The following is a 69,919-nucleotide window of genomic DNA, read 5'->3' as shown; positions in this document are numbered from 1 at the left end:
TTTCTTTCTTTCTTTCTTTCTTTCTTTCTTTCTTTCTTTCTTTCTTTCTTTCTTTCTTTCTTTCTTTTTCTTTCTTTTCTTTCTTTTCTTTCTTTTCTTTCTTTTCTTTCTTTTTCTTTCTTTTTCTTTCTTTCTTTCTCTTTCTCTCTCTCTCTCTCTTTCTTTCTCTTTCTCTTTCTTTCCTTCCTTCTTTTTATGAGTCAGAGTCTCACTGTGTCACCCAGACTGGAGTGCAGTGGCATGACCTTGGCCCACTGCAGACTCTGCCTTCTGGGTTCAAGCAATTCTCCTGCCTCAGCCTCCTGAGTAAGTGGGATTACAGGCAGCCACCATCATGCCTGTTCAATTTTTTTGTATTTTTAGTAGAGATAGGGTTGTGTCCTGTTGGCCAGGCTGGTCTCGAACTCCTGACCTCAGCCTCCCAAAGTGCTGGGATTACAGGAGTGAGCCACCATGTCTGGCCTCAGAACGCTAATTTCTAATATACTGTAAGTGGACACTGCACTCTCAGGACTTGTATCTCCAGACTGGAGGAGCCTTTAAACCAGACAGTCATGGGGTAGGGGAGGGATGAGTGTTTCAGCTGATGACCAAGGAAGAATCAAGAGGTACTTACAGCACTGGTTGCTGGGGACAGGCAGAGGCTTGTCTTGCTCATCTTGGAACGAATACTGAAGGGGTGGGGGAAGGAGAAAGGGCTTATCTCAGAGGGGCCAAAGGCCAGGGGACCAGGATAGTCCTCTGTTCCATCCCATCCCAACTTCCCTCTGCCTCCCAAATTCTCTCCCCCACTATAAGAAGGATACAGGGAGTAAGAGAGAAAAGGAGAGAAAGATACACACACACACACACACACACACACACACACACACACACACAGAGAGAGAGAGATGTGAGAGAGAGAGAGAGAAAGACGGAGACAGAGACAGAGAAAAAGTGAGAAACGGAGATAGAAAAAGACTAGGGGCCAGGTGCAGTGACTCACACCTGTAATCCCAGCACTTTGGGAGGCCGAGGCAGGCAGATCACTTGAGGTCAGGAGTCTGAGACCAGCCTGGCCAACATAGTGAAACCCTGTCTCTATTAAAAACACAAAAAATTAGCTGGGTGTGGTGGCGCATGCCTGTAATCCCAGCTACTTGGGAGGCTGAGGTACAAGATTCACTTAAACCCGGGAGGCGGAGGTTGCAGTGAGCTGAGATTGTGCCATTGCACTCCAGCCTGGACGACAGAGGGAAGCTCTGTCTCAAACAAACAAACAAACAAACAAACTAGGTATATACCCAAAGGAAAAGAAATTGTCCTACCAAAAAGACACATGCACATGTATGTTCACGGCAGTGCTATTCACAACAGCAAAGACATGGCATCAACTTAGGTGCCCATCAATGGTGGATTGGATTTTTTTTTTTTTTTTTTTTTTTTGAGACAGAGTCTCACTCTGTCACCCCGGCTGGAGTGCAGTGGCGTAATCTCGGCTCACTGCAACCTCCTCCCGAGTAGCTGGGATTATAGGCGCATGCCGCCATGCCCAGCTAATTTTTCTATTTTTAGTAGAGACGATTTCACCATGTTGGCCAGGCTGGTCTTGAACTCCTGACCTCAGGCGATCCTTCCACCTCTGCCTCCCAAAGTGCTGGGATTACACGCGTGAGCCACCGTGCCCGGCTTGGATTTTCTTTTTGTTTTTTTAATGTGGTACCTATACTCCATGGAGAACTACACAACCATAAAAATGAATTAATTCATGTCCTTTGCACGAACATGGATGTGGCTGGAGGCCAGTATAAAGCGAATCCATCCAAAAACAGAAAACCAAATCCCACATGTTCTTGCTTATAAGTGCAACCTAAACATTGGATGCTCATGGACATAAAGATGGAAACAGTAGGCTGGGCACCATGGATCCCATCTGTAATCCCAGCACTTTGGGAGGCCGAGGCGGGCAGATCATGAGGTCAAGATATCGAGACCATCCTGGCTAAACGGTGAAACCCCGTCTCTGCTAAAAATACAAGAATTAGCCAGGTGTGGTGGCGCTCGCCTATAGTCCCAGCTACTCGGGAGGCCGAGGCAGGAGAATCACTTGAACCTGGGAGGTGGAGGTTGCAGTGAGCCGAGATCGCATCACTGCACTCCAGCCTGGTGACAGAGCGAGACTTTGTCTCAAAAAAGAAAAAAAAAAAAAAGAGATGGAAGCTGTAGACATTGGGAACTCCAGAACAGAGGAAGGAGGGAGTAGGACAAGGGTGAATAAACTACCTGTTGGGTACTGTGTTTACTATTTGAGTAATGCCATGAAATTCCAAACCTTAGCCATAATGCAATATATTCGTGTAACAAACCTGCACATGTACCCCTGAATGGAAAATAAATTATTTTATTTTATTATTATTATCTATATTATTATTTTGAGACAGAGCCTTGCTCTGTCGCCCAGGCTGGAGTGCAGTGGCATGATCTTGGCTTATTGCAACCTCCGCCTCCCAGATTCAAGTGATTCTCCCACCTCAGCCTCCCAAGGACCTGGAACAATAGGCGCCCACCACCACGCCTAGCCAATTTTTCGTGTTTTTAGTAGAAATGGGGTTTCACCACCTTGGCCAGGCTGGTCTCGAACTCCTGACCTCAAACGATCTGCCCGCCACGGCCTCCCAAATTGCTGGGATTACAGGTGTGAGCCACTGAGCCTGGCTAATTTTTTTTTTGTATTTTTAGTAGAGACGGGGTTTCACTGTGTTGGCCAGGCTGGTCTTGAATTCCTGACTTCAGGTGATTTGCCCACCTTGGCCCCCCAAAGTGCTGGAATTCCAGGCATGAGCCACTGCGCCTGGCCTCTGCATGTTTCTTGACCCCATCATTGTCTTGAGACTGTACCACATGGGTCATGGACGCAGTCAGGTTAACAAAGTTAGAAACAGAGACGCAGGGAAAGACAAGCTCAGAGAGAAACAGCATCAGTAAGTGAAAATCGTGGGGAGACAGAGACAGAAACAAGAAGAAAACAGCCCCCTCCCACCGCAACACTCACTTCATCCTGGTCCCGCATAGCGTTGAGCTGCTCCAGCTTCTTGGCCCAGTAGCGAGCCTCCTCTTCGGGAATGTCTGCAAGCAGAGCCGTGTCCGTGAGCCTGGAAGCTCCTCCCTGCCCCTCAGCCTCCATCCTCCAGGCCTACTGAGCTCCAGCCAGACCCTGGTTTCTGGGGTCTTTGGCAAAGCCTCAGAAGTAGGGGTGGGCTGGTCTGGGGTCTCAAGAGGGTGGATGGAGATGAAGGGGAGGTACCGTGGTGTCTCTGATGCCCCTCTTCCCAGAGCTGGATGGAGAATAGTTGGAGGATGAGAGGAGATGGTTCCTAGCCTTTATGAGGGTGGGGAAGCCATTGTTTTTATTTAATTTTTTAAAATTTAAAAAATTTTTTTTTGAGACGGAGTCTCACTCTGTTGTCCAGGCTGGAGTACAGTGGAGTAATCTTGGCTCACTGCAACCTTCATCTCCCGGGTTCAAGCAATTCTTCTGCCTCCGCCTCCCAAGTAGCTAGGATTCCAGGTATGCGCCACCACGCCTGGCTAATTTTTTGTATTTTGAGTAGAGACAGGGTTTCTCCATGTTGGCTAGGCTGGTCTGAAACTCCTGACGTCAGGTGATCCATCCACCTCAGCCTCTCAAAGTGCTGGGATTACAGGCATGAGCCACCATGCCCAGCCCATTGTTTTTATTTTTTATTTTTTAGAGACAGGGTCTCACTCTGTCACCCAGGCTGGAGTGCAGTGGCACAATCACAGCTCACTGCAGCCTCAAACTCCTGGGCTCGAGCTATCCTCCCACCTCAGCCTCCTGAATAGTTGGGAATACAGGCGCCTGGTGAATTTCTTTTTCCTTTCTTTTCTTTTTTTTTTTTTTGAGATGGAGTCTCGCTTTGTCATTCAAGCTGGAGTGCAGTGGCGCTATCTCAGCTCACTGCAAACTGCGCCTCCTGAGTTCACACCATTCTCCTGCCTCAGCCTCCCCAGTAGCTGGGACTACAGGTGCCCGCCACCAGACTGGCTAATTGTTTTGTATTTTTAGTAGAGACTTTAGGGGTTTCACCGTGTTAGCCGGGATGGTCTCGATCTCCTGACCTCATGATCCACCCGCCTCAGCCTCCCACAGTGCTAGGATTACAGGCATGAGCCACCTGCTCCCAGCAGCCACCTCGCCTGGTGAATTTTTAACTTTTTCATAGAGATGGGATCTCACTAGATCGCCCAGGCTGCCCTCAAACTCTTGGCCTCAAATGATCCTCCCACCTCAGCCTCCCAAAGTGCTGGGATTACAGGCATGAGACACTGTGCCTGGTCAGCCATGGGTTCTTAGAAGAATGAGGTGGAGAGACTCGAGGTGCTTCCGGAAAGGAAGAAGGGACTATCTGTTCTCAGCCTCTGTCTATATGTCTCTGTCTGTCTCTCTTTGTCTCTCTCTCTCTGTCTGTCTCTCCTCCTATCCCCAGCTCACTGTTGCAGCCTCAGGCATCACCAAGGAACCGCCAGGATAGCTCAGCCCTGAGTGCCGTGGGTTTGTGAAACATTTGCAGCTCATTGGGAAGGTACGGGGTCTGGGTCATGGCCTGTACGCAGCAGGTTCAGCCTGTTCACTCTCCTGGAATAGCTGAGTGAGTCCAGAAGTGGGGCCGGGCTGGGCGAAGGTCCCGTGCCTGGGTACTCACCCAAGGGCAGCTCAAAGCGCGTGTCCAGGAGGATGCGATGGAAAGTGGGGTCCTTGGTGCCGCAGATCTCACTGTCTGCCATGATGACCTGGGAGTCCAGTGTCAGCCACTCTCCAGGGCCCTCCTGGAGGTCGGTGGAGGAGGTGTGTGGGTCAGGCATCTGCTACGCTGGTCCCTGGGGCCCCTACTCTCACATGAGACATCCCCCTCACCCCTACCCCAAAACAAAAGTCGTGTCTCCTCTCCCTCTTCCCTTCCCTTCCTTCCTTCCTTCCTTCTCTCCTTCCCTCCTTCTCTCCTTCCTTCCTTCCTTCCTTCCTTCCTTCCTTCCTTCCCTCCCTCCCTCCCTCCCTCCCTTCCTTCCTTCCTTCTCTTCCTTTCTCTTTCTTTCTTTTTAGAGATGGGGTGTCACTATGTTGCCCAGGCTCATCTCGAACTCCTGGCCTCAACTGATCCTCTTGCCTCAGCTTCCAGTAGCTGGGACTACAGGCACATGCCATTGTGCCTGGCTGTGTCCCATGTTACACATGAGGAAAGTGAGACTCATAGAGGGGAAGGTCTCAGTCCAGGGCCACATGGTGAGTCAGGGGAACCCGAAGCAAAGGACCCAGAGGGGGAGCCCCTTGGGGTTATGTAGGGGCAGTCCCAGCCCGGCATGGTCATTCCCCACCCCTGATAAGGGGTTATGAGACTCTGACTTCAGATAAAAACCCTGGAGCCTCCCAGCATCCAGGGAGAAAGTCCCCCAGGACAACGAGCCCATTTCCCCTGGCTCAGGAATGTGAGCCTTTGAGCAACTGGGGTCCACCCTGAACCTCAGTTTGTTCATTTTTCAAATAGGAATGACCTTCGGTGGAATCCACTTTCTGCCACCCCAGGTGACCAGGCCCCCCTCACACTTGAAGGGCCACTGAGGAAATTTTGGGTCTCCCTCAAGGCTTCCTTTTATATATTTAAATTTAAATTTAATTTAATTAATTTTTTTTCTGAGACAGGGTCTCACTCTATCACCCAGGCTGGAGTGCAGTGGCGTGATCTCGGCTCACTGCAACCTCCGCTTCCCAGGCTCAAGTGATTCTCCTAACTCAGCCTCCCGAGCTGCTGGGATTACAGGTGTGCGCCAGCACGCCCGGCTAATTTTTGTATTTTTTAGTAGAGACAGGGTTTCACCATGTTTCCCAGGCTGGTCTACTGAGCTCAGGCAATCCATATGCCTCAGCCTCCCAAAGTGCTGGGATTACAGGTGTGAGCCACCGCGCCCGGCCAAGGCTTCCTTTTAGACTCACTTGCCTAGACTGTTGCAACCATTTCGTCCCTCTGCACTCATTCATTCAAACACAGATACTCACTAGCCAGGTGTGGTGCCTCATGTCTACAATCCCAGCACTTCGGGAGGCCAAGGTGGGCGGATCACTTGAGGTCAGGAGTTCAAGATCAGCCTGGCCAACATGGTGAAACCCCATCTCTACTAAAAATGCAAAAATTAGCTGGGTGTGGTGGCGGGCACCCGCAATCCCAGCACTTTGGGAGGCCGAGGTGGGCAGATCACTTGAGGTCAGGAGTTCAAGACCAGACTGGCCAACATAGTGAAACCCCATCTCTACTAAAAAACACAAAAATTAGCTGGATGTGGTGGAGGGTGCCTGTAATCCCAGCTACTCAGGAGGCTGAGGCAGGAGAATCACTTGAGCCAGGGAGGCGGAGGTTGCAGTGAGCCAAGACTGTGCCATTGCACTCCAGCCTGGTGACAGAGTGAGACTCTGTCTCAAAGTAAAATAAAATAGAATAAAATAAAATAAAATAAAATAAAATAACAAAAACGAACAAACAAAAAACAGTCCCCAGTCCCTCCTCTATGCCTAGTTCATAGTAGATGATGCAAGGGTCCCCAAGAGGCCCCAGCCATCATCATCCTGGCCCCTGAGGAGCCCATAACCCTGGGAAACAAGGCTGGACACAGGCACCCCCAGCCCCATAAGGTCATAGCTAGCCCAGAGGGAGGAAGGAGGACTAAAGGATCCAGAGGGAAGTCAGAGAGGGGTCCCTGGAGGAGGGCACATGGGAATTTAGAGGGTGATGGAAAGGAGGACACTTGAAGCTCAGGGAACACACTATACAAAGGTTCAGAGGCTGCAATCTGGGAGGGGTGGAGGTTGGAGTGTGGGGGAAGATGAGGCTAGTGGGCGGGTGCCATCTGAGGGGCCTCCCAAGGCAGATGGACAGGGGAGCACAGATCAGAGTTCCAGCTAATAAGACCTTCCTAGGGTCAGCATGGAGGGGTTGAGACTTAAGGTCAGGAGGCCAAGGTTGGGCTGTAGGGACGGATGAATAGACATGACCACGGCCTGGCATGGTGGCTCGCACCTGTAATACCAGCACTTCGGGAGGCTGAGGTAGGCGGATTGCTTGAGCCCAGGAGTTCGAGACCAGCTTGGGCAACATGGCAAAACCTTGTCTCTATTAAAAATACAAAAAAAAAAAAAAAAAAAAAAAAATGAGGGGGGTGTGGTGGCGTGCACCTGCAGTCCCAGCTGAGGTGGGAGGATCACTTGAGCCTGGAAAGTCGAGGCTGCAATGGGCCATGATTGTGCCACTGCACTCCAGCCTGGGCAACAGAGTGAGACCCTGTCTCAAAAATAAATAATTAAATAAAAAAGAGACATCACTGCTACCTGCTGACCATGATGCACAGGCTGAGGGGCCACGGTTGTTACCTAACACTTTCTTATGAGCTGGTATAACCTTCCTGCTGCTGCCCATCTGGGACACAAAATGCTAATTGCCTACATTACCCCTTTTCTCCTTCCAAGGTAATACATTTTTAGCTGTGCCTAGGGTTGCACTACCTAGGACTACATTGTCCAGTCTAGGACTACATTTCCCAGAACCTCTTGCAGCTAGGTGTTGGCCACATGTCTAAGTTCTGGCCAATGAGATGTGCATGAACCGCCCCCCTTCTCCCCACCATCACCTTTCTGTGGTTGGAATGAAGATGCAATGGTGAGCCTAAAGCAGCCATTTGGGGCCACAAGGTGGAAGCCACAAGGAGAGAGAGGCAGAGCAAAATGGAAGGGGTATGGGTCCTGGTGACTTTGGAAGGTTCGTGGCAATCCCAAGTGTCTACATTGATGTTGTCGGGGGATTGGAGATAAATGTCCATCTTGTTTAGCCCACTGGTCTCTGGGCTTCTGCAAGGCACTCCTCCTTCCTCACCCTCAGGCCACCCGCCACTCACCTCATTGGACTGGCGGATGGTCCGCAGTGGGATCCACACAGTGCCCACCATTGTGTCCCAGATGAGACCCTTGTTCCACACCTCCACTGTCAGTCCCAAATCCAGACGGTTAATCTCACTGCGGAAAAAGGAGAAGGGGCATCGAGGGAGCAGGAGGGAGGAAACGGGGGCCCAGAGAGGTTAGTTCATTCACCTGAGAACACACAGCATACTGCAATTCAAACCTAAGCTTGGGAGTGTCCTAGGTGGTAGGGTAACATGGTGGTTCTCATTTTATAGAGGGGAAACTGAGACCAGGGTGGGCAGTTAAGAGCTCGGGGTATCACAAAAGAACCAGGATTCAAAGCTGGGAAGGACGGCTTGGGAACAGATGTTAGACCTCGCCTGCACCTTCATCTTTCTGAGCCCTTCCTTGGCCCTCCAACCCTGATCATGCTGGGCAAGTGAGAAAGAGGCTCAAATACCCTCTGTAGCTCCCTTTACCCCCACGATAAGGACATTGGGGGCACCTCTGTCCTTTGCAGTGTCATCTCCATCTAATGAGGTGAGGACACAATCCCACCTCCAAGCACTTTCCCTGCAGGCCTCGCCCTAGACATATGTGGATTCGGGGGAGCAGGAAACTTAGTGAAATGTGAGATTCACTGAATTTACAGTTCACCAAAGATATATCTTAAGGAATGTATTTTTAAAATATGGCCAGCCGCGGTGGCTCATGCCTATAATCCCAGCACTTTGGGAGGCCGCGACAGGTGGATCACCTGAGGTTGGGAGTTCGAGACCTGCCTGACCAACGTGGAGAAACCCCATTTCCACTAAAAATTCACATCAGGCCGGGCGTGGTGGCTCACGCCTGTAATCCCAGCACTTTGGGAGGCTGAGGCGGGCAGATCACGAGGTCAGAAGATCGAGACCATCCTGGCTAACATGGTGAAACGCCGTCTCTACTAAAAATACAAAAAATTAGCCGGGCGTGGTGGCGGGCACCTGTGGTCCCGGCTGCTCGGGATGCTGAGGCAGGAGAATGGCGTGAACCCGGGAGGTGGAGCTTGCAGTGAGCCGAGATCACACCACTGCACTCCAGCCTGGGCGACAGTGCGAGACTCTGTCTCAGACAAAAAAAAAAAAAAAAGGAAAAAAAAATCTGTTGGCCAGGCGCGGTGGCTCACGTCTGTAATCCCAGCACCTTGGGAGGCTGAGGTGGGCGGATCACATGAGTCCAGGAGTTTGAGACTAGCCTGGCCACCATAGGGAAACACAGTCCCTACTTAAAACACGAAAATTAGCCGGGTGTGGTGGCACACGCTTGTAATCTCAGCTACTTGGGAGACTGAGGCAGGAGGATCACTTGAATCTGGGAGGTGGAGGTTGAAGTGAGCTGAGATCACGCCACTGTACTCCAGCCTGGGCAACAGAGTGAGGCTCTGCCTCAAAACAAACAAACAAACAAAACTGGTGGCAAGGCCTGGGAAGGCATGATGCCCTGAAGTTGTAGCTCGGGGGTGGTGGTCAGGGAGGGCTTCACTGAGGAGGTGACACAAGCTGAGACCTGAAGGAGAAGAGCCAGCTGGGGACAGGAAAGCAAGTGCAAGGGCCCTGGGGCAAGAACGAGCTGGGAGGTGTTGGAGACAAGGGGCAGAGGTGGGTGTGGCTGGGGCAGGTGAGGGAGATAGAGCGAGAAGCTGGTGGGAACCGCTGGGAAGGCGGTGGGTTTTATTGTGAGGTCGATGAGCCATGGACAAGTTTGGAACATGGGAGCGGCAGGATGTGATTTGCAGTTTTAAAAATATCCCCCTGGCTGCCTGGAGAACAGATTGTAGGAGGTGGATGGCACAGGAGGCCAGGGCGGAGGCTGGCGGGCAGCAGGGACTCGGCTGGTGGCCACGGAGACCAAAGGAAGGGATTGGATTGGGGATGTGCTTTGGAGGCGAGGGTGATAAGGTGGACATGGGAAGAGGGAGGACAGACGGGAGTCGCCTGGGATTCCCTGGTGTCCAACTAGCCCTGAGGGGCCAGCGAGGTGCTGGGCTATGCCAGGGGCCCAGGCCATGCCAGACACTGAAGACTCACAACATGAAATCTTGCTCCCAGCTGGGCTGGCTGCCCCGCACCGCGATGGTCGTGCTCTTGACATTCTGAACTTTCAGGGTCACGTACGTGTTGAATTTCTCTGTGGCAGTGAGAGCAGGGGTCAGCGCTGGGGCTCAGGGACTCTCCAATGCCCTTCCCAAGCTCTAGACGATCTGCTATGATCCCTTCGGGAATTTCTGGGTCACTCATCCCCTAACCCAAAACCCTACCCTCAGGGCACAAGGGAGGGGCCTCAGTGCTGGGAGACATGGAATTTTGGGATACTTCATCCAGCTGCTTCGAAATGGCCATGTCATTGGTTTTTGGCTAAAAAGACTGAGGTCCCAGAAAAGGGGAACAACATTGACTGTAAGAAACCCCCTTTGCAGGCTGGGCACGGTGGCTCGCGCCTGTAATCCCAGCACTTTGGGAGGTCAAGGCGGGAGGATTGCTTGAGCCCAGGAGTTCGAGACCAGCTTGGGCAACTTGGCAAAACCCTATCCCTACTAAAAATACAAAAAATAATTAGCTGGGTAGAGTGGCACCCACCTGTGGTCCCAGCTACTTAGGAGGCTGAGGTGGGAGGATTGCTTGAGCCTGGGAGGTTGAGGCTGTAGTAAGGCTCATTGATTGCACCACTGCACTCCAGCCTCAAAAAATAAAAATTTAAAATAAAAAAAATAATAATACCAAAAAGGCAGGGCAAGGCAGCTCACGCCTGCATTCCCAGCACTTTGGGAGGCCGAGGCGGGCGGATCATTTAAGATCAGAAGTTTGAGACCAGCCTGGCCAACATGGCGAAACCCCATCTCTACTAAAAATAACAGCACTTTGGGAGGCCGAGACGGGCGGATCACGAGGTCAAGAGATCGAGACCATCCTGGTTAACACGGTGAAACCCCGTCTCCACTAAAAAATACAAAAAACTAGCCGGGCGTGATGGCGGGCGCCTGTAGTCCCAGCTACTCGGGAGGCTGAGGCAGGAGAATGGCGTGAACCCGGAAGGCGGAGCTTGCAGTGAGCTGAGATCTGGCCACTCCACTCCAGCCTGGGCGACAGAGCGAGACTCTGCCTCAAAAAAAAAAAAAAAAAAAAAAAAAAAAAAAAAAATTAGCTGGGCGTGGTAGAAAGCGCCTGTAATCCCAGCTACTTGGGAGGCTGAGGCAGGAGAATCGCTGCTTTAACCTGGAGACAGAGTTTGCAGTGAGCCGAGATCACACCACTGCACTCCAACAGAAGGAGACTCTGTCTCAAAAAAAGAAGAAGAAGAAGAAGAAGGAGGAGGAGGAGGAGGAGGAGGAGGAGGAGGAGGAGGAGGAGGAGGAAAGAAAAGAAAGAAACTCCTTTCGCCTCTCAGCTTCATTTTTCCCACCTGTAGCCCCATCTAAGAGTCCCCATTCTGCCTCTTAGGACCCTGGGAAGAGCCATTGGCTCAGGGCAAGCCCCACCTGTTACAGAGTCTCCAAGGGTGGCTGGGGAGACCCGCGGACCCCCACACAAACTGCAGGGATCCCAGGCCAAGAGCTGCCCCTCTCCCTATTTAATCCTCTGACCCCTCTCCTGATACTCCGAAGACATAAAGCCCAAGTCTAAGTCTGGGCTGGGACCCCCTCCCCAGTTTCTCCAAGAGACAGACAGACAGACAAATAGACAAACAACATGGGACAGGACAGCAAAAGAAGCCACTTACCTTGGGCACCATCAAACTTGGCTTTTTTGACTGTGGAGAGAGACAGAGATAGGGAAGGGAGACGGGAGAGATGTGGGGAGAAGAAAGGCAAAGATACAGAGAGATTCAGAGACACATCAAGACAGAGACATAAGGAGAGAGACACAGAGGAGAGACAGGCAAAGATAAAAAGCAAAAGAGACAGATGTTAAAAAAGATAAAGATAGAAACAATGTCAGAGACAGAGACAAGGGGAGGAGGAGAGGTAGGAAAGAGGAGGCAGGGATGAGAGGGAGAGAGAGAAGCCATCAGACAGATAAGTACAGGCAACCCTAGAATGGAAGGAAATTTGGACCCTGAGAGCATTCCCTACCTGCCCCCTCCCTGCGTCCCCTGTCCCCATCAAATTCCCCAAGCTCCCAACTAGCTGTGCCTTTACCCACAATTGAACAAGATTAGAAAGAAAGAGCTGGGCAGATGGTGGGAGAGGCCTCCTACAGGAAGCCCTCCAGGATTGCCCCAGAAGAAGAGGGGAAGTTGAGGAGGTGGAGAAGAAGAAGGCGAGGATAAAGACAATCTCTGATGACTCCACCAGCCCTGTCAGGTCAGCAAGACCTCTCCCTCAATTGTCCAGCTCAGTCTGCGATATCAAATGCTCCCAGGGTTTGGGAAGGCCTCAAAGAAGGCTGGGTGAGGTGGAACATAGCAACCCAGAGAGCTGGCTGTCAAAATGCTTGTGGAGGGCAAGGCGCGGTGGCTTACACCTATAACCCTAGCACTCTGGGAGGCTGAAGCAGGTAGATCACCTGAGGTCAGGAGTTCGAGACCAACCTGGCCAACATGGTGAAACCCTGTCTCTACTAAAAATACAAAAATGAGCCAGGTGTGGTGGTGGGCGCCTATAGTCTCAGCTACTCGGGAGGCTGAGGCAGGAGAATCACTTGAACCCAGGAGGTGGAGGTTGCGGTGAGCCAAGATCATGCCACTGCGCTCCAGCCTGGGCGACAGGGTGAGACTCTTGTCCCAACAACAACCAAACGTAATGCACGTGGAGACACCTGGGTCCTGGCTGGAGGGTTGACAGAGATTGTCCAGCCCCACTTGCTTGTGGGAGGTGCAACTTGAATATATGTCAGGCACCGCCCCCCGCCCCCGCCGAGGTCCAGTCTTCTCACATTTCACATAATCCCACAGCCCCAAGAGATTCATAAGCCATTTCACCCCATCCTGGCTCTTCTCAACGGGTATTCAGTTTCCACTGCCAACACCTCTCACACCTTGCTTTTGTCCTCCACATCTTTTTCCTCCACTAATTCTCTACTCCCACCCCCAATCTTCTCCCACACTGAGCTCTTCCCTCCTTTTCCTTTCTTTTTTTCTTTTTCTTTTTCTTTTTTTTGATGGACCGAGTCTTGCTCTGTTGCCCAGGCTGGAGTACAGTGGTGCCATCTCAGCTCATTGCAACTTCTACTTCCCAGGTTCAAGCAATTTAGCTGGGACTATGGGCCAGCTAATTTTTGTATTTTTTAGTGGAGACTGGGTCTCACTATATGTTGGCCAGGCTGGTCTCAAACTCCTGACCTCAGGTGATCCATCTGCCTTGGCCTCCCAAAGTGCTGGGATGACAGGCGTGAGCCACCGCACCTGCCCCTTTTGTTTCTTCCCTCTTTTCTTCTCCCTTTTTCCTTTTCAGACTAGTGTCTTTGTTTGTGTAGGCAGTGCATGCACATGTTGTAAAATCCAAAACAACCAAAAGATTAGACACCGAGAATAAAGCTCTTTCCATCCCAGCTCTTCGTCTCCCTCCCAGATGCAATCAACGTTGGCAGTTCCTTGTACCACTGGAGATGGTCCATGCGTCGGCAATCATACCCACGTTCGTCTTGCTTGATTTCCAAGACAAATGGTAGCATTTGACACCCACTGTTCTAATCCTTCATGTTTTTTCAGTATGTCTTGAAGAGTGTGTACTAGCGAGCTGAAGGATAAATTCCTAGAAACAGAATTGTGTTTCTATGGGCAGATGTCATAGCCTCCCATCCCGGGTTTGTATCTCTGTCCTCATCGCTTGAATTTCTGTCTCACAAAAGGCACCTGAGTGGAGCCAGTGAAGAGATAATTCTCATGAAGAGCGGGGGAAGTGTGATGGCCCTAAACACATGTCAGTGAAGACTGTCTGTTCCTGGCCAGGCGCGGTGGCTCATGCCTGTAATCCCAGCACTTTGGGAGGCCAAGGCAGGTGGATCACTTGACGTCAGGAGTTCGAGTCCAGCCTGAACAACATGGGGAAATCTCGTCTATCCTAAAACTACAAAAATTAGCAGGGCGTGGTGGCACGCACCTGTAATACCAGCTACTCGGGAGGCTGAGGCGGGAGAATTGCTTGAATCTGGAAGGCAGAGGTTGCAGTGAGCCGAGATTGTGCAACTGCACTGCAGTCCTTGGCTGGGCCTTGAGAGAGGTGAGTGGTGGTTTGAGCTGGGTTCAGATTCCAGAGCTGTGTGACCGTGGGCAAGTGAATCCCTCTCTCTGGTTCATCTCTGTTTGGTTCCATCTCTGTCTTTTTTTTTTTTTTTCCCCCCTAGGTCTGGTTTTCTCTCTCACATCCTCAGCTCCACCCAACCCCCAGGGAGGGCATCCACCCAGCACCTCACCCCTGGGACTGAAAGAGGCTCAGGAACACTCAGGAATGTGCCCAGCAGGAGCTTTGGGCCTGGCTCCTGGAGGAGGTCCAGTCTGGAGGGGTGGGGACTCTCTGTGAAAGGGGTGGGCGGGGGAAGGGGCAGGAGGGAGAATGGTGACAGGGTCGGGGATGGAGGGGACGCTGACAGAGGCTGAGAAAGGCACCCATAGCTGGAGGGACTCTTATAGGGAGAGGAGAGAGGAAGAAATGATGGGTGTGAAAGTAAGAGAGGAGAGTCTGGACAGATGGAGAGAAATAGAGACACAAGGAGACAGCGAGAGCACCAGGCATAGAGGCACATGCCTGTAATCCCAGCTACTAGGGAGGCTAAGGCAGAAGGATCCCTTGAGCCCAGGAGTTCAAGACCAGCCTAGCCAATGTCGTAAGATCCCATGTCTAAAAATAATAATTTAAAAGAGAGAAAGAGGCCAGGCATGGTGGCCCACACCTGTAATCCCAGCACTTTGAGCCTGTGGCGGGTGGATCACATGAGGTCAGGAGTTCGAGACCAGCCTGGGCAACATGGTGAAACCCTGTCTTTACTAAAAATACAAAAATCAGCTGGGCATGGTGGTGCACGCCTGTAGTCCCAGCTACTCGGGAGGCTGAGGCAGGAGAATCACTTGAACCCGGGAGGTGGAGGTTGCAGTGAGCCAAAATCGTACCACTGCGCTCCAGCTTGGGTGACAGAGCGAGACTCTGTCTCCAAAAAATAAAATAAAATAAAATAAAATAATATTATTTATTATTATTAATAAAAGAGAGAGAGGGAAAGATTTCCACTGGGGGGGCAGGCAGGTGGAGACCCTGGGGAAAGGAGAGGCAGTTGGGGGAGAAGGGTGGGGATGCGTATGGGGGTGGGAAAGTGACAGGCTCTGGAGGGGCCTCACTGGGGTCTAGCCTGAGCTGGGCTCACTTGAAGCTCCTCCAACTGTGCCCCGTTTTATAAACCATGGATTTAGGCTCAGAGGGGAGCCCAGTAGCTCCTTGATCTTTTCTGTGTGTGTGAGCCTCTCTCTCTTTCCCCATCCCTGTCTCTCATCTCCCTCCTCCCTGTTCTATTTCTCTCCACTCTGGTCGACTTCTTTTCCTCTCTGTTCTCCCCTTCTCTCTCTGACTGTCTCTGTCCTTCTTGTGCCCCTCCCTTGGTCAATTGGCTCTTCTTCCCTAAGCCTCAGCTCCTTCCCGCAGCCTCTCTTGGCTGGAGGGGAATGATCTCCGTTGGGGTCCTCAGGCAGTGGGGGACAGGCTGGAGGGCTGTACCCTCTGACAGCTGAAGCCAGGCTCCAGCCCTTAGCACCCTGCCGAGGTCCAGGGTGAGGACATCCACGATTTTTCATCGCTGGGGCTCCGAGTGGGAGAGGGGTCTCAGAGGGAAAAGGGGACAGGGAAGGGGGCCGGGAGTGGAGGGAGGGTTCTCAGGAGGGAAGGGGGTTCGCGGTGGGGGAGGGGATTCGGGAAGGGGGATAGGCGCAGAGAGGAGGGTGGTCTCGGGAGCGGGGGGCTTGGAGGAGGAAGGGTGCTCAGAGAAGGAACCGAGTCTCTCTCCCCGTCTTCCCCGGTCAGTAAATGGTCCTGAGTCACCGTCTTCGTCGTCACATCCCGCCACCTCCCAGCCCGCGCCGGGCTGCGGTATCAGGGTCAGCGGGACGGAAGCACCACCCTTCCCCAGCGGGCTCCAGCGGGCTTCGGGTCACACGCATGAGGCTATTTATAGCGTGGGCGCGCGGAGGGCGTGGGCGGCGCGCCGGCGGGCAGGGGGGCGGGGACGAGGGGGGTGCCCACTGCCGTCCCCAGCGACGAGCGGGTGAAGACACCGCGTCATGCGGCCTCAAAGGTCTTTGGGGCCCCCCAGCAGCGCTGACTGATGAATGTAGTGGCTGAACCCGGGAGGCCGAGGCAGTTCAGGCTGCGGGACACCCCTGCAGCCTGGCTCGGCGCCTCAGTTTCTGCATCTGGAAAATGGGGAGACGGAGTGGCTGACCTCCCTTCCCTCTCCTTTCTCCTCCTCTTCTTCCCTCCTCTTCTTCCCTCACCCCTTCTGCAGAATCATGATTATAGTGTCGTACATACTGCTATTATTATTACTGGTATCATTACTGTTTTTATTATTTGGTTGTGTTCTAAAGGTGTCTCTGGCCTGGATTCTAGGATTTGAACACTCTGGATTCTTTTCTTTTTCTTTCTTTTTTCTCCTTTTTTTTTTTTTTTGAGGCAAGGTTTCTGTCTGTTGCCCAGGCTCCAGGCTGGAGGGCAGTGGTGTGATGATCATGGCTGACTGCAGCCTCGACCTCCCAGGCTCAAGCGATCCTCCCCACTCAACCTCCCGAGTAACAGAGACTGCAGGTGCGCACCACCATGCTTGGCTATTCTTTTTTATTTTATTTATTTTATTTTTTTTGTAGAGATGAGGTCTTACTATGTTGCCATGGCTGGTTTCAAGGCTCAAGCGATCTTCCCACCTCGGCCTCCCAAAGTGTTGGAATTACAGGCATGAACCACATGGCTGATTGACCCTGGAATATAATTAAGGGGGACTCCAGTCTTGGGGGCACTCCTTCCCTGACCTGCCACGTGGAATGGGGTGGGGAGACAGGAGGTGGAGATCCAGCTGTCTAGGGCTTCTGAAAGCCCACCCGCCCCAGGATTAGCTTGGGGGAGGGGAGGAAGCGTAGAGAATCCAGAAATAGATTCTAGGAGATTTGATCGTTTTGTGTGTGATGTTAGTGGAGGGTATTTCAGCGGGAGATGGATGAGCTTTAGGATAAAAGACCTCAGCTCTGCTGGTTTCGCATCTGGGAGAGACTAAATGAGGACCCTTATCCTCCATTGACACAAATAGACCAGAGCCAGACTGAGCCTTCAGTGTAAAAAACACCAAGAACATGGAGTTCCAGAGAGCTTCAGGAATCAGGAATTTCTGTGTGTGTTGTTTACCATGTACCACTTAGCACTAGGCCTAGCCTATAGTAGGTGCTCATTAAATAGTAATTCATGGAAGGAATGACGTCACCTCCTCCAGCAGCCCTGAGAGGTTGAGCTAAGAGCTGTCCCCCAGTGGCCCCGGCAGGCGCTGTCCACGGTGCTGAATGCTCGGTCCCCGCCCTTGTACCCTCAATGAACTTGGCTCCCTCCTGCGAGTGGGCCTGGGGACCCCTCTTGGAGCGCTCCTTAGGCCCCAGAATGCAGTGGACTCTTGAAAATGTCCTACACTCAGAACCGCCTTCCAGAAAGCTTTTAGTCCCCATTAATGAAAACATCATCATTGGTTTTTTTTTTTGTTTTGTTTTGTTTTGTTTTGTTTTTTTTTTTGAGAAGAAGCCTCACTCTGTAGCCCAAGCTGGAGTGCAGTGGCGCGATCTCGGCTCACTGCAAACTCCACCCTCCGGGCTTCAGCGATTTTCGTGCCTCAGCCCCCTGAGAGGCTGGGACTATAGGCGCGCGCCACCATACCCAGCTAATTTTTTTGTATTTTAGTAGAGACGGGGTTTCACCATGTTGCCCAGGGTAGTCTTGAACTCCTGAGCTCAGGCGATCCGCCCGCCTCGGCCTCCCAAAGTGCTGCGATTACAGGCGTAAGCCACCGCGCCCGGCCCATCATTGATTTTTCATGTCTTTTGCTCATGATTATTGGGCCTTCCCGTAGGCTGGGCATCGTGCCAAGGGCTCTGCAAGCCTCATTGGAGAGTTCTGGCAAACATAGATGGTGGGTGTTACTCCTGTGCCCATTCCACAGATGAGCACAGCAAGGAATGCAGAGGATGTAGGACTTGCCAGGAAGTGGTGGACTTAGGAATTCACACTCAGGCGTGCTGGACCCAGAATGCCCTTACTGGCACCTTGCAGAAGAGGTCCATTGTATGTGGAAGAAAAGTGAGGCCAGGTTAGGGAAAGGGTTAGGCTGCAGTCCTGAAGATGCAACTCTGGAGGGCATCCCACGAGGACGGTAGAAGCTAAGACTTAGATGCAGCTCCTCCTACCTGGAGGGTATCAGAGACTGAGTAGCCAGGAACAGAGGGATGTGTGAAGGCTTCTTAGGCAAGGGGCAGGGGAACAGCACCGATGAATGGAGAGATTGTGACATGTCTGTTTACTAGATGCATGAAAGAAGAAAGCAATCCTGGCTGGGCACGGTGGCTCATGGCTGTAATCCCAGCACTTTGGGAGGCCAAGGCAGGTAGATCACTTGACAGTCAGGAGTTTGAGGCCAGCCTGGCCAACATGGTGAAACCCCGTTTCCACTAAAAATACAAAAAATTAGCTGGGCATGGTGGTGTGCATCTGTAATCCCAGCTACTCGGGAGGCTGAGACAGGAGAATTGCTTGAACCCAGGCGGCGGAGGTTACAGTGAACTGAAATTGTGCCACTGCACTCCAGCTTGGGCATCAGAGCCAGACTCTCTCATAAATAAATAAATAAATAAATAAATAAATAAATAAATAAATAGAAGAAGGCTATCCCAGGGCAGATCCTCACCCCACAGAAGGGACTTGGCTGTCTCCCAGGTCCTGGGGGCTAAGAGAAGGCTCAACCTTCTCCTGCCAACCCCAGTAGGCTCTGGAGTCAGTTAGCTCCACCTCCGGCTTTGTTACACCAGGCAAGTTGTTGAAGCTCCCTGAGTCTCAGTTTTCCTCATCTGTACAATGGGGCTACTGTGAGAGTTAAAGAGTGCATAGGCATAAAAATTCTCAACATTGTGCCTATGAAATGCTGGGCCAGGCACAGTGGCTCCAGCCTGTAATCCCAGCACATTGGGAGGCCAAGGCAGGAGGATCACTTGAAGTCAGGAGTTCGAGACCAGCTTGGCCACTAGAGATGTATTTGTATTTTTAGTAGAAATGAGAAACCCCATCTCTACTAAAAATACAAAAATTAGCCGGGTGTGGTGGCACATGCCTGTAATCCCAGCTACTTGGGAGGCTGAGGCAGGAGAATCGCTTGAACCCAGAAGGTGGAGGTTTCAGTGAGCCGAGATCACACCACTGCATTCCAGCCTGGGTGACACAGTGAGACCGTGTCTCAAAAAAACAAAACAAACAAACAAACAAACAAAAGCTGGATAAATGGGGTTTGTTGTTGATATTATTGTAAGTTGTGAAGCAAACCTGCCCTCACCTAAATTCACTGATTTGTTCATGTCATTTATTCATAAAATGTTTATGGAGCGTTTAAAACATCAGTTGGTGTGGTGGCTCACACCTGTAATCCTAGCACTTTGGGAAGCTGAGGAGGGCGAATCACTTGAGCCCAGGAGTTCAAGACCAGCCTGGGCAACAGGGCAAAACCCTGTTTCTGCAAAAAATAAAAAAATAAAAATAAAAGTTAGCCGGGTGTGGTGGTGCATGCCTGTAGTCCCAGCTACTTGGGAGGCTGAGGTGGGAGGATCGCTTGAGCCCTGGAGGTCAAGGCTGCAGCAAGCTGAGATCGTGCCACTGCACTGCAGCCTGAGTAACAAGTTTTGAGTGAGACTCTGTCTCAAAACAAAACAAAACATCAAGTGGCCTGTGCAAAATGCTGTGAAGCACATAGGAAGATCTGGAACTGACCTTTCACACCACCATGGTTTTGCTCATGCTGTTCCCTCCACCCAGAGCATCATCTCCCTCCTGCTAATCTCTCCCTCATCACATCTTCTGAGACTCAAATAAATGGTGGTGGTGGTGCAATCAGGGCAGGCTTCCCAGAGGAAGAGAGCCCTGGATACCCCACTCCTCAGCTCCCTTAGCCCTCCCTCACCTCTTTCATTCTAACTCCATGGGAGGTGCATGGGTGGTGAATAGGAATAGGGTTGGGTCCCCAGAACCAGGAACAGTGCCTGGTATACAGTTGGCGCTCAATTAATGCTTGTTGCGTAAATAAAATGAGTGACTCCACGAAGAAACCAGGTAGCATTTGCCATTCACAGCCTCAGGATCCTGCCAGGACCTCGCGAGTGGATTAAAATGTTGGGGAGCAGCGGGACTCCACATGGATAAGTAAATGAAGGGGGCAAAAATAAGGCCCATGAATCATACAGGGTGGTCTGCTATGTGTTGGTGCTGGGTGTATACACAAGAGCTTGCATTTGCCTATACTTGCTTGGATATTTGCAGCAGTAGTTGGCTCATCTTACCAGAGCAGGCAGGCGCCTGCCTGTACATGGATATGAGCGTGCACGTGTGCAGGGTATGTGCACCATTTCAGTGCAGGTGGGAGTCTGCACATGTGTGTCTGGGAGTGGGGTGTCACTACATCAGAGACACACTGGTGTGTGTGAGCTTGTGGGTGATATGTTAGGTGGAAAACACACATATTGATGTTTGCACGTGTACATGGATGCCGTTCTGTGGCAGCTGTATTTGTTTATCTGCATACATGTATGCACTTGAGTGCAATGAAATACTCAAATGTGTATTTACTTGTAGGCATCATCATCCACTTGTTGAAAGGGGGTGGTTTGAATGTCCAGGCAAGAGTCATCATGTGCGTACACACATGGCTTTGACATATGCTTATATGACTATATGTGTGCTTCATGGGGTTGGGGACCTTAACAGATATTTATGGGTACATGTCTGAGCGTTAGGAGTTGAGTGAATCTCTTTTTTTGAGACAGAGTCTCACTCTGTTGCCCAGGCTGGAGTACAGTGGCAGGATCTCAGCTCACTGCAACCTCCACCTCCCATATTCAAGTGATTCTCCTTCCTCAGCCTCCCAGGTGCACGCCACCAAGCCTGGCTAAGTTTTTGTATTTTTTTTAGTAGAGACAGAGTTTTACCATGTTGGCCAAGCTGGTCTTGAACTCCTGACCTCAAGTGATCTGCCCACCTTGGCCTCCCAAAGTCGAAGTGATGAGATTACAGGCCTGAGCCACTGCGCTCAGCTGGACATGAATGGATCTTTATGTGACATGTATATTGTGAACATTCATCAGACACACGTGGATACATCTATATGCATGCTGGCAGACACACACACACACACGTGTGTTGCCGGGACTATATCTGTAGTGGCAGACTGTGTCCTATATACATGTATATGCTTGTGTTCACACAGGCGTTTGAGTACACACGTGTGCCTATGGAGTGTGCCTTCCCAGGCACATGGTCTGCGTGGAGCCTTCGTGCATCCTGAGCGTTTGTGTCCACACAGGAACAAGTCTGGGTATGAATGTGTGTAGGGATTGGCAAACGCCTGTGGGTCCCCGGTGGAGGGGAGGCGGGGCAGGTATTTCCTCAACTGAGCTCAGGCAACACATCAACCCATCTCAGCCTAGCTTTACTCCTGCCAAGCCCACCCCAACACTCCCATCTCTCCTGCTCAACCATCCCAGCCCCTCCTCTCTCTGGGCACCGTCCCACCTCTTCCTGGGAGACTGGCCTCACCCAGCACTTCTTCTTCTCCCCACCCCTCCCTGCCTCCTACTCCTCCTCACTCCAACCTCACACCTCCCTTTACACCTCAGGGCCTTACCTCCCACCCCTGTCAACCTCTTCCCCAGCCTTGCCCCTCCCAGCAATTCCTCTCCACTCAGCCGGGTCCCTCTCTATAAGGTCCACAGAATCCAGCACAGTCCTCCCCCCACGTCTCTGTTTCTGGAAGCCTCATCCCTCTTGCCTCCTGCTGCCCCCCCTTAATGCCACCCCCGCAGCCGAGCCTCCTGTTTGCGTCAGAGTTAAGGGTGAGATCCCCGCCCCCCTCACTCCACTAGGCAAACCTTCCAGAGAAGCCCAACTTGAAGGATGTGAGGCGGGGTGGGGCGGGATGCTGGGGGGAGAAGAGAGAGGACAGAGGAGTCCGCCAGGAACACCCACGTCGGAACCTCCTCCAGTGCTGCCCCTAAGAGCCCGGCTACTTAGGGCAGGAGGAGAGGTCAGTAGGGGGTCTGGACATTCAAGTTCTCCTCCCATTCCGTCCTCAGGCCTAGGCGGTGGAGGCCACCTAGGGGTCTCCTTCACTTCCCTACTCCCTTAACTCCATAAGCCTGGAGGCTAGGAGCTGAAGGAGTTGACCTTTGACTCTAGGGACCCTTCTTTCACCACCCCCAGCCCCGTCCAGCAGAAACGAGCTTAGAGAAAGGAGGCCCCTGTCCCTTTAAGAACACCCGCGTCCACGCCGGCCCATCCCGGCCTGATTTGCACTCGGAAGCCGCCGCGGCGGGGAGCGGGCGGGCGGGGCAGGGTTTGTGAATGAAGCGGCCGAGGGGGAGGGGAGGGAGGAGGAGGGGCAGCGGGGGCGGTTCCCGGATCCCAGGCCTGCCCACCCTGGGTCCAGGCAGCAGGAGTTCAGCACACACACGCTTCCTGTCGCTCGAGGTCTCCCGAAGCCTGCCGTCTCAGGCTTGGCCGACACACCCCTTCCCCCACCCCAGCCTTCTTGAAGTGGGTGGGAGTGATGGGGGGACCCCAGTCCTTAAGAACCAGGGGTTCAGAGCTCTGTAAGCGTTGAGCGGCGGTCCACCTCCACCCTTGCCGCCCAAGGTCTCCCAGAGCTTGAGTTCTCAAACGGGAGTGCCCAGAACGCCTGGGTTCGGGTGGGCTGGCTTCTCCCCAACCCCAGAGCCATAAAGGTGTGGGGTAGGGGGTCATGCCCCTCCCACGTCTCCCTCCCTCCCCCAACCCCAACGCATAGCGTGGGCCTGGGCGTGGGCCTCTGTGCAGATGGCGTTCTGGCCCCAAAATAGCTCCCCCCGCCACCCCACGTCTCCCTACCTCCCTCTCTCCAGCACAAAGTGGGTGAGGTGAGGATGGGCCGGGAGGGGGACCAGGGGACATTGCTCTTCCAAGAAGTAGGCTCACTGCCAAGAAAGCCCTGAAACGTGTTTGGGAGAACCGGAGGGGGCAGGGAGCGGGAAGACCTTCTGGCCATTCCTCCAACCCCCTCACTCGGGAGACCAAAGAGTTAACTGGAAAAGCGCCCCCAGACCCCCAGTCCCAGCCCTCTCTGGACATTGGGAGGGGTCTCCTGTCTCCACACTCCCCCCACTCCAGTCCTCTTTACACCCAGGGCTGGGAGAATCCTAGAACTCGTGGATGTCCTGATGGCCAAGCCCCTCTACCCACATCTTACATCCCCACGGCTTGGAGAACCCTCCCGCCGCACTCTCCTTCGAATTTCCAGCCGGGTCCGCGTCCATGAGGACCCGCAACCCAGCCCACAACACCAGACCCCTTCCAAGTACCCCTGCAGGCTTCAATCAAACTACCCAGCCCAGACTCTTCCTCACTGACCCTCTAAAAACCCAGTCTACACAGACGCCCCAGTCTAGATCGTTTCCAGGTAGGACCCCGGATCCTCGTCCACGTCCACACGGGCCTCCGCGTTCAGCCGCATCCACACGACCCCTCCAGCAGCGGCCACCAGGACCCCCGAGAGCCCTGCCGTGTCTACACGGATCATCCCTTCCGGGGCCCTGCTGCGTCGACAAGGGCTACCCCTCTCAAAAGTCCAGCCGCCTGGACTCGGGCCACCCGCCAGGATTCCCCTAGGAGCTGCATCCATGCGGACCCCGAGCCCAGCCCGCGTCCAAACGGGTACCCCGACCCCCAGCCTCGCCTCCTACCTCCAACGCACAGCAGAGACATGTCTCCGGGCTCGCAGGCGGACCGGAGGCGGCCGGGCCGGCTCTGTCGGGTCGGGCTCAGCGGCCGCTGGGCTGGGGCATCTCCCGGCTGCAGCCCGCGCTTGGCTCACGCCGGGGCCCGGCCGCCACCGGCCATCTTGGTTCAGCACCGGGGGCGCGGACAGCGCCTGACGTGGCGCCGATGCGGGGCGGGCAGGCGGAGCCCAGGGACGCCTGATGGGGCGGGGGCGCTGCGGGCTGGGGGGGCGTTAAAGGGCCTGGCTCCGGGAAGGGGCGCCCCGCCCCAAACCTCCTCGTTGCAGGGAGGACTAGGGGCGAGGGCGGCCCCCAAGCAGGTTTCCTCCTGTGCAGACCCCCACCTGCACTGAAATGGTGCACGTGTCCCCCCGACCCATGCATGGACATTCCTGCCCTGGTAACCTGGGCAAACGCCTCCCTGCGATACTCAAGCAAGTACAGGCAAATGCAAGCTCTTGTGTGTACACCCGGCACCAGCACCGAGCAGATCGTCCTGTTCCCTGAGTATCTCTCTTCCTCTGTCTCTACGTCTCGGTGTCTCTGACTCTGCTGCCTGGTCTCTTTCTCTCCCTGGGTCTCTGTTCCTCTGACTCTGTCCACTGCTCTCTCTCAGTCATGTGTCTCTTAGCCTCTCTCTGTACAGTCTTTTTGCAGGTCTACTGCATCCTGTCTAGGTCTCTCTCTGTGTCTCTAAGCCACCCAGCCCATGGGTCCTTGCCCACACTCTGACTGGATCCCACCCTTCATGCCACTGTGTAACTGGAAAACTCCTATTCATCCATCAATGTCTTGTCTGAATATCCTCTCCTCCAGGAAGCCTTCCATGACTGCCCCAAGCTGAGCCTTTGTTTCTCCTCTCTGGAGTCCCCCAGCCCCCATCCCTTCCTCTGATTGGGCCCTGACCCCAATGAAACTCTGCCATTCCTCCCCTCTTTTTTTTTTTTTTTTTTAGTTGGAGTCTCCCTCTGTAGCCCAGGCTGGAGTGGCACATCTTGGCTCACTGCAACCTCTGCCTTCTGGGATGAAGTTATTCTCCTGCCTCAGCCTCCTCGAGTAGCTGGGACTACAGGAGCGTGCCACCGTGCCCAGCTTTTTTTTTTTTTTTTTTTTTTTTTTTTAAGTAGAGACGAGGTTTCACCATGTTGGCCAGCCTGGTCTTGAACCCTTGACCTCAGGTGATCCGCCCACCTCAGCCTCCCAAAGTGCTGGGATTACAGACCTAAGCCACCTCGCCTGGCCCCCTCCCCACATATCTAACTGGGCAGTTCCATGTGGGCCCCTTGCCCTGCAACCTGCTCACTGTATCACTGGCACCTAAAATAGTATGAAAGGCTGAGCCCCACAGGGCTTCCTGCCCCCAGCCCACATGAAAAGGCTTCGGCTGGGCGCGGTGGCTCAAGCCTGTAATCCCAGCACTTTGGGAGGCCGAGACGGGCGGATCACGAGGTCAGGAGATCGAGACCATCCTGGCAAACATGGTGAAACCCTGTCTCTACCAAAAAATACAAAAAAACTAGCCGGGCGAGGTGGCGGGCTCCTGTAGTCCCAGCTACTTGGGAGGCTGAGGCGGGAGAATGGCGTAAAACCGGGAGTTGGAGCTTGCAGTGAGCTGAGATCCGGCCACTGCACTCCAGCCTGGGTGACAGAGCCAGACTCCATCTCAAAAAAAAAAAAAAAAAGAAAGAGCTTCATAAATGCAGAATGTGCATGGATGGAGTTGAGTGAGGCCATTGTTCAAAACCCAACTCTGCCTCTCATCACAAGCATGGCCTTGGGCAGGTCATGTGACCGCTTTGTGCCTCAGTTTCCCCACCTGTAGAATGAGTATGATAGCAAGTCCTGCCTCACAAGGTTGCTGGAGGTATTACATGAGTTAACATGTGAAACCAGTTGTAGGCCGGGCGCAGTGGCTCACGCCTGTAATCCCAGCATTTTGGGAGGCCAAGGCAGGCAGATCATGAGGTCAGGAGATTGAGACCATTCTGGCTAACATGGTGAAACCTCATCTCCACTAAAAAAAACAAAACAAAACAAAAAAAAATTAGCCGGGCATGGTGGCGGGCGCCTGTAGTCCCAGCTACTCAGGAGGCTGAGGCAGGAGAATGGTGTGAACCTGGGAGGCAGAACTTGCAGTGAGCGGAGATGGTGCCAATACACTCCAGCCTGGGCAACAGAGCAAGACTCCATCTCAAACAAACAAACAAACAAAAAACATGTGAAAACCAGTTTTTGTTTTGTTTTGTTTTGTTTTGTTTTTTTTGAGACAGAGTCTCAACCTGTAGCCCAGGTTGGAGTGCAGTGGCACCATCTCAGCTCACTGCAACCTCCACCTCCAAGTGATCCTCCTGCCTCTGCCTCCTGAGTAGCTGGGATTACAGGCACTCGCCATCACATCTGGCTAATTTTTTTGTGTTTTTTGTAGAGATAGTGTTTCACCATGTTGGCCAGGCTGGTCTTGAACTCCTGACCTCAAGTGATGCACCCCCCTTGGCCTCCCAAAATGCTGGGATTACACGAATGACCCAAAACGCCTGGCCCCAGTTGTAATCTTAATGCCTAATAGTAACCATGTTTGTATCTGTCACTGCTTTAAATTTTTAAAAAATCAGCACAGCTAATTTTTGTATTTTTTGTAGAGACAGAGTTTCACCATGTTGCACAGGCTGTCACAAACTCCTGGGCTCTAGTGATCCTCCTGCCTCAGCCTCCCAAAATGTTGGGATTATAGGCTCGTGAGCCACCATGCCCGCTCTTAAATTTTTATCGAACATCAGTGAGATGTAGGTATACTATAAGGAGCAGCAAAGACAGCCTTGGGTAAAAAACATTACCATCACAATAGAAGACCCCTGTGTGCCTCTCCCCAATCTCATCATCCTTCTCTGCAGATGGAAGAACTAGCACACATTTTTCTTTTCATTTCCTTCCTTTTCCTTATAGTTTACCACATGCTTGTCAGCAAACAATACATGGTTACCTCTTGCATGTTTCTATTTTTTTGAGACAAGGTCTTATTGTGTCACCCAGGCTGTAGTACAGTGGTATGAGCTCCTGAGCTTAGGCAATCCTCTCCTTTCTCAGCCTCCCAAGTACCTGGAACAACAGGCATGCACCACCATGCCTGCCTAATTAGAGATGAGGGTCTCACTATGTTGCCCAGGCTTGTCTTGAACTCTGGGGTTCAAATGATCTGCCTGCCTTGGACTCCCAAAGTGCTGAGGCGTGAGCCACCTCATTTGACCTTGTTCACATTCTTTACTAATCTGTTTGTTTGTTTGTTTGTTTGTTTGTTTGTTTTTGAGACAGAGCTGTACTCTGTTACCCAGGCTGGTGTGCAGTGGCATGATCTCCACTCACTGCAACCTCTGCCTCCCAGGTTCAAGCGATTCTCCTACCTCAGCCTCCCGAGTAGCTTGGATTACAGGCGCCTTCCACCTCGCCTGGAATTTTTTTTTTTTTTCTTTTTTTGAGACAGAGTTTCACTCTTGTTACCCAAGCTGGAGTGCAATGGCACGATCTCAGATCACCGCAACCTCCGCCTCCCAGGTTCACGCGATTCTCCTGCCTCAGCCTCCCGAGTAGCTGGGATTACAGGCATGTGCCACTATGCCCAGCTAATTTTTTTGTAATTTTAGTAGAGATGGGGTTTCTCCATGTTGGTCAGGCTGGTCTCGAACTCCTGACCTCAGGTGATCTGCTCACCTGGGCCTCCCAAAGTGCTGGGATTACAGGCATGGGCCACCACGGAGGTTGCAGTGAAAATTTTTGTATTTTTAGTAGAGACAGGGTTTCACCATGTTGGCCAGGCTGGTCTCAAACTCCTGACCTCAGGTGATCCACCACCTCAACCTCCCTAAGTGCTGGGATTACAGGTGTGAGCCACTGCACCTGGCCTGCTAATCTGTTTTGTTTGCTCAATGTGATTCTGCTGATATTCATCTATATTGCTGCATGTGGCTGTAAGGCTTGCATTTTTCACTGCTGCATAGTATTCCTTTGTATGAATCTTCTATTGGCTATTCATCTGTTCTCCAGGTCGTGGACTTTTGGGTTGTTTCAAGTTTAGGTTTATTACAAAAAAAAGTTTTTATGACCATCCTCAGACCCGACTTGTGTGCTGGCACACATGAGTAAGGATGGCTGAGTCAGAAAATACATATATGCGGCCAGGCACGGTGGCTCATGTCTATAATCCAAGCATTTTGGGAGGCTGAGGTGGGCGGATCACGAGGTCAAGAGATCAAGACCATCCTGGCTAACATTGTGAAACCCCAGCTCTACTAAGAACATACAAAAAATTATCCAGGCGTGGTGGCACATCCCTGTAGTCCCAGCTACTCGGGAGGCTGAGGCAGGAGAATTGCTTGAATCCGGGAGGTGGAGGTTGCAGTGAGCTGAGATCATGCCACTGCACTCCAGCCTGGTGACAGAGAAAGACTCTGTCAAAAAAAAAAAAAAAAAAAAGAGAGAGAGAGAGAGAAAGAAAGAAAAAGAAAGAAAGAAAGACGAAGAAAAGAAAATGCGTATATGCTAAGCTTCACCTGATAACATCGTGTTTTTTATTGGGACTCTGGCAATTTACATCATACCAACACAGTGTAATCATCGGTTCCTCTATGTTTTGTTATTGGTTTTTGTTTTTTCTTGAGATAGTCTCACTCTGAGGCCCAGGCTGGAGTGCAATGATGTAATTACAGCTCACTGCAGCCTCCACCTCCTGAGCTCAACAATCCTTCTGTCTCGGCTTCCCAAGTAACTGGGACTACAAGCCTGTGCTACCATGCTTGGCTAATTTTATTTATTTATTTTTTATATGGGGTCTCCCTGTGTTGCCCAAGCTGGTCTCAAACTCCTGAGCTCCAGCAAACCTCCTGCCTCGGCCTGCTGAAGTACTGGGATTCCAGGCATGAGGTACCGTGCCTGGTTCTAAGTTCTTGCCAACACTTTGAATTGTCCAAGTTTTTTCACTGGTCCAATGTGGAGGGAGGGAAGGAGTGCCTCATATGGGTTTTGGTTTGCTTTCTGATTGCTCTTGACATTGAACTTTTTATGTGATTACTGGTTTCTTTTTCTGGTGAAATGCCTGTTCAAGTCTTTTATCCATTTCTTTCTCTCTTTTTTTTTTTTTTTGAGACTGAGTCTCACTCTATCATGTAGGCTCGAGTGTTTCTACTAATGTTGACATCTTATATATGGTTACAGGGTACATTTTGAGATGGAGTCTTGCTCTGTTGCCCAGGCTGGAGTCTGGAGTGCAGTGGTGAGATCTTGGCTCACTGTAACCTCTGCCTCCCAGATTCAAGGGATTGTTCTGCTTCAGCCTCCCGAGTAGCTGGAATTACAGGTATACTCTCTATCATACCCGGCTACTTTATGTATTTTTTGTAGAGACAGGGTTTCATCATGTTGGCCTAGCTGGTCTCCAACTCCTAACTTCAAGTAATCCACCCGCCTCGGCCTCCCCAAGTGCTGGGATTACAGGTGTGAGCCACCGCGCCTGGCCCCTACTTATATATTTTTAATGAATTTAGTGGTGGGGGTCTCGCTATGTTGCCCAGGCTGGTCTCAAACTCCTAGTCTCAAGCAATCTTCCCATCAGAGCCTCTAGCAAAATTTACCATTTTGAACCGGATAATTCAGTGGCATTTCCCACATTCACTGTGTGGCTATGTTGTTGTGTATTCGTCACCTCTGTCGAGTTCCAGAACATTTCCATCACCCTGAAAGAAAACCCCATCCCCATTAGTAACCACTCCCTTTCCCCCACGCCCAGCCCCAGGCTACCATTAACCTGCTTCCCATCTCTATGGATTTAAGTTATTCAACTTGTTCAGTCTTTTGCAGTGTAGGACAGCATGTCTAACTCATAGCATACTCGCTTGTTTAAGAAATCCTTACGGCCGGGCGCAGTGGCTCACGCCTGTAATCCCAGCACTTTGGGAGGCCGAGGCAGGTGGATCACGAGGTTAGGAGATCGAGACCATCCTGGCTAACGTGGTGAAACCCCGTCTCTACCGAAAATACAAAAAATTAGCCGAGCGTGGTGGTGAGCGCCTGTAGTCCCAGCTACTCGGGAGGCTGAGGCAGGAGAATGGCGTGAACCCAGGAGGTGGAGCTTGCAGTGAGCCGAGATTGAGCCATTGCACTCCAGCCTGGGCGACAGAGCAAGACTCTGTCTCAAAAAAAAAAAAAAAAAAAAAAAAAAAAAAAAAACCACACACACACACACAAAGAAAGAGAGAAAGAGAAAAAGAAAAGAGAAAAGAATAGGATGGAAGGAAAAGAGAGAAAGAAAGAGAGAGGGAAAGAAAGAGAGAGGGAGAGAGGGAAAGAGAGAGGGGGAAAGAGAGAGAGAAAGAGAGAAAGAGAAAAAGAGATAGAAAAGAAAGAGAAAAAGAAAGAGAAAAAGAAAGAAAGAAAGAAAGAAAGAAAGAAAGAAAGAAAGAAAGAAAGAAAGAAAGAAAGAAAGAAAGAAAAGGAAGGAGGGAGGGAAGGGAGGGAGGAAGGAAGGAAGGAAGGGAGAAAGGAAAGAAATCATTTTCTGCCCCAGCATCATAAAGATCTTCTCATAGGTATTCTACACTTTTTTAATTTTGTCATTTGCAGTCATGTCTTGACCTCTCTTGGAACTGATTTCTGAGTGTGGAGTAAGATAAAATCCAATCGCATATTTTGTCCATGGAGATGATCTATTATCCCAATACTCTGCAATGAAACTCACGGAGCAAGTTTTCATGCATGTGTGGATTTAACAGCAAGCATAGAACAACCAGAAGTCAAGCAGTGCTGCTGGATGTCTGCCCACCTGGAAGTCTGTTCTGGGTCTCTCTTCTGTCCCAAAGGCTGATCTATCCCCGGTAGAAGCTTTGTGCTTTTATCTGCCAATACCAGTCATTCATCGCTTATGTCTGCCAATAGCAGTCACTCATCTTGCTCTCCTTCACAAGCATCGGATTTATTCTTTGCCTTCTTCTCAGCTTTTTGGGTTCCATGGAGAAACTCAATTGGGGCTTAGGTTGGAATTGCATTGTATCTATAAACCAAATCAGGAGAATGAGCATCTTTTGTGATTGAATCTTTCAAAGTGAACATACAATGAATCATTCCGTTTACCTATCTTTCAGCAAAGCTTATAACTTTGGGATTTGTTTCTAGATGCTTTGAGTATTTGGTGCTGTGGATAAGTGGCCTATTTATTTCTTTGGGGGACAGGGTCCGGCTCTGTCACCCATTCTGGTGTGCAGTGGTGCAATCACAGCTCATTATAGCCTCAACCTCCCTGGCTCAAATGATCCTCTTGCCTCAGCCATCCCAGTAGCTGGGACTACAGGCGTGTGTCACCATTCTTGACTAATTTTTGATTTTTTGTACATATGGGGGTCTCCCTATGTTGCCCAGGCTGTTCTTAAACCCCTGGGCTCAAGCGATCCTCTTGCCTCGTCTCCCAAAGTGCTGGGATTACAGTCGTGAGCCACTGTGACTAGCATCTATCAAGTTTCTCAACGTTTTGTAAACCCAATAATTAGATGTGCACATTCTTTGGGGGTTTATTGCATATGAGGATGTCATCTGCAAATGAAGACATTCTCTCTCTTTTTTTTTTTTTTTTTTTTTTTTGAGGCAGGGTCTCCCTCTGTCACCCAGGCTTGAGTACAGTGGTGCAATCTTGGCTTACTGCAACCTCTGCCTCCTGGGTTCAAGCAATTCTTGTGTCTCAGCCTCCCACATAGCTGGGACTACAGGAGCAAGCCACCAAGCCTGGCTATTTTTTGTATTTTTAGTAGAGATGGGGTTTCGTCACGCTGCCCAGGCTGGTCTCGAACTCCTGGCCTCAAGTGATCCTCCCACCTTGGCCTCCCAGAGTGCTGGGATTACAGGCGTGAACCACCGCACCAGGCCTAAAGACACTCTTAATTCCTCCTTTCCATTCCTCAGAACTTTCATTTCCTTTCTCCTTTAGTAAAATGCCCAGCACCATGTTAACAGGCATTCCTGCCTTGTTCCAATTCTGAAACAGAATGTTTCAACGTTCACCATTGATCACTCGGATCCAATTAATTTTTAAGCCCTGGTGCCTCATTTCATTCCCACCAACAGCACAGCTTGGTTGATTTGAAAGCTATTGATTTGAGCCGTCGCCTCCTCCATCCAATTAATTACGCCATGCTGCTTCTGTCTTCTTTTGCCTTCTCTTCTCTGTGGCCCCCTCTTTTTTTTTTTTTTTTGAAGCGGACTTTTGCCCTTGTCACCCAGGCTGGAGTGCAACGGCATCATCTCAGCTCACTGCAACCTCCATCTCCCAGGTTCAAGCAATTTTCCTGCCTTAGCCTCCCAAGTAGCTGGGATTACAGGCATGAGCCACCACACCTGACTAATTTTGTATTTTTAGTAGAGATGAGGGTTCACCATGTTGGCCAGGCTGGTCTCGAACTCCTGACCTTAGGTGATCCACCTGCCTCGGCCTCCCAAAGTGCTGTGATTACAGGCGTGAGCCTCCACACCTGGCTGGCCCCCTCTTTTATTTATTTATTTATTTATTTATTTATTTATTCATTTATTTATTTTTGAGACAGTCTTCTTAACCCAGACTGAAGTGCAGTGACAAGATCTCGGCTCACTGCCACCTCCGTGTGGCCCCCTCTTAACTTCATTCCCCTCCATGTGCATCTGCATTTGGACCCTTTGCAAACCCTGACTCTCTATGTGCTTCCATCTCTTTTCTCTAGGCTTCCAATTTCATGCTTTCTCTCCACCACCCTAGGAAACCCACAAAGAAAAAAATAATAAATTGAAAGAGAAGTGATGGGAGATAATGTACAGGCTGGTGAAAAGTACAACCCCCTCCCCCACCTGCAGAGAGAGGCTCCCACTGCCAGCAAATGAGACACATCCTTCCTGCGTTGCTGAGCTCCAGGGCCTCCCCAGGGACCCTGCTCTTATCAAAACCTGCCCACCCCCTGTGCCAAAAGCAGCGATGAAAACATCTGGGCTTTAGATGAGAAGAGTTTCGCTGCAACGTTTGTCCAGCTCAGCTTTTGAATGGAGAATGAATGGTAAGAGCTTTTTTTTTTTTTTCTTTTTGTGAGATGGTGTCTCACTCTGTCGCCCAGGCTGGAGTGCAGTGGCGCGATCACGGCTCACCGCAGCCTCGACCTCCCTGGGCTCAGGTGATCCACCCACCTTAGCCTCCTGAGTAGCCGGGACTACAGGCACACACCACCATGCCCCCAGCCTTTTTTTTTTTTTTTTTTTTTTTTGAGATGGAGTCTCACTCTGTTGCCCATGCTGGAGTGCAGTGGCACAATCTTGGCTCATTGCAACCTCCACCTCCCTGGTTCAAGCAATTCCCCTGCCTCAGCCTCCTGAGCAGCTGGGATTACAGGCACACGCCACCATGCCCGGCTAATTTTTCTGTATTTTTAGTAGAGACGGGTTTTCACCATGTTGGCCAGGCTGGTCTCAAACTCCTGACCTCAGGCAATCAGCCCCCTTTGGCCTCCCAAAGTGCTGGGATTACAGGCATGAGCCACCGCGCCCGGCTCCAGCTAATTTTTTGTACTTTTTGTAGAGCTGGAGTTCCACCATGTTTCCCAGTCTGCTCTTGAACTCCTGGGCTCAAGCAATCCTCCCACCTTGGCCTCCCAAAGTGCTGGGATTACAGGCATAAGGTACCCGCACCTGGCTGGGCAGAGCTTTTTCTAGCAGCCCCAATCCAAGGCAAACTTGCTTGGTCTTCAACTAAATTCCCAGTCCTTACGGGGTGCATTTGATGTTTCTGGCACTGTGCAAAGCTCCACGGAGTAGAGAGATATTGATGAGACATCAATTTGTTCAGCCAGCATTTGCTGGTGCCATCTGGATGCTGGGAACTATGCTTGTCACCAGGTTCTGCCAGGCGACATGGTCCCTAGCATAGAAAATGGGAAAGAATAAGCAGGCAGAGGAAGTCAAGGACGATTATGAGGCGATGAGAAGGGTCCCATGATAGAGAGGGATGGAAGGGGCGGGGGAATCTGCTTCCCGGAGGAGGCAACACGAGAGCCCAGCGGTAAAAGAGGTGGAGCCAGGCATGGGGAGAGATGACGGACAGGCATTCACAGGGTAGGTGCGAAGGCCCTGAGGTGGGGCTGTGCCTGGTGTGCTGGTGTGTTGGAGAAGCCGAGAAGGCTGGTGTGAATGAACAAGGGGGAGACAGGAAAAGAGACAAAGAGGACTGGGTGTGGTGACTCACCTCTGTAATCCCAACACTTTGGGAGGCCAAGGTGGGCAGATCACCTGAGGTCAGGAGTTCGAGACCAGCCTGCTCAACATGGTGAAATCCCATCTCCACTAAAAAATTACAAAAATTAACCAGGGGTGGTGGTGCACGCCTGTAGTCCCAGCTACTCCGGAAGCTGAGGCAGGAGAATCACTTGAGACCGGGAGGCGGAAGTTGCAGTGAGCCGAGATTGTGCCACTGTACTCCAGCCTGGGCAAAAGAGCAAGACTCTGTCTGGAAAAAGAAGAAGAGAGAGAGAGAGAAAGGGAACTATGGAGGAAGGTTGTTCAGAGCCTCAGGGCGGGGGATGGAGAAGGCTCTGGAATTTACTCTGAGACGGACAGACAGAGAGATGGAGACAGTGGTTGAGAAGGAAGAAGAGATGGGGGTTCAGCTCTGCAAGACAGGGCTGAGACTCCAGCCCAAGCCTAAGTGGCCACTGAGGTCTTGTCCTCACCCATGTGTCCCCACCCCCAGACCTCTCTCTGATGCCCCCAACTGCACTGGCAGGGGGTGACCACCTTGAGCGGGAAAAGGAATCAGAACACTGTGGGCACTCCATAAACATGAATGATTCAGTACGTGCTGGAGGGAGCAGGCGAGTGCTGGAGTCAGGGGGGCAGGTCAGCAGGGACACAGACTATGCCAGGCCTCCTGATCATGGGGAAGAGTGTGGGCTATACTATGAGGGTAATAGGGAGCCATGGGAGGGCTTTGAGCAGAGAAGGGGCGTGATCTGCTTTAGGTTTTTTTTTTTTTTTTTTTTTTTTTGGAAACAGAGTCTCACTCAGTTGCCCAGGCTGGAGTGCAGTGGCACAATCTCAGCTCACTGCAAGCTCTGCCTCGCGGGTTCATGCCATTCTCCTGCCTCAGCCTCCCGAGTAGCTGGGATTACAGGCGCCTGCCACCACACACAGCTAATTTTTTTTTTTTGTATTTTTAGTAGAGACGGGGTTTCACGTGTTAGCCAAGATGGTCTCAATCTCCTGACCTCGTGATCCACCCACCTCGGCCTCCCAAAGTGCTGGGATTACAGGCGTGAGCCACTGTACCCAGCCTGCTTTATGATTTTAAGAATCCATCTGGGGCTCCCTAGGGGAGAAGGGGTGGCTGGGGGCAGGAGTGTGGGTGGCTGGGGGCAGGAGTGTAGGTGGCGGGGAGCCAGGGCAGCATCCACACAGGATACAGCAGCGCCCCTTGGTAGCTCATGGAGGCTGTTTCATTCTGGAGCCTGAGACTGCAGGACCTGCTGATGCACTGGACATGCAGGGTAAGGAAAGAGAAGGGACAAGAGTGAGTCCAGGTCAGGCACAGTGGCTTGTGACTGTAATCCCAGCACTTTGGGAGGCCGAGGCAGGAGAATTGCTTGAAGGAGACCAGGAGTTTGAGATCAGCCTGAGCAACAGAGTGAGACCCCATCGCCACAAAAATTTTTAAATGAGCTAGGCATGGTGGTGTGCGCTGGTAGTCCCAGCTACTCAGGAGGCTGCAGGGGGAGGACTGCCTGAGCCAAGGAGTTGGAGGCTGCAGTGAGCTATGATTGCAACACTGCATTCCAGCCTGGGTCTGGGTGACAGAGTGAGACTCTGTCTCTTTTTTAGTTTGCTTGTTTTGTTTGTTTGAGACAGAGTCTCCCTCTGTCGCCCAGGCTGGAGTGCAGTGCCATGATCTCGGCTGACTGCAACCTCCACCTCCTGGGTTCAAGCGATTCTCGTGCCTCAGCCTCCTGAGTAGCTGGGATTACAGGCACCCGCCACCACGCCCCGCTATTTTTTTGTGTTTTCAGTAGAGACAGGGTTTCACCATGTTGGCCAGGCTGGTTCTGAACTCCTGACCTCAAGTGATCTGCCTGCCTCAGCCTCCCAAAGTGCTAGGATTACAGGCGTGAGCTGCCACGCCTGGCTGACCCTCTTAAAAAAATAAAATAAAGAGTGTATCCAGGAATCAGGACCCAGGCCACTGTGTGATAGTGGAGCCACCAACAGGATGGAGAAGTGGCAGATCTCAGGGCGAGTAACTTCTAAGAGCCAGGTTTTGGCCTTGTGGGTGTGAAATGCCTGCAAGGCACCCAGTGGAAATATCCAATGCCATTGGATACTGAGGTCTGGAGCTCTGGGGAGATGCGGGCTGGAGATACCAATGGGATAGTCAACAATATGCAATGAGGTGTGGCCATTTGGGGCAAGGGCATAGATATAAGGTCAAGGGACACCCTGCCCTTCCAGGACCATCAAAGCCAAGATATCACACCCAGAGGTCCACCCTTTACAACTCTGCCCATGTTCAACACCAGTCCCTGTTATCAGGTCAGCAGGAATGTTACCTGCAGGGAACATGGAATTCAGGGTCCTTGGGCATACCATAGGTGCTCCTCTTCTTCTCTCAAGTGCTTATTTATTCATTTATTTATTTATTATTTGAGATGGAGTCTCACTCTGTCACTAGGCTGGAGTGCCGTGGCGCGATCTTGGCTTACTGCAACCTCCGCCTCCTGGGTTCAAGCAATTCCCCTGCCTCATTCGATGAACATAGCCTGGATCCACACCCACGCCCATGTCGCGCTGATCTGAAAGGGGACGTTTCTGCTGGGTGTGGTGGCTCACACCTGCAATCCCAGCACTTTGGGAGGCTGAGGTGGGCGGATCACCTGAGGTCAGGAGCTCCAGACCAGTCTGGTCAACATGGTGAAACCCTATCTCTACTAAAAATACACAAAAAAAATTAGCCAGGTGTGGTGGCGCATGCCTGTAGTCAGTCCCAGCTACTTGGGAGGCTGAGGCAAGAGAATCGCTTGAATCCCGGAGGCAGAGGCTGCAGTGAGCCGAGATCACACCACTGCTCTTCAGCCTGGGTGCAATAGAGTGAGACCCCATCTCAAAATAATAATGATAATAGTAATAATAATAGTAATAACGAAAGGGGACATTTCGACATTCACCATTGATCACTCAGATCCAATTAATTTTTAAGCTCTGGTGCCCCATTTTCTTCCTGCCAACAGCTCAGTTAATTCCAGAGCTATTGATTTGAGCCTTCTCATCCCTCCACTTAATTATGCCGGTGCTGTCTCCATTTGCTCTTGCCCTTTTTTCTCTGCGGCTCCTTCTTTGCCAAGGTCAGGGGTCCAGTGAGCAAGGAGGATCTCGCTCAGCACAGGGAATTGGAGGAAGGACATTCCTGGCCGAGGGCAGGGCGTGTGCAAAGGTTCTGAGACTGGACCTCTTATTGAACTTAATTGTAGCTGTCAGGCCGCCTGGGGCAGAGAAATCAGAGGGCAACCTTGGCTTATCGCCTATAAAATGAGGATAAAAAATAATGGTTTCTGCCGGGCGCGGTGGCTCACATCTGTAATCCCAGCACTTTGGGAGGCCAAGACGGGCAGATCACCTGAGGTCAGGAGTTCAAAACCAGCCTGGCCAAATGGTGAAACCCTGTCTCTACTAAAAGTTTAAAAATTAGCTGGGCGTGGTAGCGGGCGCCTGTAATCCCAGCTACTCCGGAGGCTGAGGCAGAAGAATCGCCTGAACACAGGAGCCAGAGGCTGCAGTGAGCCGAAATTGCGCCACTGTACTCCAGACTGGGCAACAGAGTGAGACTCTGTCTCAAAAACAACAACAATAACAACAACGACAACAAATAATAATAATAATTAATAATAAAATGGTTTCCCAGAGAATTAAATGAGACGAAGGCAACATCAACCTTTTGAAAGTTCCAGGCCCTGACCTGCAGAGATGTAGGGCGGAACTAACAGGAGGCAGCAAAATGACTGGATGGGCCTGGAGTGGTTGGATGGGATTGGATGGATCATAAACAAAAGTGATTGGATTGGTCAAGAAGATGAGACGGAGGCGGGAAATAAAGGGAGACGAAGGAACGTAATAGGTTCAGACTCAATGGGGGCGGGGTTCCGGAGTCAGAGACGGGGCCTCAGCCCAAAGTCCCCAGAGTGACCAGCTGGGGGCAGCACTAGGCCATCGGGGGATCCCAGGGCTGGGAGCAGCGGGGAACCAGGGACTCTCTGTGACCCTGTGAAGGAGGTTAACTTGTTTAACATGTGCCTGCAGTGTGCCAGACATGGAACAGAACTCTACAAACACTCATTTAATCCCCATAATAGAGTCTGCAGATGGAGAAACTGAGAACGACAGCGTTAAGTCGCTCACCTAACGTCACACATCAGGGGAGTGGCAGACTTTGGATTTGAATTTAGGAAGCCCAGGGGAGGCCCTTAACCCCTGCACTCTGCTGGCTCTCCTTCCCCTAAATCTCCTAAAATGACAGTTTAAAAGATTTTTTTAAGGTGGCAGGGGGCGGGGCACAGGTATGGTAGCTCATGCCTGTAATCCCAGCACTTTGGAAGGCCAAGGCGGGCAGATCACTTGAGGTCAGGAGTTCGAGACCAGCCTGGCTAACATGGTGAAACCTCGTCTCTACTAAAACTACAAAAATTAGCCAGGTGTGGTGGCTCCTGTAGTCCCAGCTACTCGGGAAGCTGAAGCAGGAGAATCACTTGAACCTGGGAGATGGAGATTGCAGTGAGCTGAGATCATGCCACTGCTCTCCAGCCTGGGGGACAGAGCAAGACTCCGTCCCCCACCAAAAAAAAAGTCAGTCCAGACATGGTGGCTCACACTTGTAATCCTAGCACTTTGGGAGGCGGAAAGATTGCTTGAGCTCAGAGTTCAAGACCAGCCTGGGCAACAGTAGTGAGACCTCACCTCTACTTTATGTATTTTGTTTATTTATTTATTTATTGAGTCGGAGTCTTGCTCTGTCACCCAGGCTGGAGTGCAATGGCGCAACCTTCAGCTCACTGCAACCTCCACCTCCCGGGTTCAAGCAATTCTCCTGCCTCAGCCTCCCCAGTAGCTGGGATTACAGGCGCCTGCCACTGCACCCAGCTAATTTTTGTATTTTTAGTAGAAATGGGGTTTCACCATATTGGCCAGGCTGGTCCCTTGGCCAGGCTGGTCTCGAACTCCTGACCTTGTGATCTGCCTGCCTCGGCCTCCCAAAGTGCTGGAATTACAAGCGTAAGCCACCACGCCTGGCCCTCTACTTTAAATATGTATATATTGTTTAAGTCAAAAAAAAAAGCAAGGGCTCCCTCTCAACACTTCTTTCTGTGTATCTCACTTATATGCCAACTCTGGAAGAGGATACCATCATTTCCGTTTTACAGATGAGGAAACTGAGTCACAAAGGAGTGAGCTGAGGGCCAGGGTGGTGTTATGTCCAACATAAGTATCCTAAGAACATGTGAAATGCATTTTTAGTTGGGCCTGGCTTGGAAAGGGGCCGACATGAACCTTGTCTTCTGCAGCCTCCAGTACCTCCGCTGTCGCCACTGGATCCAGCCATGTCTCTAGACCCGCCCTAGTTCAGGGCTACACCCGGACTCACGCCTTTCCTCCAAGTCCTGTTTCCCCACTCTAGACTGGCTGGAGACCTCGTGGACTCACACCCAACCTAAGAGGCTGAAGTAGGGAGGGGAGAGAACACTCACTGTGGGGCCTCTCTTTCCTTTGACCCATGAGAAAACTATGGATCCGAGATGCCGAGGCATTTGCCTGTACTACCCAGGTAGTAGGAGACATTGCTGGACCCCAACTCAGGGGTTTGACTTCTCATGTCTATAGGACCACCATAAGGGGACTGTCAGGCAGGCCTGTCTCAGACTCTCGGTGCCCGCAGCTGAAAAGTACTCTGGGGCCCTATCAAAATGCTTTACCAGGCACGGTGGCTCATGCCTGTCATCCCAGCACTTTGAGAGGCTGAGGTGGGCAGATCACCTGAGGTCAGGAGTTTGAGACCAGCCAGGCCAACATGGCAAAACTCCTTCTCTACTGAAAATACAAAAATTAGCCGGACGTGGTGGCAGCTCCTGTAATCCCAGCTACTCGGGAGGCTGAGGCAGGAGAATCACTAGAACCTGGGAGGCGGAGGTTGCAGTAAATCGAGATCACGCACTGCACTCCAGCCTAGGGGACAGAGTGAGACTCTGTCTCTGAAAAAGAAAAGAAAAGAAAATGCTTGAGACCCAGAGACATGTTGGCTTTGGCTCCAAAATGCAAAAAGAGAACTGCAAAGTCCAAATGAATCGATGTTTAATTACATTCAGACACAAGATGTCACCTTTATTTGGGGTTAAATTCAATGCATCTAGAAACGGTCCCGGGGTTGATCCGCTATCCCTAGGACGAAGGGATACCTAGAACGAAGCTGCAACCAGCTGCCAGAGAGCTACTTGTAGCCAGTAGATTTCCAAAATAAAATGATAAATTACAAGAATAAATAACACCAGGTGAGCGCTTAGCACATGCAGGCCTACACCCTCGGGCTGGTTTAACTCTTTTAATCCCCACAGCGACCCTACCAGTTCAATTGATGGGGAAACCAAGGCCCAGGGAGGTCGCACCTCTGGGGAGAGACAGAGCTGAGATATGAACCCCACCAAGCTTGGTGTCTGTGCCCTTGACCCCTCAACCTCATGTTTTACAACAGGGTCATTAGTAGAAAGGGAGGTGCGGGGACGTTGGTGACCGTTTGACTTGGTGCAGGTCTGGATGTCGAGACACGGTGCTGCTTGGGGGCCCAGACCTGGGCGGGAATTGGAAACTGGGTCTGGACCCAGCTTGGTCACCTCCGCCGGGGTAACAACACTGCGCGCCACCCCGGCAGGTCGCATCCAGCTCGGGATCTGGACCACGTGGCTGGGATGCAGCACAGTCCCTGACCACGTCCCTGTGACTGCCGCTACCTGGACCACGGCTGGCGACCAATGAGAAGACGCACATCAAAAGCTCCGCCTACGAGGCCCTTCTTCCTTGGTGATTGGCCATTTCAGCTTCCCCTCACCTCTGCTATCCTCTGGCCTACAGCCTCCCTGGAAGTCTTTAATTTTTCCCACGCATCTCCCCAGCAGGCCTTTGCACACACTATTCCCACAGCCAGGAACACCCTTTCCCCTCTTCTCTGGGATAAACTGCTTTATCCCCCTGTCTCTGCCGAGATGTCCCCTCCTCCAGGAAGCCTTCCCTGACTCCCATAACTGAGTGGAGGAGGTCAGCTGCTCTCATCACATGAGTTTCCTTATTTGCCTCCCAAGCAGGCGATAAGCTTCTCAGAAGCCAGGACTGGGTCTCAGAAAGTTTTGTCTCTCCACTGCCTCACATGGTAGGTACTCAATAAACGTATGTCAAAAAGAATAATTAATGAATTAATCTGGTCTTAAAGATTGAGGAACACTGAGCTAGCAGTTAGGAGCTAGGAAATCCTGAAGGCAGGGCTGGGACACCTGTTGCTGGCTTGGCACAGAGTCTAATACACAGTGAGTGCTCAATACATGTGTGTAGAATGGAGGAGGGGAGGGACATGTACGTCATCCCTGAGGACGGCCCATAGTATGTGCTTAATGTTGGCTCACTGCACCATTTCATAGTCCCCCGCAGCCCCAGGGACCTAAGTCAGTCTTATCCTAGTTCCAGCCTGTCCAACTGGCCACATCTCTACCCATGTGCACCCCATAGCCAGCCCTGAGGGTGGTGGCGGGAGCATGGTTTCACTCTGTCGCCCAGAGTGGAGTGCGGTGGTGTGATCTTGGCTCACTGCAACCTCCACCTCCAGAGTTCAACCAATTCTCATGCCTCAGCCTCCCAAGTAGTTGGGACTACAGGTGTGCACCACCACACCTGGTTGATTTTTGTATTTTTAGTAGAGACAGGGTTTTGTGTGTTGACCAGACTGGTCTCAAACTCCTGACCTCAAGTGATCTTCCTGCCTCAACCTCCCAAAGTGCTGGGATTACAGGCATGAGCCACCACACCCAGCCTAAGCCATATATTTCAAAGCAAAAGTATTTGGCTGGGACCGGTGGCTCATGCCTGTAGTCCCGGTACTTTAGGAGGCCGAGGCAGGTGGATCACAAGGTCAGGAGTTTGAGACCAGCCTGGCTGACATAGTCAAACCCCATCTCTACTAAAAATACAAAAAATCAGCTGAGTGTGGTGGTGGACACCTGTAATCCCAGCTACTTGAGAGGCTGAGGCAGGAGAATTGCTTGAACCTGGGAGACGGAAGTAGCAGTGAGCTGAGATCAAGCCACTAACCATCAACTTCCACTCTGAGGGAATCAATTGCAACCACACCCTCCCGTCCTAAGAGACCCCCATATGGTCCCCTTCAGAGCCCACTGTTCCTCTACCCAGGGCACCTCCTGCTCTCACCCCTTCTTCCAGCCCATTCATGATCACTTGGAGAGTCTGTATCTGGTTCTGTCTCCCTGAGGCTGGAGGATCCTTGAGGCCAGGCTGGAGTGAGAGTAGCACAGAGGTTTTGGCTAGTGGTAGTGGGGAAGGGGAATTGTTGAGTAAATGAACACATCATCTGACTGGCAAACTCCCACACACTCCTCCGAACCCCAGTTGGAAAGTCTCATTTTTCAGGATAAGTTCCCTGCCTCCCCAGATATAGTCCCCACTTTCCCAGCTCCTGGCTTCACCCTCTATCCCAGGCCTGACATCACAGAGGTGAGGGAGATCCGTGTCCGGCTGATCTTCCTCCAGACTGACGTCTCCTTGGGCACCAGGACTGAGACCACTTAGGTACGCCAGCATCACCCAGCACAGGAAGGATGTCAGGAAGTGTTTATTGAATGAATGAATGAATGAATGAATGGATCTGTTGCAGGGCCTACAGTCAGTTCCCCTGGGTTCACATCCGAGTCAATGCACAGGTCACTGAATCTGTCCCTTGATGTCTCTGACCCTCACATTCCAGGCAACTACACGTGTTTACTCAAAGCCCATGCCCTGGGTGGTTGCAAAGATAAACTAACACACAAATCTTGTGACTAGAGGGATGTCAGGCTCCCTGGCATCCCAGAGCAGGAGTGAATCGCACCCAGGACCAGTTCTGTCCTCCCCCTGCCACCCCCACAGGTGAATTGCGCCACCACGAGCACCAGCACCCAGAACTGGAATGTTGCCAACACAAGTACTCAGTAAATGCTGATACACAGGGTTGGCCTGAGGGCAAGGCAAGGAGTCAAGAAAGATGACTATTAAAAATCTAACAACCTGAGTTTGGTACAATGGCTCATACCTGTAATCCTAGTGATTTGGGAGGCCCAGGTGGGAGGATTGCTTGAGCCCAGGAGTTTGATACCAACCTGAGCAACATAGTGAGACCTTGTCTCTACCAAAAAAAAATTTTTTTTTTTTTTTTCAAATTAGTTGAGCATGTTGTCACGCACCTGTAGTCCCATCTACTCAGGAGGCAGAGGCAGGAGGATCACTTGAGCCCAAGAGATCAAGGATGCAGTGAGCCATGACTCCTGGACTCCAGCCTGGGCAACAGTGAGGCCATGCCTCTTATAAAAGGCCTTGCCTTTCATAAAAAAATAGCCAGGCACCGTGGCTCACGCCTGTAATCCCAGCACTTTGGGAGGCCAAGACGGGCAGATCACGAGGTCAGGAGATCGAGACCATCCTGGCTAACACGGTGAAACCCTGTCTCTACTAAAACTTCAAAAAATTAGCTGGGCGTGGTGGCGGGTGCCTGTAGTCCCAGCTACTCGGGAGGCTGAGGCAGGAGAATAGCGTGAACCCGGTAGGCGGAGTTTGCAGTGAGCTGAGATTCCACCACTGCACTCCAACCTGGGTGACAGACAAGACTCCATCTCAAAAAATAAAAATAAAAATAAAAATAAAAAAATAAGTGGCCGGGTGTGGTGGCTCAAGCCTGTAATCCCAGTGCTTTGGGAGACCAAGGTGGGCCAATCACATGAGGTCAGGAGTTCGACACCAACCTGGCTAACATGGTAAACCCCATCTCTACTAAAAATACAAAAATTCACTGGGTGTGGTGGTGGGCGCCTGTAATCACAGCTACTCAGGAGGCTGAGGTGGGAGGATCGCTTGAACCCAGGAGGTGGAGGTTGTAGTGAGCCAAGATCATGCCACTGCACTCCAGCCTGGGCAATAGGGTGACACTCTGTCTCAAAAAAAAAAAAAAAAAATCCAGACCTGGCGTGGTGGCTCACACCTGTAATCCTAGCCCTTTGGGAGGCCGAGGCAAGTGAATCGCTTGAGCTCAGGAGTTCAAGAGGAGCCTGGACAACATGGCGAAACTCCATCTCTACTAAAAATACAAAAGTTAGCCGGGTGTGGTGGCATGCACCTATAGTTCCAGCTACTTGAGAGGCTGAAGTTGAGAGGATCGCTTGAACCTGGAGGAAGAGGCTACAGTGACCTGAGATGACGCCACTGCACTCCAGTCTGGGTGACAAAGTGAGACCCTGTCTAAAAGAAAAAAAAAAAAATCTGACAACTGAAATGTTGGTAGGAAACAACCTAGATATTTGTTATCCAGCCGTTCCAGCCCTGGGCACTCACTAGAGAGAAAGGGGGTATATTCACCAAAAGATATGTATAAAAGGGCTTAAAACAGCTTTTTTCTTTAAATATTATTTGAGACATAGGATCTCATTATATTGCCCAATCTGGTCTCGAACTCCTGGCCTCTAGCAATCCTCCCGCCTCGGCCTCCCAAAGTGCTGGGATTACAGGCGTGAGCACCCACGCCTGACAATCAAAACAACAACTTTATCCATAATTGTCAACACCTTGTTGAGGCTCAGAAAACAATATCCCTAAAATGAAGGCCTCAGAAACAAGAGATTTTCTCTGATCTTCTCTCCTCTGTCTCCAAGGTCCATTCTCCCCCCAGGGTTACCATAGAAACTAGAATTATTAATGGCCGGGCGCGGTGGTTCAAGCCTGTAATCCCAGCACTTTGGGAGGCCGAGACGGGCGGATCACGAGGTCAGGAGATCGAGACCAGCCTGGCTAATACGGTGAAACCCTGTCTCTACCAAAAAAATACAAAAAACTAGCCGGGCGTGGTGGCGGGCGCCTGTAGTCCCAGCTACTCGGGAGGCTGAGGCAGGAGAATGGCCTAGACCCAGGAGGCGGAGCTTGCAGTGAGCTGAGATCCGGCCACTGCACTCCGGCCTGGGCGAGAGAGCGAGACTCCGTCTCAAAAAAAAAAAAAAAAAGAAACTAGAATTATTTTCCCCAAAACAGGACAGAGAAAACAGAACCCCTTTTCCCCAAAGCCAGCCATAAACCCTGAAAATATGACTAACTTGCCCTCTGACCTTCTGTGTAAAATCTGGCCATAAAGAAATTGGCCAGGCACATGGCTCACGCCTGTAATCCTAGCACTTTGGGAGGACAAGGCCGGTGGATCATCTGAGGTCAGGAGTTGGAGACCAGCTTGACCAACATAGTGAAACCCCATCTCTACTAAAAGTACAAAAAAAATTAGCTGGGCACAGTGACATGCGCCTGTAATCCCAGCTAATCGGGAGGCTGAGGCAGAAGAATCGCTTGAACCTGGGAGGCAGAGGTTGCAGTGAGCCGAGATCACACCACTGCACTCCAGCCCGGGTAACAAGAGTGAAACTCTGTCACAAAAAAAAAAAAAAAAGAAAGAAAGAAAGGAAAAAAAAAAAAAAAAAAAGAGGCCGTGTGCGGTGGCTCATGCCTGTAATCCCAGAACTTTGGGAGGCTGAGGTGGGTGGATCACAAGATCAGGAGATTGAGACCATCCTGGCTAACAGTGAAACCCCGTCTCTACTAAAAATACAAAAAAAACTAGCCGGTCGTGGTGGCGGGTGCCTGTAGTGACAGCAATTCAGGAGGCTGAGGCAGGAGAATGGCGTGAACCCAGGAGGCAGAGTTTGCAGTGAGCCAAGATTGTGCCACTGCATGCCAGCCTGGGTGACAGAGCGAGACTCTGTCTCAAAAAAAAAAAAAAAAAAATGATCTAACATACCTTGTTTGACTGTACGTCATAAGATGCCCATTCCAGAGAGGGTCCTGCCCTATGCCCAGAAGGAAGGAATGCTGCTCAGAGAAGCCAAGAAGAATCTAGACAGACAGGCCTTGCAGGGTTTCCCCACTCTGTCTTGCACATTGAACCTTTTTTGCCCAATGTTTGTTTTTTGTTTTGTTTTGTGTTTTGTTTTTTGGAGTCAGCCCGTCACGCAGGCTGGAGTGCAGTGGCGTGATCTCAGCTCACTGCAAACTCCTCCTCCCGAATTCAGGTGATTCTCCTGTGTCAGCCCCCCAAGTAGCTGGGATTACAGGCACCCACCACCATGCCCAGCTAATTTTCTTTTTTTTGGAGATGGAGTCTTGCTGTGTCACCCAGGCTGGAGTGCAGTGGCGTGATCTCGGCTCACTGCAAGCTCCACCTCCTGGGTTCACGCCACTCTCCTGCCTCAGCCTCCCGAGTAGCTCGGACTACAGGTGCCTGCCACCACGCCCGGCTAATTTTTTGGTTTTTTTTTTTTTTTTTTTTTTTTTAGTAGAGACGGGGTTTCACCATGTTAGCCAGGATGGTCTCTATCTCCTGACCTCATGATCTGTCTGCCTCAGCCTCCCAAAGCGCTGGGATTACAGGCGTGAGCCACTGTGCCTGGCCACTGACTTTTGTATTTTTAGTACAGACGGGGTTTCACCATGTTGGCCAGGCTGATCTTGAACTCCTGACCACTGGTGATCCTCCTGACTCCGCCTCCCAAAGTGCTGGGATTACAGGCGTCAGCCACCGCGCCCGGCCAGCCCGATCTTATCTCTACACCGCTGCCCATACTCTGGTAAACCAAAGCATAAAAATGGACAACTTCCCCGGTGTCTTGGGGGCTTCATTCTGAAGGCTCCCGCATATACACATTAAATAAACTTCAATGCCTTTTTTCCTAGTAATCAATTGGCCCCAAGGCAATGACTTTTCTGTGAACCTTCAGAGGGTCAAGGAAAACTTAAACTCTTATCCCTGCAACCTGGAAACAACCCAACTGCCCACCAATAGGTGAATGGATAGTGAAAAATTGGTACCCAGTGGTTATGTCTTTTTTGTTTGTTTTGTTCTGAGATGGAGCCTCGCTGTGTTACCCAGGCTGGAGTGCAGTAGTGCAATCTCGGCTCACTGCAAGCTCCGCCTCCCGGGTTCACACCATTCTCCTGCATCAGCCTCCCGAGTAGCTGGGACTATAGGCGCCCGCCACCACATCCAGCTAATTTTTTGTATTTTTACTAGAGATGGGGTTTCACCATGTTAGCCAGGATGGTCTTGATCTCCTGACCTTGTGATCCACCCGCCTCGGCCTCCCAAAGTGCTGGGATTACAGGCATGAGCCACGGTGCCCAGCCTTTTTTTTTTTTCTGAGACAGAGTCTTACTCTGTCACCCGGGTTGGAGTGCGGTGGCATGATCTTGACTCACTGCAACCTCTGCCTCCTGGGTTCAAGTGATTCTCCTGCCTCAGTCTCCCAAGTAGCTGGGATTACAGGTGCCCGCCACCACACTCGGCTAATTTTAGTATTTTTAGTAGAGACGAGGTTTCGCCATGTTGGCCAGGCTGGTCTTGAACTCCTGACCTCAAGTGATCGGCCCACCTTGGCCTTCCAAAGTGTTGGGATTACAGGCATGAGCCACTGCGCCCCGCCATGATTTTGTTTTTTTAATAGGAAAACCCCACCGAAGTGTTGGTGAGGATGTGGACATATTAGAACCCCTATACGATGCTGGTGGGAGCGTAAAATAGTGCAGCTGTTGTGGAAAACAGTCTGGGTCTCGCAGTTCTACAAAAAGCTAAACACAGGCCGGGTGCTATGGCTCATACCTGTAATCCCAATGCTTTGGGAGGCCAAGATGGGAAGATCACTTGAGGCCAGGGTTTTCAAGAGCATCCTGGGAAACATAGGAAGTCCTTATCTCTAAAGAAAACAACAACAAAAAATAAAAGTTAAAGGGTTCATGCCTGTAATCCCAGCACTTTGGGAGGCTGAGGTGGGAGGATCACCTGAGGTTGGGAATTCGAGACCAGCCCGACCAACCTGGCGAAACCACGTCTCTACTAAAAATACAAAATATTACCCGGGCGTGGTGGCACACGCCTGTAGTCCCAGTTACTCTGGAGACTGAGGCAGGAGAATCACTTGAACCCAGGAGGCAGAGGTTATAGTGAGCCAAGATCGTGCCACTGCACTCCAGCCCACCAGCCTGGGTGACAGAGCAGGACTCCGTCTCAAAAAAAAAAAAAGAAAATGTGTATTCAAATGAAAACTTGTACACAAATGTTCACAGCAAAAAACAGCCAAAAGGTGGACTCACAAGAGCCAGTAATCATGATAGCCAAAAGGTGAAAACAACCCAAATGTCTATTAATAGATGAATGGATAAAGAAATGTGACCCACCGATACACAGGAATATTATTCAGCCATAAAAAGGGAATAACGCATGGACACAGGCTACAACGTGGGTGAAGCTGGAAAACGTTATGCTGTGTGAAGGACGCCAGCTGCAAAAGGCCACTTACTGCCTGAAATGCCTAGAATGGGCAAATCATTAGGACAGAAAGCTGATTTGTCATTGTGAGGGACTGGGGGCGGGGGGGGTAATAGGGAGTTACTGCTGTTGAGGATTGCATTTCTTTTCTTTCTTTCTTTCTTTTTTAATTTTTATTTTAAAAAATTACAAGCTAGGCACAGTGGCTCATACCTGTAATCCCAGCACTTTGGGAGGCTGAGGTGGGTGGATCATCTGAGGTCAGGAGTTCAAGACCAGCCTGGCCAACATGGCGAAACCCCCATCTCTATTAAAAATACAAAAATTAGCCAGGTGTGGTGGTGCATGCCTGTAATCCTAGCTACTCAGGAGGCTGAGGCAGGAGAATTGCTTGAACCTGGGAGGCAGAGGTTACAGTGAGCTGAGATGGTGCCACTGCACTGCAGCTTGGGTGACAAAAACAAGACTCCATCTCAAAAAAATTTTTTTTTATGAATAGAGAGATAGGGTTTCCTTATGTCGTCCAGCCTGGTCTCGAACTCCTGGGCTCAATGAATCTTCCTGCCTCCACCTCCCAAAGTGTTGGGATTACAGGCGTAAGCCACCACGCCCAGCCTAGGACAGAGTTTGTTTTTAAGAGGATGAAAGTATTCTGGAACTAGATATTACCAAGGGTGGCAGGACGTTGTAAATGCACTGAATGTCACTGATTTGTACACTGTAAAGTGGTTAAAATGGATGCCAGGTGCAGTGGCTCATGCCTGTAATCCCAGCACTTTGGGAGGCTGAGGCAGGTGGATCACCTGAGCTCAGGAGTTTGAGACCAGCCCGGGCATTATGGCAAAATCCCATCTCTACAAAAAATACAAAAATTAGCCAGCAGTGGTGGCCTGCACCTGTAGCCCCAGCTAGTCAGGAGGCTGAGGTGGGAGGACTGCTTGAGCCCTGGAGGCAGAGGTTGTAGTGAGCTGAGATTGTGCCACTGCACTCCAGCCTAGGTAATCTGACCCTGTAATCCCAGCATTTCGGGAGGTCAAGGTCAATTGCTTAAGCCTAGGTGTTTGAGAGCAGCCTGGACAACAAGGAGATGTCATCTCTACGAAATACACAAAACATTAGCCAGGCATGGCGGTGCATGCCTGTAGTCCCAGCTACTTGGGAGGCTGAGGTGGGAGGATTGCCTGAGCCCTGAAGGTCAAGGTTGCAATGAGCTAAGATCAAGCCAGTGCACTCCAGCCTGGGTGATAGAATGAGACTCTGTCTTAAGAAAAAAAAAAAAAAAAGAGGCTGGGCATGGTGGCTCATGCCTGTAATCCCAGCACTTTGGGAGGCCAAGGCTAGTAGATCACCTGACATCAGGAGTTCGAGACCAGCCTGGCCAACATGGTGAAATCCCGTCTCTACAAAACTTCCTGGCATGGTGGCGGGTGCCTGTAATCCCAGTTACTTGGGAGGCTGAGACAGGAGAATCACTTGAACTTGGGAGACAGAGGTTATAGTGAGGCGAGATCACACCACTGCAGAGAGAGACAAAGAGAGACAGAGAGAGAGAGAGAGACAGACAGACAGACAGACAGACTGACTTATTCTGTCAAGCAGGCTGGGTTGGAGTGCACTGCCGTGATCTCAGCTCACTGTGATCTCCACAGCCCAGGCTCGAGTGATCCTCCCACCTCAGCCTCCTGAGTAGCTGGGATTACAGGCGCCCACCATCACACCTGGCTAATTTTTGTATTTTTAGTAGATATGGAGTTTCACCATGTTGGCCAGGCTGGTCTCAAACTCCTGACCTCAAGTGATCTGCCCGCCTCAGCCTTCCAAAATATTGGGATTATAGGTGTGAGCCACTATGCCCTGCCTGACCATGTCTATATTAAACCTCAATAAAAATGTTAAAATGAGAAAATGATTGCCAGGAGAAGATGAGGATATCCAGCAGTCCTGAGGGCCCAGGGTTCCATTTTCCCCACAAATGCCATCAGCTGACCCTTCTGGGGATGGTGACCTTGAAACAGTCATGGAGCTGGGCCAGAAACCAGAGACCTGAGTCCCATGCCTGAGATTAGAGCAGTGGTCTCACAGGCTTCTCAATTTCTAGGAAAATGCGCCCCACATGCCCCACACCAGAGTACTCAAGCCTGGGAGATGCTTTGGGACAGGGAGACCTCATGACTCCAGGCACTCAGGACATTATCCCCTAAAAACCCAATGAGGGAGACCTTTGCCCCCAAATCAGATCCCCCTGGTGGAGACATTTCTTCGCACCTCAGGCCCTGTAAGACCAACTAGTAATAGAACTGATACCAACAGGCCAGTGCAGTGGCCCATACCTATAATCCCAGCGCTTTGGGAGGCCAAGTGGGGCAGATGACTTGAGGTCAGGCGTTCGAGACCAGCCTGGCCAACACGGTGAAGCCTCATGTCTCTACTAAAAATACAAAAATTAGCCAGGCATGGGGGTGGGCACCTGTAATCCCAGCTACTCAGGAGACTGAGGCAGGAGAATCCTTTGAACTGGGGAGGTGGAGCTTGCAGTGAGCAGGCAAGATCACGCCACTGCACTCCAACCTGGCCTGCTTGACAGAACGAGACTCTCTCTCTCTCTCTCTCTCTCTCAGAGAATGATTCTGGCATGCGCGACAGAGCAAGACTCCGTCTCAAAAGAATTATTACCAAGAATCATAACTCAGAGCATGGGCAGAAGGAAGTGGATAGACTTCCATTCAGAAGCTCCTGGGTTCAAATCCTGGACCCATCCATAAATATACAAGGAAGGAAGGAAGGAATGAATGAATGGTGGACACATAGGTCTTTCAGCCCATTCCAAAAGACTTTATCGTATCCCTTTTCAGATGCCCAAGCCTTGTGTTGCACAAGGCCAGGGCCCCAGAGAGGCCTCAGGCTTCCAAACGTTTCCAGCCTTGTAGGGGAGATAGTGCCTGACACAGACACTCTCACTGCTATTACTGCTCACAGCAATAACAGAAGAAATTACAGGCAGGCGAGACACAGGGAAGGGAGCCAAGGGGGAGGGACAAGGATAGAGGAAGGATGCCAGAACCAAAAAGAGAGAGAGGAAGTGTAGTGCAAGAATGGTAGACGGCACGTGGCCAGTGGCTGTTACACACTGGCCAGGGAGGAAGTTGGGCTGAACAACCCAGATAATAAACGGCAGCGGGAGGCTGATTCTCCTTCCCAGATCTTTCCCATTTCTGTCCTGCTTTGCTTTGCATAGTCCCAGAGATGGGGAGCTCACTCCTGAGGAAGGCGGTTCAATCTTTCCTGGGCATGGGCCACTGTCCAAAAGTTCCATCCAAAAGTTCCAAGCAAGATGATTTGTCAAGTGATAGCTCCTACAGGTCAAAGGGCTAAAGGGGGCCAGGCGCAGCAGCTCACACCTGTAATCCCAGTAATTTGGGAGGCCAAGGCAGGAGGATCACTTCAGGTCAGGAGTTCAAGACCAGCCTGGCCAACATGGTGAAACCCCATCTCTACTAAAATACAACAATTAGCAGGTTATGGTGGTGGGCGCCTATAATCCCAGCTACTTGGGAGGCTGAGGCAAGGGAATCACTTAAACACGGGAGGCAGAGGTTGCAGTGAGCTGAGATCATGCCACTGCACTACAGCCTGGGCAGTAGAATAAGACTCCATCTCAATAAAACAAAACAAAACAAAATAAAATAAAATAAAATAAAATAAAATAAAATAAAATAAAATAAAATAAAAGGGCTAAAGGGGATTATCTGGGGGGAGAGAGGTATCCAAGTGTGCAACACAGGCAGTCCCTTGCACAGGCTGGATCGAGAGTAAGACCCACTTGGGTTCAAACCTGCTCTACCACTTAGACAGGCTTGGTGACTTCATCCCTCCAAATCTCAATTTCCTCTCCTTTCCTCTGAAAGTGACCACAGTAACTGTGCCTACCTCATCGCTTTGTGCTTGTATGTAATGAGCTAATGCAATAAAATGCCTGGCGCACGGGAGGTGCAGAATAACTGTTGCCCTGTTCCAGGCAGGCCCAGAGTGCTTCGGTTGTGTCCCAAACACACCTGTACTTTCTTACCTCTAAAACTTTGCACGTGCTGTAAACTTCTGCCTCAGGTGCTCTTGCCCCACCACCCACACAAGGCAAACTCCTACACATCCCTTAAAGCCCTACCTACAAGATAGAGCTCTTTTCTCTGTTCAAGCCCTCACCTAGAGAGCTGGGACCGTCCATAGGCGCCGGGTTCTGATCCGGCCTACTGTCATGTGATGTGAGTTCCTGGGGGGCAGGAATTCTGACCTACATGCACCAGGCACGCGATCAAAGCTTGTTCAATTAAAAAAACAAGTGAATGAATGAATGGTCACTTGGGAGAGGCGGCTCCCAAGCGGACACCCAGGAGTCCGCCAACCCCTTTAGGCCCCGCATTCCCTGCTCTCCACGACCTCAAAGGGCCTGTAGGTGGTCGACAAAAAGGGGCGGGGAGGGGGTGGTTCCGGGCGGGGTCTTCAGGCCTTCCGGTGCGGCCCCTTTAAGAGGCGGGGCCTGCGGGGCGGGCGCTGAGAACGCCGGGGCGGCCCGAAGATGGCGGCGGTAACTGCGTCTGGGGTTGCGGCGGCCCCGAGCTCGCTGCTCCTCGTGGTGGGCAGCGAGTTCGGCAGCCCGGGGCTCCTCACCTACGTCCTGGAGGAGCTCGAACGAGGTCGGGCTGGCCCGGGGGCGTGCGGGAGCCCGGGAGGCGGGCACGTTCTCGCGTCTGGGCCCGGGGCCGGGGGGGTGGGGCGGCTGCGGCGGGGCCCGGGCTCCGGGGCGGGGGTCGCGGGCCCGGGGTTGGGTCCCCTTCACCGTTAGGCGCACAACGCGAGCAAAGGCGGGTTCCTGTGGGTGCCCGTGGAGGAAGTGGCATCGGGGCCTGGGCTGGGGCAGGGCTGCCCCGCCCCAACTCCGGGTGAAGATCGGGGAGGGGACACGGGCCTGGGCTTGGGGACCCGTGCAGTTGGACCACGGCTCCGCTTCTCTCCTGATTGGCCCGCCCGGGGGGAGGGCTTGGGGTCGCTTTGGATCTCCAGGTCTTAGCAGCTTAGAGATCTCCCGGAGGGAGAAGCAGATATGGGGGAGGCTGGGCCAGGAGCCCCGGGGCCCGCTTTCTGTTGCCGCACAAGGAGCTGCTAATTGGGGTGTGGGCGGGTGCGGCCTGCCCTGGGGATTTGGCACTTAGGTAGGTGAGTCATAGGTGCACCTGCCAGGTTCACCTGCAGCCACTTGGCACAGTGGGACTGGCACAGTGGGACTGGCGGGCGTGATGCGCCCGTGGGTGGAGAGGGGTGTTCATCCCCCATTCCTGGGAGCATCGGACCTGCGCGTTTCATTGCGTGTAAAATGGGACAGGAACACGCACCTCGGTTCATGTGCTTGAGGAGTGTTTAGTGAGCACCTGTTATGCGCCAGGCCTTTGGGCAGTGGGCACAGGGATATGGCCGGGATGATAGACAGGTTCAGCCCTGCCAGCACAGGTCTGGTGGGGGGATGGACCCAAAGCCAGTGAGGAGATGGAAGAAGCTTCCAGCTCACATGGTGTCAGGAGGCATCAGAAGGCTGCAAGAGACTGCGAGGACAGTCAGTCTTAGCACCCGAAGGTGCTGAGGGGGAAGGGCCCTTGGCCAGTAGGAACAGGTGGGGGCGGCAGGGGGATGGGCTTCTAGGCAGGGGGAACAGCTGTTGCAAGGGCGGCGAGTGGAAATGGGTCTGACAGGGCATAGGAGCAGCGAGGAAGTGGAGATGGAGGAGGTGGAGGCTTTGTTGCTGATGAATCTTGCCTGTAAAATGATGAGGTGTGCTCTGGGTGCCCTGGCTCAGGTGCAGTGAGACCTGAAGGTGTTGGGTACTTCTGAGTCTCAAAGCTGTGAGTGAAGGGAGGAGGCTGGGGCGCTCCCCACCCACGGGGTGCTCATTATTTAAATATTCTGGGAGCTGGGAGGCCCGGCTGAACTCCCGCCTTGATCCCTCCTTCTCACCAGGCATCCGGTCTTGGGATGTCGATCCTGGCATCTGCAACCTCGATGAACAGCTCAAGGTCTTTGTGTCCCGACACTCTGCCACCTTCTCCAGCATTGTGAAAGGTGAGGCTGGGGTCCCCCTGGCTGCTCCCTACCTCTTGTTCATTGGGCAAGTGCCAGCCGTGTGCCAGGCATGGGGGGTGGGGTGCAGCTGTAAATAACAACAGTAGTAATACAGCTGAGACCTTTCCAATGTAAGCCCTGACCTAGTGATAACCCCTTCAGTCCTCAGCAACCCACAGTGCAGGAACTGGTATTTTTGTCCCCGATTGACAGATGAGGAAACTGGTACTGAAGGGGGAAGAGGCAGGGAGCTCTCTGAGGAGGGGGTTTTTAAATGATAAATGCTATGACTGGTATGTCCAGTGGGAGGGAAGCGCCCCAGCCAAGACCCAGCAGTGGATAGAACATCTAGAATGGACTGGGCATGGTGGCTCACGCCTCTGATCCCAGCACTTTGGGAGGCCACGGTGGGTGGATCACTTGAGGTTAGTTCAAGACTAACCTGCCCAACATGGAGGACCCCTGTCTCTACTAAAAATATAAAAATTAACTGGGCGTGGTGGCAGGTACCTGTAATCCTAGCTACTTGGGAGGCTGAGGTGGGAGGATCACTTGAACCCAGGAGGCAGAGGTTACAGTGGGCTGAGATTGTGCCACTGTACTCCAGCCTGAGTGACAGAGTGGGAGGGACTCTATCCCCCCCCCAAAAAAAAAAAACCATCTAGAAGGTGGAGGGGGCACTGAGGAGGCCCTGGAAGATGGAGTATGGGCCCCTTGCAGGCAGGGACTGAACTTGGTTCACAGCCACAGGGCTGGGTATACAGTAGGTAGGGAACTGAAAAGGAGTGAGATCAAGGAGGGCCCAACTCAGCAGGAGGCTCCCTTCTGGGATGACCCAGCGTGAGCAGGGCGGCAGGCAGGGCTTGGGTGTTGCCTGCAGCTGCCCCCTGCTCTTGATGGTCTCTTGAGTCACCTCCCAGCGGCTGCTGGAGAGGAAGGAAGTGTCCGTCGTCTCATTGTCCCAGTGGGTCCTTGTGGCTTCCTGACACTTCATGGGGCAGAAAGTGGAGCTGGAAATCCTGTCTGCTGTGTGCCACCTTTGTGGCTGCTTCCCCTCTCTATGCCTTGATTTCCCCACCTGAATGGGGCAATATCCGTGTGTGGCAAAAAGCTTGCTAAGGCTGGGTGGGGTGGCTCTCGCCTGTAATCCTAACACTTTGGGAGGTCAAGGTGGGAGGATTGTTTGAGGTCAGGAGTTTAAAACCAGCCAGGGCAACATGGCGAAACCCTGTCTCTACTGAAAATACAAAAACGAGCTGGGCCTGGTGGTGCATGCCTATAGTCCCAGCTACTCAGGAGCCCGAGGAGGGAGGATCGCTTGAACCCAGGAGGCAGAGGCTCCTGTGAGCTAAGATTTGTGCCACTGCACTTCAGTCTGGGCAACAGAGCGAGACCCTGTCTCAAAAAATAAAGTTAGACCTGGCACGGTGGCTCACGCCTGTAATCCCAGAACTTTGGAAGGCCGAGGTGGGTGGATCACCTGAGGTCAGGAGTTCGAGACCAGCCTGACCAGTATGGTGAAACTCCGTCTCTACTAAAAATACAAAAATTAGCCAGGTGTGGTGGCAAGCACCTATAACCCCAGCTACTTGGGAGGCTGAGGCTGGAGAATTGCTTGAACTCAGGAGGCGGAGGTTGCAGTGAGCCGAGATCGCGCCACTACACTTCAGCCTGGCCAATAGAGGGAGACTCCATCTAAAAAAAAATGAGAGAGAGAGGGAGGGAGGGGGAGAGAGAGGGAGGGAGAGAAAGAGAAAGCTCAATGTGATAGAGGTGAGAGAGAGAGAGAGAGAAAAGGGAAAAGAAGGAAAGAAAGCAAGCTAAATGTGATAAGGGCTGGCAACACCAGAGGGTCTTTGCCTCTCCAGACTCAGCCTTGTTTACAGTTCAGTCCTGCCTCAGGGCCTTGGCTCGTGCTGTACCCTGGTCCGAGTTGGCCCTCACTGGCCCTCCCCTGGCTCTGGTTCCTTGCCAGCCTTCTCTCTCAGTACGGATGTTTAAAACACAGATAGGCCCTGGGGGACAGAGCAGGGTCAGGATCCCAGAAACAGCCCCACTTCAGCCCAGGCCCTTATGCTGCCCCACCCCTAGCTGAGTCCTGCCTCAGGGCCTTTGCTCCGGATATACCCTGGTCCAGGATTGCCCTCATTGGCCCTCCTCGAGCTCTGGCTCTGTCTAAAAAATGAATGTGGCTGGGCGGGTGCAGTGGATCAATCTTGTAATTCCAGCACTGTGGGAGGATGAGGCAAGCGGATCACCTGAGGTCAGGAGTTTGAGACCAGCCTGACCCACATGGTAAAACCCCGTCTCTACTAAGAATTCAAAAAATGAGTGGGGCATGGTGGCGTGTGCCTGTAATCCCAGCTACTTGGGAGGCTGAGGCAGAATTGCTTGAACCCAGGAGGCGGAGGTTTCAGTGAGCTGAGGTTGCACCATTGCACTCCAGCCTGGGCAACAAGAGCAAAACTCCGCCTCCAAAAAAAAACAACAACAAAAAAGAAGGGCTGGGCACAGTGGCTCACGCCTGTAATCCCAGCACTTTGGGAGGCCAAGGCAGGCGGATCACAGGGTCAGGAGATCGAGACCATCCTAGGTAACACGGTGAAACCCTGTCTCTACTAAAAATACAAAAAATTAGCTGGATGTGGTGGTGGGCACCTGTAGTCTCAGCTACTCGGGAGGCTAAGGCAGGAGAGTGGCATGAACCTGGGAGGAGGAGCGGAGCTTGCAGTGAGCCGAGATTGCACCACTGCACTCCAGCTTCCACTGCACAGAGCGAGACTCCGTCTCAAAAAAAAAAAAAAGGAGTGTAACGGTGGCATCACCCACAGGGGTGACAGCTGCAAACCAGGCCCTGCGCATGATGGGGCCCTCTGGTTACTGCCTCTCTTAGGCCAGCCGGGGTGGTTGAGTTTCTCTTTCTTGCCTGGTTCTCTGCCATGCGCCGGTTAATCTCCATATGTTCCCTGGGTGGGTTCCCAGAGGGGTTCGTGTTCCCTGAGGGTCACAAGGGGAGGCAGGATTTGACTCCAGGATGGCCTGATTCCCCCACAGGCCAGCGGAGCCTGCACCACCGTGGAGACAGCCTGGAGACCCTGGTCCTCCTGAACCCATCAGACAAGTCCCTGTGTGATGAGGTAGGGAATGGCTGACATCCTGGAGGGGGCGGGCTGCTGGGACCCATGCCGTCTCTGTCTTCCTGTCTCGTGTCCCTGTCTTCATGCTGCCCCAGATCCTCTCGAGACACCCGGCTCCTCTCGAGACACCCGGCACCACACTTCCTCGCCCACGAAGCCTTCCCCGTGGCTCCAGCCTCTGCTTCTTCCCTCCTCTGGGGTGGGAGCAGAAAAGCCTGGGTTTGGGAGGGAGGGAGTAAGCACTCCCAGCCTAGGGCCCAGGACAGCGTGGGTCTGGAGCCGGGAAGGCCAGAGCAGACTGAGGTTTGCGTCCCGTGGGTTCCCTCCGGCTAGGCCCCAGGAGTTGTCTGAATTGACTCACTAATACTAACCGGCTTGTGGCCATCTGTACTCCACCAATTATACATCAGGAAGATGAACCAGACAGAGCCCTGGGGCATCCCACTGCACACTTTCTTACGGGTTGATTCCTTGGATCAGAACTTTTCTCTTTTATTCCCTTGAGGAACTCTCAGTCTTTAGGAGACAGAGCGAGACACAGACGCCCCCAGCCCTGTGGCATCAGGGCTGGGCTGGAGGGAGAGGTGGACTAGAGAGAGCCCAGAAAGGGCAGTGAGTGCCTTTAGAAGGAAGGGACATCAGAGTTGGGCTTTGTAAGATGAATAGGAGTTTGCTAGAGTTGCTCCAGGGCCCAGCAGGAGACCTGGAGACTGCCCTCATAGCTAGTTGAGCACTGGGCTGGCTGTGGGGTGAGGGCAGGAGAGGGGTGGTTATATATCAACTCGAGGCCACCCCAAAGAGGACTGCTGGATACGTCACTGCACAGAACGGGGCCTTTAGTGCTCACCCCTCCCTCAGCTCCGGAACCTTCTGTTGGACCCTGCCTCTCACAAGCTACTGGTGTTGGCTGGGCCCTGCCTGGAGGAGACAGGGGAGCTGCTGCTACAGACAGGAGGCTTTTCGCCTCACCACTTCCTCCAGGTCCTGAAGGACAGAGAGGTAAGCCACCCCTTTGCCGTCCCCCACTTTCGCAGCTCAATCCTGGCTTGTGTGCATCGGGCTGTGTGGCCCCAGCGACCTGCTGTTTTCCATGACCTGGTCTCCCCCTCCTCTGTAGGGTGGCAGTGGTGACACGTGCCTCCTGGCTGTCCAGGGTCAGTCCCATTGCCCGGAAAGGGTGTGGTGTGAGCTGGGTCTGTAGAACAGCTGATGTCCCAAAGTCCTGATGTGGGATGGAGCCAAACGGGTCCTTTCTGGTGCCCGCAGTCTGGGCAGGACACGTGGGCAAAAGTCTCTGGCAAACCACATTTTCACGCTGGAGTGGGGCACTTAAAAGTGGTGAGAAAAGGTTCAGTAGACAGAGGGGGGCCGTGGAGGGTCTCCTTGGAGGAAGCTGTGCCCTGGGAGGAGAGATCGGTGAGTGTAAAGGCCCTGGGGCAGGGAGGCATTTGACGGGGAAGGAGAGGCAGGAGGTAAGGCCAGACCAGAGAGCCTCCTGGCGCTGGAGAGGGTTGGGTTTTGGCGGGAGGGTCCTGAGGAGCAGGCCTCGGGCTGGGGGAAGGCTGAGGGTATCCTCGCCCAGGTTTCCCACCGGGCTGGGTGTTGCCGCGGTGGTCCCTTACTATTCCCCCTCTAGGTGGTTCCTTACCACTAGTTTTAGGTGGTCCCTTACCACTCCCCCTCCATACAGATCCGGGACATCCTGGCCACCACGCCCCCACCTGCGCAGCCGCCCGTACTCACCATCACCTGCCCCACCTTTGGTGACTGGGCCCAGCTGGCACCTGCTGTGTCCAGCCTACAGGGGGCGCTCCGGCTCCAGCTGCGGCTGAACCCCCCGGCGCAGCTGCCCAACTCCGAGGGCCTGTGCGAGTTCTTGGAGTACGTGGCTGAGTCTCTGGAGCCGCCGTCCCCCTTTGAGCTGCTGGAGCCCCCGACCTCCGGGGGCTTCCTCAGGCTGGGCCGGCCCTGCTGCTACATCTTCCCCGGAGGCCTCGGGGATGCCGCCTTCTTCGCCGTCAATGGCTTCACCGTGCTGGTCAACGGTGGCTCAAACCCCAAGTCCAGTTTCTGGAAGCTGGTGCGGCACCTGGACCGCGTGGATGCCGTGCTGGTGACCCACCCTGGCGCCGATAGCCTCCCCGGCCTCAACAGCCTGCTGCGGCGCAAACTGGCGGAGCGCTCCGAGGTGGCTGCTGGTGGGGGCTCCTGGGACGACAGGCTGCGCAGGCTCATCTCCCCCAACCTGGGGGTCGTGTTCTTCAACGCTTGCGAGGCCGCGTCGCGGCTGGCGCGCGGCGAGGATGAGGCGGAGCTGGCGCTGAGCCTCTTGGCGCAGCTGGGCATCACGCCCCTGCCACTCAGCCGCGGCCCGGTGCCAGCCAAGCCCACTGTGCTCTTCGAGAAGATGGGTGTGGGCCGGCTGGACATGTACGTGCTGCACCCGCCCTCTGCCGGCGCCGAGCGCACGCTGGCCTCCGTGTGCGCCCTGCTGGTGTGGCACCCCGCGGGCCCTGGCGAGAAAGTGGTGCGCGTGCTGTTCCCTGGCTGCACCCCGCCCGCCTGCCTCCTGGACGGCCTGGTCCGCCTGCAGCACTTGAGGTTCCTGCGAGAGCCCGTGGTAACGCCCCAGGACCTGGAGGGGCCGCGGCGAGCTGAGAGCAAAGAGAGCGTGGGCTCCCGGGACAGCTCGAAGAGAGAGGGCCTATTGGCCACACACCCTAGACCTGGCCAGGAGCGCCCTGGGGTGACCCGCAAGGAGCCAGCACGGGCTGAGGCACCGCGCAAGGCTGAGAAAGAAGCCAGGATCCCCCGAGAGTTGAAGAAAGACCCTAAACCGAGTGTTTCCCGGACCCAGCCGCGGGAGGTGCGCCGGGCGGCCTCTTCTGTGCCCAACCTCAAGAAGACAGGTGCCCAGGCGGCACCCAAGACCCGCAAAGCACCCAGCACAGCGCCCAGCACATCCCAGTCTGGCTTCCCGCAGGTAGCAAATGGACCCCGCAGCCCGCCCAGCCTCCGATGTGGAGAAGCCAGCCCCCCCATTGCGGCCTGCGGCTCCCCAGCCTCCCAACTGGTGGCCACGCCCAGCCTGGAGCTGGGGCCAATCCCAGCCGGGGAGGAGAAGGCGCTGGAGCTGCCTTTGGCCGCCAACTCTTTCCCAAGGCCACGCACACCCTCCCCTGAGTCCCGCCGGAGCCCCGCGGAGGGTAGTGGGCGGCTGTCACTGAGCCCACTGCGGGGCGGCGAGGCGGGGCCCGATGCCTCACCCACAGTGACCACACCCACGGTGACCACGCCGTCACTGCCCGCAGAGGTGGGCTCCCCGCACTCTACCGAGGTGGACGAGTCCCTGTCCGTGTCCTTTGAGCAGGTACTGCCGCCATCCGCCCCCACCAGTGAGGCTGGGCTGAGCCTCCCACTGCGTGGCCCCCGGGCACGGCGCTCGGCCTCCCCACACGATGTGGACCTGTGCCTGGTGTCACCCTGTGAGTTTGAACATCGCAAGGCAGTGCCCATGGCACCAGCACCTGCGTCCCCCGGCAGCTCGAATGACAGCAGTGCCCGGTCACAGGAGCGGGCAGGTGGGCTGGGGGCCGAGGAGACGCCCCCTACATCGGTCAGCGAGTCCCTGCCCACCCTGTCTGACTCGGACCCCGTGCCCCTGGCCCCCGGTGCCGCAGACTCAGATGACGACACAGAGGGCTTCGGAGTCCCTCGCCACGACCCTTTGCCTGATCCCCTCAAGGTTCCCCCGCCACTGCCTGACCCATCCAGCATCTGCATGGTGGACCCCGAGATGCTGCCCCCCAAGACAGCGCGGCAGACGGAGAACATCAGCCGCACCCGGAAGCCCCTGGCTCGCCCCAACTCACGCGCTGCCGCCCCCAAAGCCACTCCACTGGCTGCTGCCAAAACCAAGGGACTTGCTGGTGGGGACCGTGCCAGCCGACCACTCAGTGCCCGGAGTGAGCCCAGTGAGAAGGGAGGCCGGGCACCCCTGTCCAGAAAGTCCTCAACCCCCAAGACTGCCACTCGAGGCCCGTCGGGTGAGTGCTGGAACTGGGGCCCTGGGCTGGGTTAGCAGCTGCTTAGGCTGGAGAGAGCACAGCTCTTCCCCCTGTTTTTACTTTTTCCGTTTTTTTTAAGAGATGGTCTCACTCTGTCTCCTGGGCTGGAGTGCAGTGGTGAAATCACACCTTATTGCAGCCTCGAACTCTGGGGCTCAAGCCACCCTCCCACTTCAGCCTCTCCAGTAGCTGAGACTCCTGGCATGGCCACCACGCCTGCCTAATTTTAAAATTTTTGGTAGAGATAGGGTCTTACTATGTTGCCCAGGCTGATTTCAAACTCCTGGCCTCAAGCTATGTGCCCACCTCAGCCTCCCAAAGTGCTGGGATTACTGGCATGAGCCACGCTGCCCTGCCAGTCCTCCTGTTCTTTTTTTTTTTTTTTTTTGAGACAGAGTTTCACTCTTGTTGCCGAGGCTGGAGTGCAATGGCACGATCTTGGCTCACTGCAACCTCTGCCTTCTGGGTTCAAATGATTCTCCTGCCTCAGCCTCCCGAGTAGGTGGGATTACAGGTGCAAGCCACCACGCCTGGCTAATTTTTGTATTTTTAGTAGAGTCTTGGTTTCACCATGTTGGCCAGGCTGGTCTCAAACTCCAGACCTCAGGTGATCTGTCCACCTTGGCCTCCCAAAGTGCTGGGATTACAGGCGTGAGCCACCGTGCCCAGCCAAGTCCTCTTGTTCATAATTGTGTGACCTCAGCCATGCGCACCCTCTCTGGGGCTCAGTTTCTCCTGTGAAATGGAAACTGACCTCAGTGTTGAAGCACTTGCCATTCTGAGGTGCCTGGAGAGGTGAGCATGTATGCCAGTTGTGGGTTTCTAGAAACCACAATAAGTGGCCGGGCGCGGTGGCTCAAGCCTGTAATCCCAGCACTTTGGGAGGCCGAGACGGGCGGATCACGAGGTCAGGAGATCGAGACCATCCTGGCGAACACGGTGAAACCCCGTCTCTACTAAAAATACAAAAAACTAGCCGGGCGAGGTGGCGGGCGCCTGTAGTCCCAGCTACTCGGGAGGCTGAGGCAGGAGAATGGCGTAAACCCGGGAGGCGGAGCTTGCAGTGAGCTGAGATCCGGCCACTGCACTCCAGCCTGGGCGACAGAGCCAGACTCCGTCTCAAAAAAAAAAAAAAAAAAAAAAGAAGCCACAATAAGTAAAATGAAACATTTGAAAAAAAAAATTTTTTTTTTTGAGATGGAGTCTCACTCTCGCCCAGGCTGGAGCGCAGTGGCGTGATCTCGGCTCACTGCAAGCTCCGCCTCCCGGGTTCACGCCATTCTCCTGCCTCCGCCTCCCGAATAGCTAAGTCTACAGGCACCCGCCACCATGCCCGGCTAGTTTTTTGTATTTTTACTACAGACGGGGTTTCACTGTGTTCGCCAGGATGGGCTTGATCTCCTGACCTTGTGATCCACCTGCCTCGGACTCCCAAAGTGCTGGGATTGCAGGCATGAGCTGCTGTACCCGGCCCATTTGAAAATTTAAATAGCGTGTTTTATGTAACTGATCGGTTAGGAGGACGCGGCCTATGGTTGCACTCATAGCAGAGCAAAATCAGTAAAGAGAAAAGGCACATAGGGTGAAGTCCAAAGGAAGAAGTTTCCAGAATCCTCTCCCAGTAGGGCTGCACACCACAGGCTGCATTTCTCCAGTAGCAAGTTGTAACAACGTGTCCCTCATGGAGCTCATTAGAGACAGCATGCCCGGGTTGCTATTGGGCCATTACATAGGCATCCTTTGCCTGGCACTGACACTCTAGACTCCCCAAAAAGGAGAAATCAGGTGTGTGGTCCAGTCCAGGCACAGGGAGCCCCTCTCAGACAGGGAATGGTGGGAACCCTCTTCCTAAGATCCAAGTTCCCAGACACCAGCCAAAGGCTCACGTTTTAAGTAGGCCTTGTGGAAGAGAGGGTCTCTGGCCTGCTGTGCTGTTTTTTCCTTGTTTTTTTTTTTTTTTTTTTTTTTTTTTTTTTCCCTGAGAGTCTCACTCTGTCATCCAGGCTGGAGTGCAGTGGCACAAACATGGCTCACTGCAGCCTCCACCTCCCGGGTTCAAGCAACCCTCCCACCTCAACCTCCTGAACAGCGGGGACCACAGACACGCACAATAACGCCCAGCTAATTTTTTTTTTTTTTTTTTTTGAGACGGAGTCTCGCTCTGTTGCCAGGCAGTGGTGCAATCTCAGCTCACTGCAACCTCCACCTCCCGGGGTCAAGCGATTCTCCTCCCTCAGCCTCCCAAGTAGCTGGGATTACAGGCACGCGCCACTATACCCGGCTAATTTTTGCATTTTTAGTAGAGACAAGGTTGCACCATGCTGGCCAGGCTGATCTCGAACTCCTGACCTCGTGATCTTTCCGCCTCGGCCACCCAAAGTACTGGGTTTACAGGCGTGAGCCACTGCGCCCAGCCTATGCCCAGCTAATTTTTAAATTTTTCCGTAGCACTGGGGTCTCACTATGTTGTCCTGGCTGGTCTTGAACTCCTGAGCTCAAGTGATCCTTTAGCCTCGGCCTCCCAAAGTTTTGGGATTATAGCCATAAGCCACCACACCCGCCTCAATGTTTGATTTTGGATGAACTGCCAGACTTTTCCACAGCAGCTGCTTGACACTAGTCAGTCTAATGGGTGTGAGGTGGGATCTCATTGTGGTTTTGATTTCTGTGTCCCTAATGACTAGTGATGCTGAGCATCTTTTCATATGCCTATTGTCCATTTGTTTGTCGTCTTTGGAGAAATGTCTATTCAATTCCTTTGCTCATTTTTAAATTTTATTTTGCTTTTTAGAGACAGGGTCTCAGTTCGTCACCCATGCTGGAGTGTAGTGCAAACACAGCGCATTATAGCCTCAACTTCCTGGACTCAAGTGATCCTCCCAGCTCAGCCTCCCAAGTAGCTGGGACTACACAGGTGCATGCCGTGGTGCCTGGCTAATTTTTTAATGTTTTGTAAAGATGGAGTCTCACTCCGTCTTTAGCCCAGACTGATCTTGGACTCCCAGCCTCAGGCGATCCTCTTGCCTTGACCTCCCAAAGTGTTGGGATTACAGGCGTGAGCCACCACGCCTAACCCCCTTTGCCCATTTTTAAATTGAGTTCTTTTCCGTTGCTGAGTTTTAGGAGTTTTTTAAATCATTCTGGACATTAATCCTGTAGCAGATACATGGCTTGCAAGTATTTCCTCCCATTCTGTGAGGTGTCTTTTTATTCTTTTGCTAGTGCCGTTTGATGCACAAAAGTTTTAAATACTCACGAAGTTCATTTTGTCTATTTTTTTCTTTTGCTGCCTGCACTTTTGATGTCAGACCCAATAAATGATTACCACATCCCATTTATTTTTCTTTTTTCTTTTTTTTTTTTTTTTTAAGATGAGTCTCCCTCTGTGACCCAGGCTGGAGTGTGGGGGTGCGATCTCGGCTCACTGCAGCCTCCACCTCCTGGGTTCAAGCGATTCTCCTGCCTCAGCCTTCCTGAGTAGCTGGGATTACAGGCACCCACCACCACACCCGGCTAATTGTTTTGTATTTTTAGTAGAGATAAGATTTCACCATGTTGGCCAGGCTGATTTCAAACTCCTGAACTCAAGTGATCTGCCTGCCTCGGCCTCCCAAAGTAATAGGAGTATAGGCCTAAGCCACCGTGCCTGGTCAAATCCAACATTGCGAAGCTTCTACCCTATGTTTTCTTCTAGGAGTTTTACAGTTTTCCTTTTCACATTGAGGTCCATTTGGAGGTAATTTTTGTATGTGGTGAAAAGATCCAGCGTCATTCTCTTGTATGTGGGGGCCCGGCTTTCCCAGCACCATTTGTTGAAAAGACTGTCCTTTCCCCATTGAATGTTTGGAACCCTTGTTGAAGATCATTTGACCACACATGTGATGACTTATTTCCGGGCCTCTCTATTCTATTCCATTGGTCTATATGTCTGTCTTTATGTCAGTATCACACTGTTTGGACTACTGTAGCTTTGTAGTAAGTTTTGAAATCAGGAAGTGTGAGTTCTCTATCTTGATTCTTCTGTTTCATGATTGTTTAATTTCATTTTCACATTGTTCATTGTTCACGTATAGAAATTAAACTGCGTGGCCGGGCACGGTGGTTCACGCCAGTAATCCCAGCACTTTGGGAGGCCGAGACAGGCAGATCACGAGGTCAGGAGATTGAGACCATCCTGGCTAACACGGTGAAACCCCATCTCTACTAAAAATACAAAAAACTAGCCGGGTGTGGTGGCAGGCGCCTGTAGTCCCAGCTACTAGGGAGGCTGAGGCAGGAGAATGGTGTGAACCCAGGCGGCGGAGCTTGCAGTGAGCCGAGATCACACCACTGCACTCCAGCCTGGGTGACAGAGTGAGACTCTGTCTTACAAAAAAAAAAAAAAAAGAAATTCAACTGCGTTTTGTCTGTGAACTTTGTATCTTGCTTCTTTGCTGAATTCATTTATTATTATTTTTTGAGATGGAGTCTCACTCTGTCGCCCAGGCTGGGTGCAGTGGTTCAATCTCAGCTCACTGCAACCTCCACCTCCCAGGTTCAAGCAATTCTCCTGCCTCTGCCTCCCAGGTAGCTGGGATTACAGGCGCCTGCCACCACGCCCAGCTAATTTTTGTAGTTTTAGTAAGAGACAGGGTTTCACCATGTTGGCCAGGCTGGTCTGGAACTCCTGACCTCAAGTGATCTGCCCGCCTCAAGCCTCTCAAAGTGCTGGGATTGCAGGCATGAGCCATGGCACCAGGCCTGATTTTTTACATTATTGTTCATAAAGGCTGTTGTTCATAAAAGCTATTGAACTGGCATTTTCTTGTAGAATTAAATGTGTGTGTCTGGCTTTGGTATCAAGACAGTTCTGGTCTTACGAAATGAGTTAGGAAGTGTTCCTTCCTCTTTAGTTCCTTGGAAAAGTTTGAGAGAGGCTGATGTTAGTTCTCTAAATGGTGGCTTCCCCAGGGCCTTTCTTTGTTGGGAGGTTGTAAGTTACTGATTCGTTCTCTTTGCTAGCTACAGGTATATGCTGATTTTCTATTTTTTTGTGATTGTGTCTTGGTAGTTTTTGCGTTTCTAGGAGTGTGTCCATTTCGTTTGAGGATATGCATTTGTTGGTGTACAGACAGGGGGTAGTATTCTTACCCCTGAGCTGGGCAGCAGCTGTGATTGTAAGATGCAGCAGCTGGCAGGCTTCTTGTGCCCGAGACCCAGCCGTATCCTTTGATTCCGTTGATCATTCACTTGCCCGGGGCTGGTGGCCTTGTTCCCTTTGGCCCTACAGTCAGGGTTTGGACAAGGCCCCCTGAGCTGTCTCATCCCCATCCAGCACCCGCACTGATCTTGGACCCGCCTCTCAAGGCTCTGTCCACCTACCCTGGCTCCCCATCACCCTTGGCACAGGGATTCTGTCAGTCTGGGTCACAGCCCTGTTTCAGGGCCTGGTGCCCAGGAGGTTCTGTTAAATACCCCTTGAGCAAGTGAGCCAGACAGATGCTGCAGAAGCAGCAGAGTGGCCCAGTCACTGGCTGCTTTCAGGACTCAAACTCTTAAATCCTCTTCCAGGAAGCATTCCCTGATTGCCACCCACTCACCCCCTGACCCTGGGGATGTCTATGTCCAGGGACTGGCTGGGGATGAGTCAGGCTCTTGGCACAGAGGGGTGGCCGGTGGTGTTTGTAGAGTGAGTGAAGAGTCACTGGAGTCAAGTCTTGGTGACCTGCACCTGTAGTCCCAGTTACTTGGAAGGCTGAGGCAGGAGGATCACTTGAGCCCAGGAGTTTGAGATGAGCCTGGGCAGCATATCGAGACCCCATTTCTTAAAATAAGATTCACTGGAGTCATGAGCGCACCAGGGCTCCCCAGAAAACTCTGAGATCAGGCATCCTGCTGAGGAAGGAGCTGCTCTGAGTGGCGCAGGTCAAACTCGGAGCCTCGGCCCCTCCCCAACCCCAGGAACTCATCCCTTCCTCCCCATCCCCCTGCCCGCAGGGTCAGCCAGCAGCCGGCCCGGGGTGTCGGCCACCCCACCCAAGTCCCCGGTCTACCTGGACCTGGCCTACCTGCCCAGTGGGAGCAGCGCCCACCTGGTGGATGAGGAGTTCTTCCAGCGCGTGCGCGCGCTCTGCTACGTCATCAGTGGCCAGGACCAACGCAAGGAGGAGGGCATGCGAGCCGTCCTGGACGCGCTGCTGGCCAGCAAGCAGCACTGGGACCGAGACCTGCAGGTGCGTGTCACCCCAGGGCCTCTAGTGGTGAGTGTAGTTAGCACAGGTGGGGAAAGCCACCCTCGACCCTCAGAGACTAAGCTGTGTCCCCCAGGCCACACGGGAATGGGGGCAAATATGGGAGTCTCACACATCTCAGCCCTTAGGGGTCTCTTTGGACTCTGATTCTGTCGTGTCACCGTCCTTATCGGCTGTGCTGGAAGCCTGGGGGAGGACGCAGGGCCTTGTGAAGCCTCGTGGTTCCATCCCTTCCCCAGACACCTTGTCACTTAACCATTGTTCCGCTGTGAGAATTAGTCGGGGTGAAATAGGTGGGCTGGGTGGTGTCTGTGCGGCTGAGAACCCTCCCCCATGGCTGCATGAAGCTGAGACTGAAACCAAGCCCTCCACGGCGAGGCGCGTGTGGGCAGAGGGAGGACCTCCTCACACCACGTCCTCTGCTCTCACAGCTGCTAGGCTGGCTTCAAAGGAGCGTCCCTGTAGGGTGCATGACCCAGGCAAAGGCCCAGAAGTAGGAAAGAGGTTGGTGTGTTCAAGGAGCAGGGGGAGATCCAAGTGAGTAGAGGGGGGCTTAGGCCAAGGAAGGCCTTGCAGAGGAGGAGCTCCATCTCCTGTGTGCTGAGAAGGCTCTTTGGGTGCTGTTGGGAGGAGCAGAGACCTCATAGACAGGCTGACCACCCATTGCAGACCTCAAGGTGGAGCACAGAAGATCAGGGAGAAGCCTGGAGGGGTCTCAAATGCCAGGAAAGGAAGGCGACTTGGGACCCAGGCCAGAAGGACAAGGGGCACCCCCCTTACTGGTGGTCCATCCTCCCCACACCCCCCCCCCACCTGCAGGTGACCCTGATTCCCACCTTTGACTCAGTGGCCATGCACACGTGGTACGCAGAGACGCACGCCCGGCACCAGGCGCTGGGCATCACGGTGTTGGGCAGCAACAGCATGGTGTCCATGCAGGATGACGCCTTCCCGGCCTGCAAGGTGGAGTTCTAGCCTCATCGCCGACACGTTCCCCCCTCAGCCCAGCCCGCCCTTTCCTAGATTCAGCTGCATCAGAAATAAACCATGACTACACTTGGCTGTGGCCTGTCTTCTTTCTGTGATGGGAGACTTGGCATGTACCTCCTGGTCCTGCGGGTGGGGACAGCTTCCGTGGAATCCCCAGTGACCCTGCGGTCAGGCCCACTCTGACCTCCATGTTGCAGATGGAAGAAACGCAGGCTTCGCAGGGCCTGGTTTGGGAAGGAAGTGCCTCTCAGAGTGAATGACCGCTGGCCGGTGGAGCTCCTGACTGCGGCCTCCACCCCAACCCAGCAACTGTGAGGGGCCCAAGCTATAGGCGCGAAGTAGCTACCTGACTACCTGTCACAAACCAGTTGGTGGCAGGGGGAGATTGAAGACCCGTCTCTGCTCCGAGGCCATCAAACAAAAGCTATTCTGCTGTCCCTAGAGGAGATGGATGCTTGTTCCAGAAAGTCTTACTCTGCAGGAAGGATTTACAGAGGGCTGTGAAACCCAGAGATGACAGAACATCCACTTCTGACGAATGCACTCTGACCCGTCTGCACAAATACGAGCACTTAGGTTTACTATTAGACACAGTGTCATCTGTACTGGGTTGAATGGCAGCCAACCCCCAAAACACATTCAACTCCTGACCCCTGACACCTGTCAATGTGATGTTATTTTGAAAAAGGATCTTTGCAGATATAGTTTTATTATTATTATTTTTTGAGATGGAGTCTTCCTCTGTTGCCCAGGCTGGAGTGCAGTGGGGCGATCTTGGCTCACTGCAACCCCTGCCTCCTGGATTCAAGTGATTCGTGTGCCTCAGA

The 69,919-nt window shown here is 52.5% G+C and overlaps 2 protein-coding genes across 2 annotated transcripts in view; one reads left to right on the top strand and one right to left on the bottom strand.

Annotated features, from left to right (window-relative positions):
* Positions 1 to 24,105, bottom strand: part of UNC13A (unc-13 homolog A) — an 88,780-nt gene extending 64,675 nt beyond the window's left edge. Inside the window, exons 1-7 of the mRNA XM_073016812.1 lie at positions 23,903 to 24,105; positions 11,699 to 11,728; positions 10,009 to 10,108; positions 7,939 to 8,056; positions 4,704 to 4,827; positions 3,032 to 3,105; positions 617 to 671 (exon numbers count right to left, since the gene is read on the bottom strand). Of these exons, the coding sequence (XP_072872913.1) occupies positions 617 to 671; positions 3,032 to 3,105; positions 4,704 to 4,827; positions 7,939 to 8,056; positions 10,009 to 10,108; positions 11,699 to 11,728; positions 23,903 to 23,924 (523 nt within the window). The 5' untranslated portion in view covers positions 23,925 to 24,105. The remainder of the gene's footprint in view (positions 1 to 616; positions 672 to 3,031; positions 3,106 to 4,703; positions 4,828 to 7,938; positions 8,057 to 10,008; positions 10,109 to 11,698; positions 11,729 to 23,902) is intronic.
* Positions 24,106 to 53,110: 29,005 nt separating this feature from the next.
* On the top strand, positions 53,111 to 69,162 carry MAP1S (microtubule associated protein 1S). The gene is made up of 7 exons (XM_007995737.3): positions 53,111 to 53,251; positions 54,567 to 54,668; positions 57,723 to 57,805; positions 58,664 to 58,804; positions 59,496 to 61,851; positions 67,849 to 68,084; positions 68,922 to 69,162. Exons 1-7 carry the CDS (start codon positions 53,134 to 53,136, stop codon positions 69,075 to 69,077), a joined length of 3,192 nt encoding a protein of 1,063 aa, XP_007993928.3. The 5' UTR covers positions 53,111 to 53,133; the 3' UTR covers positions 69,078 to 69,162.
* The last annotated feature ends 757 nt before the right edge of the window (positions 69,163 to 69,919 follow it).

Source organism: Chlorocebus sabaeus, chromosome 6 (assembly GCF_047675955.1).
Source record: "Chlorocebus sabaeus isolate Y175 chromosome 6, mChlSab1.0.hap1, whole genome shotgun sequence".
Classification (NCBI taxonomy): domain Eukaryota; kingdom Metazoa; phylum Chordata; class Mammalia; order Primates; family Cercopithecidae; genus Chlorocebus; species Chlorocebus sabaeus.
This window is presented reverse-complemented; position numbering and strand designations above follow the sequence as displayed.

Bases quoted from the DNA above. Each gene is read 5' to 3' on its own strand.
- MAP1S (XM_007995737.3), top strand. From the start codon at position 53,134: ATGGCGGCGGTAACTGCGTCTGGGGTTGCGGCGGCCCCGAGCTCGCTG. The intron at 53,252-54,566 runs GTCGGGCTGGCC...CCTTCTCACCAG, and splicing joins CCTGGAGGAGCTCGAACGAG to GCATCCGGTCTTGGGATGTC. The intron at 54,669-57,722 runs GTGAGGCTGGGG...ATTCCCCCACAG, and splicing joins CTTCTCCAGCATTGTGAAAG to GCCAGCGGAGCCTGCACCAC.